Below are 72,089 nucleotides of genomic sequence, written 5' to 3' on the forward strand. Positions count from 1 at the left end.
GTTGAACATTCCTTCGGTTAGAGCAGTTTTGAAACACTCCTTCTGTGGAATCCGCTTGTGGATATTTGGACCACTTATAGGAATTTGCTGGAAACGGGACATCCACAGATAAAAACGAGACAGAAACCTTCTCACAAACTCCTGTTTGATGTGTGCTCTCAACTAAGAGATGTGAACTTTACTTTTGATAGAGCGGTTTTGAAACACTCTTTTTCTAGAATGCGCAACTGGACGTTTGGAGTGCTTTGAGGCCTGTGTTGGAAAAGGAATATATTCACATAACAAGTAGACAGAAGCATTCTCTGAATCCACTTTGTGGTACGTGCGTTCAAGTCACAGAGTTGAACATTCCTTTTGACTGAGAAATTTTGAAACACTGTTTTTACAGTGTCGGCAAGTGGATATTTTTAACGCTGATAGGAATTCGTTGGAAACCGGACACCTTCACACAAAAACTAGACAGAAGTTTTCTCACAAACTTCTGTGTGATGTGTGCATTCAACTCACGGAGCTGAACATTTGTTTTGTTAGAGCAGTTTTCAAACACTCATTTTCTGGAATTTGCAATTGGACATTTGGAGCACTTTGAGGTCTGTGCTGGTAAGGAAACATCTTCACATTACAGGTAGACAGAAGCAGTCTCTCAAACTTCTTTGTGGTGTGTGCATTCATCTCACAGAGTTGAACATTCCTTTGGACAGAGAAGTTTTGAAACACTCTTTTTACAGAATGTGGAAGTACATATTTGGAATCCTTATAGGAATTCGTTGGAAACGGGTCAACCTCACACAAAAACTAGACAGAAGCATTCTCACAATCTTCTGTGTCCTGTGAGCATTCAGCTCACGGAGCTGAACCCATCTTTTGATAGAGCAGTTTTGAAACACTCCTTTGGTAGGATCGGCAAGTGGACACTTGGAGCGCCTTGAGGCCCGTGGTGGAAAGGAAATATCTTGACATAAAAACTAGACAGAAGCATTCTCTGAAACTTCTTTGTGGTGCGTGCATTCAACTCACAGAGTTGTACATTCCTTTTGACAGAGATGTTTGAACGACTGTTTTTGTAGAGTCTGCAAGTGGAAATTTGGACCACTTATAGGAATTCGTTGAAAAGGGGACACCTTCACAGAAATCTAGACAGAAGCATGCTCACAAACTTCTCTGTGATGAGTGTATTCAACTCATGCAGTTTAACCTTTCCTTTCATGGAGCAGTTTTGAAACACTCTTTTGGCAGTATATGCAAGTGGTCATGCCGAAAGCTCTCAGGCCTGTGGTCGAAAAGGCAACATTTTCACAGATATCCTAGAAGGAATCATTCTCAGAAACTACTTTGTGTTGCTCATATTCAACTCACAGTGTGGAACATTCCTTTTATTGGAGCAGCTATTTAACACTGTTTTTGTATAATCGGGAATTGGACATTGGGAGAGCTCTGAGGCCTCTGGTGGAAAGCCAAACATCCTCACAAAAACCTAAAGAGAAGCACTCTCAGAAACCACTTTGTGATGTGTGCATCCAACTCTCAGAGTTGAACATTCCTTCGGTTAGAGCAGTTTTGAAACACTCCTTCTGTGGAATCCGCTTGTGGATATTTGGACCACTTCTAGGAATTTGCTGGAAACGGGACATCCACAGATAAAAACGAGACAGAAACATTCTCACAAACTCCTGTTTGATGTGTGCTCTCAACTAAGAGATGTGAACTTTACTTTTGATAGAGCGGTTTTGAAACACTCTTTTTCTAGAATCCGCAACTGGACGTTTGGAGTGCTTTGAGGCCTGTGTTGGAAAAGGAATATATTCACATAACAAGTAGACAGAAGCATTCTCTGAATCCACTTTGTGGTACGTGCATTCAAGTCACAGAGTTGAACATTCCTTTTGACTGAGAAATTTTGAAACACTGTTTTTACAGTGTCGGCAAGTGGATATTTGCAACGCTGATAGGAATTCGTTGGAAACCGGACACCTTCACACAAAAACTAGACAGAAGTTTTCTCACAAACTTCTGTGTGATGTGTGCATTCAACTCACGGAGCTGAACATTTGTTTTGTTAGAGCAGTTTTCAAACACTCATTTTCTGGAATTTGCAATTGGACATTTGGAGCACTTTGAGGTCTGTGCTGGTAAGGAAACATCTTCACATTACAGGTAGACAGAAGCAGTCTCTCAAACTTCTTTGTGGTGTGTGCATTCATCTCACAGAGTTGAACATTCCTTTGGACAGAGAAGTTTTGAAACACTCTTTTTACAGAATGTGGAAGTACATATTTGGAATCCTTATAGGAATTCGTTGGAAACGGGTCAACCTCACACAAAAACTAGACAGAAGCATTCTCACAATCTTCTGTGTCCTGTGAGCATTCAGCTCACGGAGCTGAACCCATCTTTTGATAGAGCAGTTTTGAAACACTCCTTTGGTAGGATCGGCAAGTGGACACTTGGAGCGCCTTGGGGCCCGTGGTGGAAAGGAAATATCTTGACATAAAAACTAGACAGAAGCATTCTCTGAAACTTCTTTGTGGTGCGTGCATTCAACTCACAGAGTTGTACATTCCTTTTGACAGAGATGTTTGAACGACTGTTTTTGTAGAGTCTGCAAGTGGAAATTTGGACCACTTATAGGAATTCGTTGAAAAGGGGACACCTTCACAGAAATCTAGACAGAAGCATGCTCACAAACTTCTCTGTGATGAGTGTATTCAACTCATGCAGTTTAACCTTTCCTTTCATGGAGCAGTTTTGAAACACTCTTTTGGCAGTATATGCAAGTGGTCATGCCGAAAGCTCTCAGGCCTGTGGTCGAAAAGGCAACATTTTCACATATATCCTAGAAGGAATCATTCCCAGAAACTACTTTGTGTTGCTCATATTCAACTCACAGAGTGGAACATTCCTTTTATTGGAGCAGCTATTTAACACTGTTTTTGTATAATCGGGAATTGGACATTGGGAGAGCTCTGAGGCCTCTGGTGGAAAGCCAAACATCCTCACAAAAACCTAAAGAGAAGCACTCTCAGAAACCACTTTGTGATGTGTGCATCCAACTCTCAGAGTTGAACATTCCTTCGGTTAGAGCAGTTTTGAAACACTCCTTCTGTGGAATCCGCTTGTGGATATTTGGACCACTTCTAGGAATTTGCTGGAAACGGGACATCCACAGATAAAAACGAGACAGAAACATTCTCACAAACTCCTGTTTGATGTGTGCTCTCAACTAAGAGATGTGAACTTTACTTTTGATAGAGCGGTTTTGAAACACTCTTTTTCTAGAATCCGCAACTGGACGTTTGGAGTGCTTTGAGGCCTGTGTTGGAAAAGGAAGTATATTCACATAACAAGTAGACAGAAGCATTCTCTGAATCCACTTTGTGGTACGTGCATTCAAGTCACAGAGTTGAACATTCCTTTTGACTGAGAAATTTTGAAACACTGTTTTTACAGTGTCGGCAAGTGGATATTTGGAACGCTGATAGGAATTCGTTGGAAACCGGACACCTTCACACAAAAACTAGACAGAAGTTTTCTCACAAACTTCTGTGTGATGTGTGCATTCAACTCACGGAGCTGAACATTTGTTTTGTTAGAGCAGTTTTCAAACACTCATTTTCTGGAATTTGCAATTGGACATTTGGAGCACTTTGAGGTCTGTGCTGGTAAGGAAACATCTTCACATTACAGGTAGACAGAAGCAGTCTCTCAAACTTCTTTGTGGTGTGTGCATTCATCTCACAGAGTTGAACATTCCTTTGGACAGAGAAGTTTTGAAACACTCTTTTTACAGAATGTGGAAGTACATATTTGGAATCCTTATAGGAATTCGTTGGAAACGGGTCAACCTCACACAAAAACTAGACAGAAGCATTCTCACAATCTTCTGTGTCCTGTGAGCATTCAGCTCACGGAGCTGAACCCATCTTTTGATAGAGCAGTTTTGAAACACTCCTTTGGTAGGATCGGCAAGTGGACACTTGGAGCGCCTTGAGGCCCGTGGTGGAAAGGAAATATCTTGACATAAAAACTAGACAGAAGCATTCTCTGAAACTTCTTTGTGGTGCGTGCATTCAACTCACAGAGTTGTACATTCCTTTTGACAGAGATGTTTGAACGACTGTTTTTGTAGAGTCTGCAAGTGGAAATTTGGACCACTTATAGGAATTCGTTGAAAAGGGGACACCTTCACAGAAATCTAGACAGAAGCATGCTCACAAACTTCTCTGTGATGAGTGTATTCAACTCATGCAGTTTAACCTTTCCTTTCATGGAGCAGTTTTGAAACACTCTTTTGGCAGTATATGCAAGTGGTCATGCCGAAAGCTCTCAGGCCTGTGGTCGAAAAGGCAACATTTTCACAGATATCCTAGAAGGAATCATTCTCAGAAACTACTTTGTGTTGCTCATATTCAACTCACAGTGTGGAACATTCCTTTTATTGGAGCAGCTATTTAACACTGTTTTTGTATAATCGGGAATTGGACATTGGGAGAGCTCTGAGGCCTCTGGTGGAAAGCCAAACATCCTCACAAAAACCTAAAGAGAAGCACTCTCAGAAACCACTTTGTGATGTGTGCATCCAACTCTCAGAGTTGAACATTCCTTCGGTTAGAGCAGTTTTGAAACACTCCTTCTGTGGAATCCGCTTGTGGATATTTGGACCACTTCTAGGAATTTGCTGGAAACGGGACATCCACAGATAAAAACGAGACAGAAACATTCTCACAAACTCCTGTTTGATGTGTGCTCTCAACTAAGAGATGTGAACTTTACTTTTGATAGAGCGGTTTTGAAACACTCTTTTTCTAGAATCCGCAACTGGACGTTTGGAGTGCTTTGAGGCCTGTGTTGGAAAAGGAATATATTCACATAACAAGTAGACAGAAGCATTCTCTGAATCCACTTTGTGGTACGTGCGTTCAAGTCACAGAGTTGAACATTCCTTTTGACTGAGAAATTTTGAAACACTGTTTTTACAGTGTCGGCAAGTGGATATTTGGAACGCTGATAGGAATTCGTTGGAAACCGGACACCTTCACACAAAAACTAGACAGAAGTTTTCTCACAAACTTCTGTGTGATGTGTGCATTCAACTCACGGAGCTGAACATTTGTTTTGTTAGAGCAGTTTTCAAACACTCATTTTCTGGAATTTGCAATTGGACATTTGGAGCACTTTGAGGTCTGTGCTGGTAAGGAAACATCTTCACATTACAGGTAGACAGAAGCAGTCTCTCAAACTTCTTTGTGGTGTGTGCATTCATCTCACAGAGTTGAACATTCCTTTGGACAGAGAAGTTTTGAAACACTCTTTTTACAGAATGTGGAAGTACATATTTGGAATCCTTATAGGAATTCGTTGGAAACGGGTCAACCTCACACAAAAACTAGACAGAAGCATTCTCACAATCTTCTGTGTCCTGTGAGCATTCAGCTCACGGAGCTGAACCCATCTTTTGATAGAGCAGTTTTGAAACACTCCTTTGGTAGGATCGGCAAGTGGACACTTGGAGCGCCTTGAGGCCCGTGGTGGAAAGGAAATATCTTGACATAAAAACTAGACAGAAGCATTCTCTGAAACTTCTTTGTGGTGCGTGCATTCAACTCACAGAGTTGTACATTCCTTTTGACAGAGATGTTTGAACGACTGTTTTTGTAGAGTCTGCAAGTGGAAATTTGGACCACTTATAGGAATTCGTTGAAAAGGGGACACCTTCACAGAAATCTAGACAGAAGCATGCTCACAAACTTCTCTGTGATGAGTGTATTCAACTCATGCAGTTTAACCTTTCCTTTCATGGAGCAGTTTTGAAACACTCTTTTGGCAGTATATGCAAGTGGTCATGCCGAAAGCTCTCAGGCCTGTGGTCGAAAAGGCAACATTTTCACAGATATCCTAGAAGGAATCATTCTCAGAAACTACTTTGTGTTGCTCATATTCAACTCACAGTGTGGAACATTCCTTTTATTGGAGCAGCTATTTAACACTGTTTTTGTATAATCGGGAATTGGACATTGGGAGAGCTCTGAGGCCTCTGGTGGAAAGCCAAACATCCTCACAAAAACCTAAAGAGAAGCACTCTCAGAAACCACTTTGTGATGTGTGCATCCAACTCTCAGAGTTGAACATTCCTTCGGTTAGAGCAGTTTTGAAACACTCCTTCTGTGGAATCCGCTTGTGGATATTTGGACCACTTCTAGGAATTTGCTGGAAACGGGACATCCACAGATAAAAACGAGACAGAAACATTCTCACAAACTCCTGTTTGATGTGTGCTCTCAACTAAGAGATGTGAACTTTACTTTTGATAGAGCGGTTTTGAAACACTCTTTTTCTAGAATCCGCAACTGGACGTTTGGAGTGCTTTGAGGCCTGTGTTGGAAAAGGAATATATTCACATAACAAGTAGACAGAAGCATTCTCTGAATCCACTTTGTGGTACGTGCGTTCAAGTCACAGAGTTGAACATTCCTTTTGACTGAGAAATTTTGAAACACTGTTTTTACAGTGTCGGCAAGTGGATATTTGGAACGCTGATAGGAATTCGTTGGAAACCGGACACCTTCACACAAAAACTAGACAGAAGTTTTCTCACAAACTTCTGTGTGATGTGTGCATTCAACTCACGGAGCTGAACATTTGTTTTGTTAGAGCAGTTTTCAAACACTCATTTTCTGGAATTTGCAATTGGACATTTGGAGCACTTTGAGGTCTGTGCTGGTAAGGAAACATCTTCACATTACAGGTAGACAGAAGCAGTCTCTCAAACTTCTTTGTGGTGTGTGCATTCATCTCACAGAGTTGAACATTCCTTTGGACAGAGAAGTTTTGAAACACTCTTTTTACAGAATGTGGAAGTACATATTTGGAATCCTTATAGGAATTCGTTGGAAACGGGTCAACCTCACACAAAAACTAGACAGAAGCATTCTCACAATCTTCTGTGTCCTGTGAGCATTCAGCTCACGGAGCTGAACCCATCTTTTGATAGAGCAGTTTTGAAACACTCCTTTGGTAGGATCGGCAAGTGGACACTTGGAGCGCCTTGAGGCCCGTGGTGGAAAGGAAATATCTTGACATAAAAACTAGACAGAAGCATTCTCTGAAACTTCTTTGTGGTGCGTGCATTCAACTCACAGAGTTGTACATTCCTTTTGACAGAGATGTTTGAACGACTGTTTTTGTAGAGTCTGCAAGTGGAAATTTGGACCACTTATAGGAATTCGTTGAAAAGGGGACACCTTCACAGAAATCTAGACAGAAGCATGCTCACAAACTTCTCTGTGATGAGTGTATTCAACTCATGCAGTTTAACCTTTCCTTTCATGGAGCAGTTTTGAAACACTCTTTTGGCAGTATATGCAAGTGGTCATGCCGAAAGCTCTCAGGCCTGTGGTCGAAAAGGCAACATTTTCACATATATCCTAGAAGGAATCATTCCCAGAAACTACTTTGTGTTGCTCATATTCAACTCACAGAGTGGAACATTCCTTTTATTGGAGCAGCTATTTAACACTGTTTTTGTATAATCGGGAATTGGACATTGGGAGAGCTCTGAGGCCTCTGGTGGAAAGCCAAACATCCTCACAAAAACCTAAAGAGAAGCACTCTCAGAAACCACTTTGTGATGTGTGCATCCAACTCTCAGAGTTGAACATTCCTTCGGTTAGAGCAGTTTTGAAACACTCCTTCTGTGGAATCCGCTTGTGGATATTTGGACCACTTCTAGGAATTTGCTGGAAACGGGACATCCACAGATAAAAACGAGACAGAAACATTCTCACAAACTCCTGTTTGATGTGTGCTCTCAACTAAGAGATGTGAACTTTACTTTTGATAGAGCGGTTTTGAAACACTCTTTTTCTAGAATCCGCAACTGGACGTTTGGAGTGCTTTGAGGCCTGTGTTGGAAAAGGAATATATTCACATAACAAGTAGACAGAAGCATTCTCTGAATCCACTTTGTGGTACGTGCATTCAAGTCACAGAGTTGAACATTCCTTTTGACTGAGAAATTTAGAAACACTGTTTTTACAGTGTCGGCAAGTGGATATTTTTAACGCTGATAGGAATTCGTTGGAAACCGGACACCTTCACACAAAAACTAGACAGAAGTTTTCTCACAAACTTCTGTGTGATGTGTGCATTCAACTCACGGAGCTGAACATTTGTTTTGTTAGAGCAGTTTTCAAACACTCATTTTCTGGAATTTGCAATTGGACATTTGGAGCACTTTGAGGTCTGTGCCGGTAAGGAAACATCTTCACATTACAGGTAGACAGAAGCAGTCTCTCAAACTTCTTTGTGGTGTGTGCATTCATCTCACAGAGTTGAACATTCCTTTGGACAGAGAAGTTTTGAAACACTCTTTTTACAGAATGTGGAAGTACATATTTGGAATCCTTATAGGAATTCGTTGGAAACGGGTCAACCTCACACAAAAACTAGACAGAAGCATTCTCACAATCTTCTGTGTCCTGTGAGCATTCAGCTCACGGAGCTGGACCCATCTTTTGATTAGAGCAGTTTTGAAACACTCCTTTGGTAGAATCGGCAAGTGGACACTTGGAGCGCCTTGAGGCCCGTGGTGGAAAGGAAATATCTTGACATAAAAACTAGACAGAAGCATTCTCTGAAACTTCTTTGTGGTGCGTGCATTCAACTCACAGAGTTGTACATTCCTTTTGACAGAGATGTTTGAACGACTGTTTTTGTAGAGTCTGCAAGTGGAAATTTGGACCACTTATAGGAATTCGTTGAAAAGGGGACACCTTCACAGAAATCTAGACAGAAGCATGCTCACAAACTTCTCTGTGATGAGTGTATTCAACTCATGCAGTTTAACCTTTCCTTTCATGGAGCAGTTTTGAAACACTCTTTTGGCAGTATATGCAAGTGGTCATGCCGAAAGCTCTCAGGCCTGTGGTCGAAAAGGCAACATTTTCACATATATCCTAGAAGGAATCATTCCCAGAAACTACTTTGTGTTGCTCATATTCAACTCACAGAGTGGAACATTCCTTTTATTGGAGCAGCTATTTAACACTGTTTTTGTATAATCGGGAATTGGACATTGGGAGAGCTCTGAGGCCTCTGGTGGAAAGCCAAACATCCTCACAAAAACCTAAAGAGAAGCACTCTCAGAAACCACATTGTGATGTGTGCATCCAACTCTCAGAGTTGAACATTCCTTCGGTTAGAGCAGTTTTGAAACACTCCTTCTGTGGAATCCGCTTGTGGATATTTGGACCACTTCTAGGAATTTGCTGGAAACGGGACATCCACAGATAAAAACGAGACAGAAACATTCTCACAAACTCCTGTTTGATGTGTGCTCTCAACTAAGAGATGTGAACTTTACTTTTGATAGAGCGGTTTTGAAACACTCTTTTTCTAGAATCCGCAACTGGACGTTTGGAGTGCTTTGAGGCCTGTGTTGGAAAAGGAATATATTCACATAACAAGTAGACAGAAGCATTCTCTGAATCCACTTTGTGGTACGTGCATTCAAGTCACAGAGTTGAACATTCCTTTTGACTGAGAAATTTTGAAACACTGTTTTTACAGTGTCGGCAAGTGGATATTTGGAACGCTGATAGGAATTCGTTGGAAACCGGACACCTTCACACAAAAACTAGACAGAAGTTTTCTCACAAACTTCTGTGTGATGTGTGCATTCAACTCACGGAGCTGAACATTTGTTTTGTTAGAGCAGTTTTCAAACACTCATTTTCTGGAATTTGCAATTGGACATTTGGAGCACTTTGAGGTCTGTGCTGGTAAGGAAACATCTTCACATTACAGGTAGACAGAAGCAGTCTCTCAAACTTCTTTGTGGTGTGTGCATTCATCTCACAGAGTTGAACATTCCTTTGGACAGAGAAGTTTTGAAACACTCTTTTTACAGAATGTGGAAGTACATATTTGGAATCCTTATAGGAATTCGTTGGAAACGGGTCAACCTCACACAAAAACTAGACAGAAGCATTCTCACAATCTTCTGTGTCCTGTGAGCATTCAGCTCACGGAGCTGAACCCATCTTTTGATAGAGCAGTTTTGAAACACTCCTTTGGTAGGATCGGCAAGTGGACACTTGGAGCGCCTTGAGGCCCGTGGTGGAAAGGAAATATCTTGACATAAAAACTAGACAGAAGCATTCTCTGAAACTTCTTTGTGGTGCGTGCATTCAACTCACAGAGTTGTACATTCCTTTTGACAGAGATGTTTGAACGACTGTTTTTGTAGAGTCTGCAAGTGGAAATTTGGACCACTTATAGGAATTCGTTGAAAAGGGGACACCTTCACAGAAATCTAGACAGAAGCATGCTCACAAACTTCTCTGTGATGAGTGTATTCAACTCATGCAGTTTAACCTTTCCTTTCATGGAGCAGTTTTGAAACACTCTTTTGGCAGTATATGCAAGTGGTCATGCCGAAAGCTCTCAGGCCTGTGGTCGAAAAGGCAACATTTTCACATATATCCTAGAAGGAATCATTCCCAGAAACTACTTTGTGTTGCTCATATTCAACTCACAGAGTGGAACATTCCTTTTATTGGAGCAGCTATTTAACACTGTTTTTGTATAATCGGGAATTGGACATTGGGAGAGCTCTGAGGCCTCTGGTGGAAAGCCAAACATCCTCACAAAAACCTAAAGAGAAGCACTCTCAGAAACCACTTTGTGATGTGTGCATCCAACTCTCAGAGTTGAACATTCCTTCGGTTAGAGCAGTTTTGAAACACTCCTTCTGTGGAATCCGCTTGTGGATATTTGGACCACTTATAGGAATTTGCTGGAAACGGGACATCCACAGATAAAAACGAGACAGAAACATTCTCACAAACTCCTGTTTGATGTGTGCTCTCAACTAAGAGATGTGAACTTTACTTTTGATAGAGCGGTTTTGAAACACTCTTTTTCTAGAATCCGCAACTGGACGTTTGGAGTGCTTTGAGGCCTGTGTTGGAAAAGGAATATATTCACATAACAAGTAGACAGAAGCATTCTCTGAATCCACTTTGTGGTACGTGCATTCAAGTCACAGAGTTGAACATTCCTTTTGACTGAGAAATTTAGAAACACTGTTTTTACAGTGTCGGCAAGTGGATATTTTTAACGCTGATAGGAATTCGTTGGAAACCGGACACCTTCACACAAAAACTAGACAGAAGTTTTCTCACAAACTTCTGTGTGATGTGTGCATTCAACTCACGGAGCTGAACATTTGTTTTGTTAGAGCAGTTTTCAAACACTCATTTTCTGGAATTTGCAATTGGACATTTGGAGCACTTTGAGGTCTGTGCCGGTAAGGAAACATCTTCACATTACAGGTAGACAGAAGCAGTCTCTCAAACTTCTTTGTGGTGTGTGCATTCATCTCACAGAGTTGAACATTCCTTTGGACAGAGAAGTTTTGAAACACTCTTTTTACAGAATGTGGAAGTACATATTTGGAATCCTTATAGGAATTCGTTGGAAACGGGTCAACCTCACACAAAAACTAGACAGAAGCATTCTCACAATCTTCTGTGTCCTGTGAGCATTCAGCTCACGGAGCTGGACCCATCTTTTGATTAGAGCAGTTTTGAAACACTCCTTTGGTAGAATCGGCAAGTGGACACTTGGAGCGCCTTGAGGCCCGTGGTGGAAAGGAAATATCTTGACATAAAAACTAGACAGAAGCATTCTCTGAAACTTCTTTGTGGTGCGTGCATTCAACTCACAGAGTTGTACATTCCTTTTGACAGAGATGTTTGAACGACTGTTTTTGTAGAGTCTGCAAGTGGAAATTTGGACCACTTATAGGAATTCGTTGAAAAGGGGACACCTTCACAGAAATCTAGACAGAAGCATGCTCACAAACTTCTCTGTGATGAGTGTATTCAACTCATGCAGTTTAACCTTTCCTTTCATGGAGCAGTTTTGAAACACTCTTTTGGCAGTATATGCAAGTGGTCATGCCGAAAGCTCTCAGGCCTGTGGTCGAAAAGGCAACATTTTCACATATATCCTAGAAGGAATCATTCCCAGAAACTACTTTGTGTTGCTCATATTCAACTCACAGAGTGGAACATTCCTTTTATTGGAGCAGCTATTTAACACTGTTTTTGTATAATCGGGAATTGGACATTGGGAGAGCTCTGAGGCCTCTGGTGGAAAGCCAAACATCCTCACAAAAACCTAAAGAGAAGCACTCTCAGAAACCACATTGTGATGTGTGCATCCAACTCTCAGAGTTGAACATTCCTTCGGTTAGAGCAGTTTTGAAACACTCCTTCTGTGGAATCCGCTTGTGGATATTTGGACCACTTATAGGAATTTGCTGGAAACGGGACATCCACAGATAAAAACGAGACAGAAACCTTCTCACAAACTCCTGTTTGATGTGTGCTCTCAACTAAGAGATGTGAACTTTACTTTTGATAGAGCGGTTTTGAAACACTCTTTTTCTAGAATGCGCAACTGGACGTTTGGAGTGCTTTGAGGCCTGTGTTGGAAAAGGAATATATTCACATAACAAGTAGACAGAAGCATTCTCTGAATCCACTTTGTGGTACGTGCATTCAAGTCACAGAGTTGAACATTCCTTTTGACTGAGAAATTTTGAAACACTGTTTTTACAGTGTCGGCAAGTGGATATTTGGAACGCTGATAGGAATTCGTTGGAAACCGGACACCTTCACACAAAAACTAGACAGAAGTTTTCTCACAAACTTCTGTGTGATGTGTGCATTCAACTCACGGAGCTGAACATTTGTTTTGTTAGAGCAGTTTTCAAACACTCATTTTCTGGAATTTGCAATTGGACATTTGGAGCACTTTGAGGTCTGTGCCGGTAAGGAAACATCTTCACATTACAGGTAGACAGAAGCAGTCTCTCAAACTTCTTTGTGGTGTGTGCATTCATCTCACAGAGTTGAACATTCCTTTGGACAGAGAAGTTTTGAAACACTCTTTTTACAGAATGTGGAAGTACATATTTGGAATCCTTATAGGAATTCGTTGGAAACGGGTCAACCTCACACAAAAACTAGACAGAAGCATTCTCACAATCTTCTGTGTCCTGTGAGCATTCAGCTCACGGAGCTGAACCCATCTTTTGATAGAGCAGTTTTGAAACACTCCTTTGGTAGGATCGGCAAGTGGACACTTGGAGCGCCTTGAGGCCCGTGGTGGAAAGGAAATATCTTGACATAAAAACTAGACAGAAGCATTCTCTGAAACTTCTTTGTGGTGCGTGCATTCAACTCACAGAGTTGTACATTCCTTTTGACAGAGATGTTTGAACGACTGTTTTTGTAGAGTCTGCAAGTGGAAATTTGGACCACTTATAGGAATTCGTTGAAAAGGGGACACCTTCACAGAAATCTAGACAGAAGCATGCTCACAAACTTCTCTGTGATGAGTGTATTCAACTCATGCAGTTTAACCTTTCCTTTCATGGAGCAGTTTTGAAACACTCTTTTGGCAGTATATGCAAGTGGTCATGCCGAAAGCTCTCAGGCCTGTGGTCGAAAAGGCAACATTTTCACAGATATCCTAGAAGGAATCATTCTCAGAAACTACTTTGTGTTGCTCATATTCAACTCACAGTGTGGAACATTCCTTTTATTGGAGCAGCTATTTAACACTGTTTTTGTATAATCGGGAATTGGACATTGGGAGAGCTCTGAGGCCTCTGGTGGAAAGCCAAACATCCTCACAAAAACCTAAAGAGAAGCACTCTCAGAAACCACTTTGTGATGTGTGCATCCAACTCTCAGAGTTGAACATTCCTTCGGTTAGAGCAGTTTTGAAACACTCCTTCTGTGGAATCCGCTTGTGGATATTTGGACCACTTCTAGGAATTTGCTGGAAACGGGACATCCACAGATAAAAACGAGACAGAAACATTCTCACAAACTCCTGTTTGATGTGTGCTCTCAACTAAGAGATGTGAACTTTACTTTTGATAGAGCGGTTTTGAAACACTCTTTTTCTAGAATCCGCAACTGGACGTTTGGAGTGCTTTGAGGCCTGTGTTGGAAAAGGAATATATTCACATAACAAGTAGACAGAAGCATTCTCTGAATCCACTTTGTGGTACGTGCATTCAAGTCACAGAGTTGAACATTCCTTTTGACTGAGAAATTTTGAAACACTGTTTTTACAGTGTCGGCAAGTGGATATTTGGAACGCTGATAGGAATTCGTTGGAAACCGGACACCTTCACACAAAAACTAGACAGAAGTTTTCTCACAAACTTCTGTGTGATGTGTGCATTCAACTCACGGAGCTGAACATTTGTTTTGTTAGAGCAGTTTTCAAACACTCATTTTCTGGAATTTGCAATTGGACATTTGGAGCACTTTGAGGTCTGTGCTGGTAAGGAAACATCTTCACATTACAGGTAGACAGAAGCAGTCTCTCAAACTTCTTTGTGGTGTGTGCATTCATCTCACAGAGTTGAACATTCCTTTGGACAGAGAAGTTTTGAAACACTCTTTTTACAGAATGTGGAAGTACATATTTGGAATCCTTATAGGAATTCGTTGGAAACGGGTCAACCTCACACAAAAACTAGACAGAAGCATTCTCACAATCTTCTGTGTCCTGTGAGCATTCAGCTCACGGAGCTGAACCCATCTTTTGATAGAGCAGTTTTGAAACACTCCTTTGGTAGGATCGGCAAGTGGACACTTGGAGCGCCTTGAGGCCCGTGGTGGAAAGGAAATATCTTGACATAAAAACTAGACAGAAGCATTCTCTGAAACTTCTTTGTGGTGCGTGCATTCAACTCACAGAGTTGTACATTCCTTTTGACAGAGATGTTTGAACGACTGTTTTTGTAGAGTCTGCAAGTGGAAATTTGGACCACTTATAGGAATTCGTTGAAAAGGGGACACCTTCACAGAAATCTAGACAGAAGCATGCTCACAAACTTCTCTGTGATGAGTGTATTCAACTCATGCAGTTTAACCTTTCCTTTCATGGAGCAGTTTTGAAACACTCTTTTGGCAGTATATGCAAGTGGTCATGCCGAAAGCTCTCAGGCCTGTGGTCGAAAAGGCAACATTTTCACATATATCCTAGAAGGAATCATTCCCAGAAACTACTTTGTGTTGCTCATATTCAACTCACAGAGTGGAACATTCCTTTTATTGGAGCAGCTATTTAACACTGTTTTTGTATAATCGGGAATTGGACATTGGGAGAGCTCTGAGGCCTCTGGTGGAAAGCCAAACATCCTCACAAAAACCTAAAGAGAAGCACTCTCAGAAACCACTTTGTGATGTGTGCATCCAACTCTCAGAGTTGAACATTCCTTCGGTTAGAGCAGTTTTGAAACACTCCTTCTGTGGAATCCGCTTGTGGATATTTGGACCACTTCTAGGAATTTGCTGGAAACGGGACATCCACAGATAAAAACGAGACAGAAACATTCTCACAAACTCCTGTTTGATGTGTGCTCTCAACTAAGAGATGTGAACTTTACTTTTGATAGAGCGGTTTTGAAACACTCTTTTTCTAGAATCCGGAACTGGACGTTTGGAGTGCTTTGAGGCCTGTGTTGGAAAAGGAAGTATATTCACATAACAAGTAGACAGAAGCATTCTCTGAATCCACTTTGTGGTACGTGCATTCAAGTCACAGAGTTGAACATTCCTTTTGACTGAGAAATTTTGAAACACTGTTTTAACAGTGTCGGCAAGTGGATATTTGGAACGCTGATAGGAATTCGTTGGAAACCGGACACCTTCACACAAAAACTAGACAGAAGTTTTCTCACAAACTTCTGTGTGATGTGTGCATTCAACTCACGGAGCTGAACATTTGTTTTGTTAGAGCAGTTTTCAAACACTCATTTTCTGGAATTTGCAATTGGACATTTGGAGCACTTTGAGGTCTGTGCTGGTAAGGAAACATCTTCACATTACAGGTAGACAGAAGCAGTCTCTCAAACTTCTTTGTGGTGTGTGCATTCATCTCACAGAGTTGAACATTCCTTTGGACAGAGAAGTTTTGAAACACTCTTTTTACAGAATGTGGAAGTACATATTTGGAATCCTTATAGGAATTCGTTGGAAACGGGTCAACCTCACACAAAAACTAGACAGAAGCATTCTCACAATCTTCTGTGTCCTGTGAGCATTCAGCTCACGGAGCTGAACCCATCTTTTGATAGAGCAGTTTTGAAACACTCCTTTGGTAGAATCGGCAAGTGGACACTTGGAGCGCCTTGAGGCCCGTGGTGGAAAGGAAATATCTTGACATAAAAATTAGACAGAAGCATTCTCTGAAACTTCTTTGCGGTGCGTGCATTCAACTCACAGAGTTGTACATTCCTTTTGACAGAGATGTTTGAACGACTGTTTTTGTAGAGTCTGCAAGTGGAAATTTGGACCACTTATAGGAATTCGTTGAAAAGGGGACACCTTCACAGAAATCTAGACAGAAGCATTCTCACAAACTTCTCTGTGATGAGTGTATTCAACTCATGCAGTTTAACCTTTCCTTTCATGGAGCAGTTTTGAAACACTCTTTTGGCAGTATATGCAAGAGGTCATGCCGAAAGCTCTCAGTCCTGTGGACGAAAAGGCAATATTTTCACATATATCCTAGAAGGAATCATTCTCAGAAACTACTTTGTGTTGCTCATATTCAACTCACAGAGTGGAACATTCCTTTTATTGGAGCAGCTATTTAACACTGTTTTTGTATAATCGGGAATTGGACATTGGGAGAGCTCTGAGGCCTCTGGTGGAAAGCCAAACATCCTCACAAAAACCTAAAGAGAAGCACTCTCAGAAACCACTTTGTGATGTGTGCATCCAACTCTCAGAGTTGAACATTCCTTTGGTTAGAGCAGTTTTGAAACACTCCTTCTGTGGAATCCGCATGTGGATATTTGGACCACTTATAGGAATTTGCTGGAAACGGGACATCCACAGATAAAAACGAGACAGAAACATTCTCACAAACTCCTGTTTGATGTGTGCTCTCAACTAAGAGATGTGAACTTTACTTTTGATAGAGCAGTTTTGAAACACTCTTTTTCTAGAATCCGCAACTGGACGTTTGGAGTGCTTTGAGGCCTGTGTTGGAAAAGGAAGTATATTCACATAACAAGTAGACAGAAGCATTCTCTGAATCCACGTTGTGGTACGTGCATTCAAGTCACAGAGTTGAACATTCCTTTTGACTGAGAAATTTTGAAACACTGTTTTTACAGTGTCGGCAAGTGGATATTTGGAACGCTGATAGGAATTCGTTGGAAACCGGACACCTTCACACAAAAACTAGACAGAAGTTTTCTCACAAACTTCTGTGTGATGTGTGCATTCAACTCACGGAGCTGAACATTTGTTTTGTTAGAGCAGTTTTGAAACACTCATTTTCTGGAATTTGCAATTGGACATTTGGAGCGCTTTGAGGTCCGTGTTGGTAAGGAAATATCTTCAAATAACAGGTAGACAGAAGCAGTCTCTCAAACTACTTTTTGGTGTGTGCATTCATCTCACAGAGTTGAACATTCCTTTTGACAGAGAAGTTTTGAAACACTCTTTTTACAGGATGTGCAAGTGGATATTTGGAATCGGTATGGGAATTCGTTGGAAACGGGTCAACCTCACACAAAAATTAGACAGAAGCGTTCTCACAATCTTCTGTGTCCTGTGAGCATTCAGCTCACGGAGCTGAACCCATCTTTTGATAGAGCAGTTTTGAAACACTCCTTTTGTAGGATCGGCAAGTGGATATTTGGAGCGCTTTGAGGCCTGTGGTCGAAAGGAAATATCTTGACATAAAAACTAGATAGAAGCATTCTCTGAAACTTCTTTGTGGTGTGTGTATTCAACTCACAGAGTTGTACATTCCTTTTGATAGAGAAGTTTTGAAAGACTGTTTTTGTAGAATCTGCAAGTGGAAATTTGGACCGTTTATAAGAATTCATTGGAAATGGGACACCTTCACAGAATTCTAGTCAGAAGCATTCTCACAAACTTCCCTGTGATGAGTGTATTCAACTCATGTGTTTTAACATTTCCTTTCATGGAGCAGTTTTGAAACCCTCTTCTGGCAGTATATGCAAGTGGTCATGCGGAAAGCTCTCAGGCATGTGGACGAAAAGGAAATATTTTCACATATATCCTAGAAGGAATCATTCTCAGAAACTACTTTGCATTGCTCACATTCAACTCACAGAGTGGAACATTCCTTTTATTAGAGCAGCTATTTAACACTGTTTTTGTATACTCTGCAATTGGACATTGGGAGAGCTCTGAGGCCTCTGGTGCAAAGCAAAAATTCTTCACAAAATACCTAGAGAGAAGCAGTCTCAGAAACCACTTTTTGATGTGTGCATCCAACTCACAGAGTTGAACATTCCTTTTGTTAGAGCAGTTTTCAAACACTCTTTCTGTGGAATCCGCATGTGGATATTTGGACCACTTATAGGAATTTGCTGGAAACGGGACATCCACAGATAAAAACGAGACAGAAACATTCTCACAAACTCCTTTTTGATGTGTGCTCTCAACTAAGAGATGTGGACTTTACTTTTGATAGAGCAGTTTTGAAACACTCTTTTTCTAGAATCCGCAACTGGACATTTGGAGTGCTTTGAGGCCTGTGGTGGAAAAGGATGTATATTCACATAACCAGTAGACAGAAGCATTCTCTGAACCTTCTTTGTGGTACGTGCATTGAAGTCACAGAGTTCAACATTCCTTTTGACTGAGAAATTTTGAAACCCTGTTTTTACAGAGTCTTCAAGTGGATATTTGGAACGCTGATAGGAATTCGTTGGAAACCGGACACCTTCACACAAAAACTAGACAGAAGTATTCTCACAAACTTCTTTGTGATGTGTGCATTCAACTCACGGAGCTGAACATTTGTTTTGTTACAGCAGTTTTCAAACACTCATTTTCTGGAATTTGCAATTGGACATTTGGAGCACTTTGAGGTCTGTGCTGGTAAGGAAACATCTTCACATAACAGGTAGACAGAAGCAGTCTCTCAAACTTCTTTGTGGTGTGTGCATTCATCTCACAGAGTTGAACATTTCTTTGGACAGAGAAGTTTTGAAACACTCTTTTTACAGATTGTGGAAGTACATATTTGGAATCCTTATAGGAATTCGTTGGAAACGGGTCAACCTCACACAAAAACAAGACAGAAGCATTCTCACAATCTTCTGTGTCCTGTGAGCATTCAGCTCACGGAGCTGAACCCATCTTTTGATAGAGCAGTTTTGAAACACTCCTTTTGTAGAATCGGCAATGGACACTTGTAGCGCTTTGAGGCCTGTGGTGGAAAGGAAATATCTTGACATAAAAACTAGACAGAAGCATTCTCTGAATCTTCTTTGTGGTGGTGTGTGCATTCAACTCACAGAGTTGTACATTCCTTTTGACAGAGTAGTTTTGAAAGACTGTTTTTGTAGAATCTACAAGTGGAAATTTGGACCGTTTATAAGAATTCGTTGGAAATGGGAAACCTTCACAGAAATCTAGACAGAAGCATTCTCACAAACTTCTCTGTCATGAATGTATTCAACTCAAGTATTTAACATTACCTTTCATGGAGCAGTTTTGAAACACTCTTCTGGAAGTATATGCAAGTGGTCATTCGGAAAGCTATCAGGCCTGTGGTAGAAAAGGCAATATTTTCATATATATACTAGAAGGAATCATTCTCAGAAACTACTTTGTCTTGCTCACATTCAACTCACAGAGTGGAACATTCCTTTTATTAGAGCAGCTATTTAACACTGTTTTTGTATAATCTGCAATTGGACATTTGGAGAGCTCTGAGGCCTCTGGAGGAAAGCGTAATATCTTCACAAAAAACCTAAAGAGAATCACTCTCAGAAACCACTTTGTGATGTGTGCATCCAACTCACAGAGTTGAACATTGCTTTTGTTAGAGCAGTTATGAAACACTCTTTCTGTGGAATCCGCATGTGGATATTTGGACCACTTATAGGAATTTGCTGGAAACGGGACATCCACAGATAAAAACGAGACTTAAACATTCTCACAAACTCCTTTTTGATGTGTGCTCTCAACTAAGAGATGTGGACTTTACTTTTGATAGAGCAGTTTTGAAACACTCTTTTTCTAGAATCCGCAACTGGACATTTGGGGTGCTTTGAGGCCTGTGGTGGAAAAGGAAGTATATTCACATAACAAGCAGACAGAAGAATTCTCTAAACCTTCTTTGTGGTACGGGCATTCAAGTCACAGAGGTGTTCTTTCCTTTTGACTGAGAAGTTTTGAACCACTCTTTTTACAGTGTCCGCAAGTGGATATTTGCAACGCTGATAGGAATTCGTTGGAAACCGGACACCTTCACACAAAAACTAGACAGAAGTATTCTCACAAACTTCTGTGTGATGTGTGCATTCAACTCACGGAGCTGAACTTTTGTTTGTTAGAGCAGTTTTGAAACACTCATTTTCTGGAATTTGCAATTGGACATTTGGAGCGCTTTGAGGTCTGTGCTGGTAAGGAAATATCTTCACATAACAGGTGGACAGAAGCCGTCTCTCAAACTTCTGTGTGGTGTGTGCATTCATCCCACAGAGTTGAACATTCCTTTTGACAGAGAAGTTTTGAAACACTCTTTTTACAGAATATGCAAGTGTATATTTGGAATCCGTATGGGAACTCGTTGGAAACGGGTCAACCTCAAACAAAAACTAGACAGAAGCATTCTCACAATCTTCTGTGTCCTGTGAGCATTCAGCTGATGGAACTGAACCCATCTTTTGATAGAGCAGTTTTGAAACACTCCTTTTGTAGAATCGGCTAGTGGACACTTGGATTGCTTTGAGGCCTGTGGTGGAAAGGAAACATCTTGACATAAAAACTAGACAGAAGCATTCTCTGAATCTTCATTGTGGTATGTGCATTCAACTCTCAGAGTTGTACATTCCTTTTGACAGAGAAGTTTTGAAAGACTCTTTTTGTAGAATCTGCAAGTGGAAATTTGGACGGTTTCTAGCAATTCGTTGGAAACGGGACACCTTCACAGAAATCTAGACAGAAGCATTCTCACAATCTTTTCTGTGATGAGTGTATTCAACTGACGTAGTTTAACCTTTCCTTTCATGGAGCAGTTTTGAAACACTCTTTTGGCAGTATATGCAAGTTGTCATTCGGAAAGCTCTCAGGCCTGTGGTCAAATAGGCAATATTTTCACATATATCCTAGAAGGAATCATTCTCATAAACAACTTTGTGTTGCTCACATTCAACTCACAGAGTGGAACATTCCTTTTATTAGAGCAGCTATTTAACACTGTTTTTGTATAATCTGCAATTGGACATTGGGAGAGCTCTGAGTCCTCTGGTGGAAAGCGAAATATCTTCCCAAAAAACTTAGAGAGAAACATTCTCAGAAACCGCTTTGTGATGTGTGTATTCAACTCACAGATTTGAACATTCCTTATGTTAGATCAGTTTTGAAATACTCTTTTTGTGGAATCTGAATGTGGATATTTGCAACACTTAGAGGAATTTGCTGGAAACGGGACATCCTCACACAAAAACGAGACTGAAGCATTCACACAAATTACTTTGTGATGTGTGCTCTCAACTCACTGATGTGAACCTTACTTTTGATAGAGCAGTTTTGAAACACTCTTTTTCTTGAAACTGCAACTGGATATTTGGAGTGCTTTTAGGCCTCTGGTGGAAAAGGAAGTATCTTCATATAACAAGTAGACAGAAACATTCTCTGTACCTTCTTTGTGGTACGTGCATTCAACTCAGAGTGTTCAACATTCCTTTTGACTGAGAAGTTTTGAAATACTCTTTTTGTAGAATCCTCATGTGGATATTTGGATCACTTATAGGAATTTGCTGAAAAAGGGACATCCTCACACAAAAAGGAGACTGAAGCATTCTCACAAACTGCTTTGTGATGTGTGCTCTCAACTCACATATGTGAACCTTGCTTTGGATAGAGCAGTTTTGAAACACTCTTTTTCTAAGATCTGCAACTGGATATTTGGAGCGTGTTGCGGATTATGGTGGAAAAGCAAGTATCTTCACATATCAAGTAGACAGAAGCATTCTCTGAACCTTCCTTGCAGTACGTGCATTCAACTCAAAGAGCTCAACATTCCTTTTGACTGAGAAGTTTTGAAACACTCTTTTTATAGAATCTGCAAGTGGATATTTGGAACACTTATAGGAATTCGTTGGAAACGGGACAACTTCACACAAAAACTAGACCGAAGGATTCTCAGAAACTTCAGTGTGATATTTGCATTCAACTCTCAGAGCTGAACTTTTCTTTTGATAGAGCAGTTTTGAAACACTCTTTTTCTAGGATCTGCAAGTGGACAATTGGAGCGCTTTGTGGCCTGTGCTGGTAAGGAAATATCTTCACATAACAAGTAGAGAGAAGAAATCTCTCAAACTTCTTTGTGCTGTGTGCATTCATCTCACAGAGCTGAACATTCCTTTTGACAGAGTAATTTTGAAACCTTCTTTTTATGGAATGTGCAAGTGGATATTTGGAATGCTTATAGGAATTCGTTGGAAACGGGACACCCTCACACAAAAACTAGACGGAAGCATTCTCACAATCTTCTGTGTGATGTGAGCATTCAGCTCACAGAGCTGAACCTGTCTTTTGATAGAGCAGTTTTGAAACACTCTTTTTCTAGAATCGGCAAGTGCACATTTGGAGCGCTTTTTGGCCTTTGGAGGAAAGGAAATATCTTCACATAAAAAGAAAACAGAAGCATTCTCTGAATCTTCTTCGTGATGTGTGCATTCAACTCACAGAGTTGAACACTCCTTTTGACAGAGAAGTTTTGAAACACTCTTTTTGTAGAATCTGCAAGTGGAAATTTGGACCACTTATAGGAATTCTTTGGAAACAGGATACCTTCACACAAAAACTAGACGGAAGCATTGTCACAAACTTCTCTGTGATGAGTGCATTCAACTCACGGAGTTTGACATTTCTTTTCATGGAGCAGTTTTGAAACACTCTTTTTGCAGTATATGCAAGTGGTCATTCGGAAAGCTATGGGGCCTGTGGTCGAAAAGCCAATATCTTCACATATACCCTAGAAAGAATCATTGTCAGAAACTGCTTTGTGTTGCTCGCATTCAACTCACAGAGTGGAGCCTTCCTTTTGTTAGAGCAGCCATGAAACACTGTTTTCGTATAATGTGCAATTGGATATTGGGAGAGCTCTGAGGCCTCTGGTGGAAAACGAAATATCTTCACAAAAAACTTAGAGAGAAGCATTCTCAGAAACCACTTTGTGTCTTCTCCATCTCCCTCTCCCTCTCCCTCCTCTCCCTCTCCTCTCCCTCTCCTCTCCCTCTCTCCTTTCTTTGGTCTCCCTCTCCTTCTTTTTTCGGTCTCCCTCTGTTGCCGAAGCTGGACTGTGCTGCCGTGATCTCGGCTCGCTGCAACCTCCCTGCCTCGGGCTCCTGTGAATCTCCTGTCTTGGCCTGCCGGGTGCCTGGGATTGCAGGCGCGCCCTGCCGCGCCTGAATGGTTTTTGTGTTTTGGGTGGAGACGGGGTTTTGCCGTGTTGACCGGCTGGTCTCCAGCTCCTGGCCTCGAGTGAACTTCCTGCCTTTGCCTCCTGAGGTGCTGGGATTGCAGACGGAGTCTCGCTCACTCAATGCTCAATGGTGTTCAGGCTGGAGTGCAGTGGCGTGATCTCGGCTCGCCAAAACCTCCACCTACCAGCCTCCTGCCTTGGCCTCTTAAAGTGCTAAGTTTACAGCCTCTGCCCTGCCGCCACCCCGTCTAGGAAGTGAGGACCGTTTCTGCCTGGCACCCATCGTCTGGGATGTGAGGAGCCCCTCTGCCTGTCCGCCCCATCTGGGAAGTGAGGAGCGCCTCTGCCCGGCCGCCCATCGTCTGGGATGTGAGGAGAGCCTCTGCCCGGCTGCCCCATCTGGGAAGTGAGAAGCGCCTCTGCCCAGTCGCCCAACTTCTGGGAAGAGAGTTGCACCTCTGCCCAGCCGCCCCATCTGGGAGGTGAGGAGTGCCTCTGCCCGGCTGCCACCCAGTCTGGGAGGAAGTGAGGAGAACCTCTGACCGGCCGCCCCGTCTGGGAGGTGAGGAATGCCTCTGCCTGGCCGCCACCCCGTCTGGGAGGAAGTGAGGAGCGCCTCTGCCCGGCCACCCATCGTCTGGTTGGTGAGGAGTGCCTCTTCCCGGCCGCCCCGTCTGGGAAGTGAGGAGCGCCTTTGCCCGGCCGCCCAGTCTGGGAGGTGAGGAGTGCCTCTGCCTGGCTGCCACCCTGTCTGGGAGGAAGTGAGGAGAACCTCTGCCCGGCCGCCCCATCTGGGAGGTGAGGAGCACTTCTGACTGGCCGCCACCCCGTCTGGGAGGAAGTGAGGAGCGCCTCTGCCCGGCTGCCCCATCTGGGAAGTAAGGAGTGACTCTGCCCAGCCGCCACCCCATATGGGAAGTGAGGAGCGCCTCTGCCTGGCCACCCCGTCTGGGAGGTGAGGAGCGCCTCTGAACCAACACTGAACCACTGCACTCCAGCCTGGGTGACAGAGTGAGACTCTGCCTCAAAAAATATAGGTGTGTTTGAACAAATATTTACTGTCAAAATAATAATTAAAAAACCAAATAAATCAAACCAAAAATAAAAAAAAAAAGAAACCACATTGTGATGTCTGCATTCAACTCACAGAGTTGAACATTCCTTTTGTTAGAGCAGTTTTGAAACACTCTTTCTTTAGAATCCGCATGTGGATATTTGGACCACTTATAGGAATTCGCTGGAAACGGGACATCCACAGATAAAAACGAGACAGAAACATTCTCACAAACTCCTTTTTGATGTGTGCTCTCAACTAAGAGATGTGAACTTTACTTTTCATAGAGCAGTTTTGAAACACTCTTTTTCTAGAATCTGCAACTGGACATTTGGAGTGCTTTGAGGCCTGTGGTGGAAAAAGAAGTATATTCACATAACAAGTAGACAGAAGAATTCTCTGAACCTTCTTTGTGGTACGTGCATTCAAGTCACAGAGTTGAACATTCCTTTTGACTGAGAAGTTTTGAAACCTGTTTTTACAGAATCGGCAAGTGGATATTTGGAACGCTGATAGGAATTCGTTGGAAACCGGACACCTTCACACAAAAACTAGACAGAAATATTCTCACAAACTTCTGTGTGATGTGTGCATTCAACTCACGGAGCTGAACTTTGATTTTGTTACAGCAGTTTTGAAACACTCTTTTTCTAGAATCTGCAAGTATACATTTGGAGCGCTTTGAGGTCTGTGCTGGTAAGGAAATATCTTCACATAACAGGTAGACAGAAGCAGTCTCTCAAACTTCTTTGTTGTGTGTGCATTCATCTCACAGAGTTGAACATTCCTTTTGACAGAGAAGTTTGAAACCCTCTTTTTATAGAATGTGCAAGTGGATGTTTGGAATGCTTATAGGAATTCGTTGGAAATGGGACACACTCACACAAAAACTAGACAGGAGCATTCTCACAATCTTCTGTGTGATGTGAGCATTCAGCTCACAGAGCTGAACCTGTCTTTTGATAGAGCAGTTTTGAAACACTCTTTTTCTAGAATCGGCAAGTGCACATTCGGAGCGCTTTGAAGCCTTTAGAGGAAAGGAAATATCTTCACATAAAAACTAGACAGAAGCATTCTCTGAATCTTCTTTGTGGTGTGTGCATTCAACTCACAGAGTTGAACACTCCTTTTGACAGAGAAGTTTTGAATCACTCTTTTTATAGAATCTGCAAGTGGATGTTTGGAATGCTTATAGGAATTCTTTGGAAACGGGACACCTTCACACAAAAAGAAGACAGAAGCATTCTCACAAACTTCTGTGTGATGTGTGCATTCAACTCACAGAGCTGAACTTTTCTTTTGATAGAGTAGTTTTGAAACACTCTTTTTCTAGGATCTGCAAGCGGACATTTGGAGCGCTTTGAGGCGTGTGCTGGTAAGGAAATATCTTCACATAAGAAGCAGACAGAAGCAATCTCTCAAACTACTTTGTGGTGTGTGCATTCATCTCACAGAGTTGAACATTCTTTTTGACAGAGTAGTTTTGAAACACTCTCTTTATAGAATGTGCAAGTGGATATTTGGAATGCTTATAGGAATTCGTTGGAAACGCAACACCCTCACACAAAAACTAGACAGAAATATTATCACAACCTTCTGTGTGATGTGAGCATTCAGCTCACAGAGCTGATCCTGTCTTTTGATAGAGCAGTTTTGAAACACTCTTTTTCTACAATCGGCAAGTGCACATTTGGATCGCTTCGAGGCCTTTGGATTAAAGAAAATATCTTCAGATAAAAACTAGACAGAAGCATTCTCTGAATCCTCTTTGTGGTGTGTGCATTCAACTCACAGAGTTGAACACTCCTTTTGACAGAGAAGTTTTGAATCACTCTTTTTGTAGAATCTGCAAAGTGGAAATTTGGACCGCTTATAGGAATTCTTTGCAAACAGGACACCTTCACACAAAAACTAGACAGAAGCATTCTCACAAACTTCTCTGAGATGAGCTCATTCAACTCACGGGGTTTAACCTTTCTTTTCATGGAGCAGTTTTGAAACACTTTTTTTGCAGTATATGCAAGTGGTCATTCGGAAAGCTATGAGACCTGTGGTTGAAAAGGCAATATCTTCACATATATTCTAGAAGAGATCATTCTCAGAAACTACTTTGTGTTGCTCGCATTCAACTCTCAGAGTGGAGCATTCCTTTTGTTAGAGCAACCATTAAACACTGTTTTTGTATAATCTGCAATTGGACATTAGGAGAGCTCTGAGGCCTCTGGTGGAAAACGAAATACCTTCACAAAAAACCTAGAGAGAAGCATTCTCAGAAACCACTTTGTGATGTGTGCATTCAACTCACAGAGTTGAACATTCCTTTTGTTAGAGCAGTTTTGAAACACTCTTTTTGTAGAATCTGCATGTGGATATTTAGACCACTTATAGGAATTTGCTGGAAACGGGACATCCTCACACAAAAACGAGACAGAAGCATTCTCACAAACTACTTTGTGATGTGTGCTCTCAACTCACAGATGTGAACCTTACTTTTGTTAGAGCAGTTTTCAAACACTCTTTTTCTAGAATCTGCAACTGGACATTTGGAGTGCTTTGAGGCCTGTGGTGGGAGAGGAAGTATCTTCACATAAGAAGTAGACAGAAGCATTCTCTGAACCTTCTTTGTGGTACGTGCATTCAACTCACAGAGTTGAACATTCCATTTGACAGAGTTGTTTTGAAACACTCTTTTTACAGAATCTGCAAGTGGATATTTGAAACGCTTATAGGAATTCGTTGGAAACGGGACACCTTCACACAAAAACTAGACAGAAGCACTCTCACAAACTTCTGTGTGATGTGTGCATTCAACTCACAGAGCTGAACTTTTCTATTGATAGAGCAGTTTTGAAACACTCTTTTTCTAGGATGTGCAAGTGGATATTTGGAGCGCTTTGAGGCCTGTGCTGGTAAGGAAATATCTTCACATAACAAGTAGACAGAAGGAATCTCTCAAACTTATTTGTGGTGTGTGCATTCATCTCACAGAGCTGAACATTCCTTTTGAAAGAGTAGTTTTGAAACCCTCTTTTTACAGAATGTGCAAGTGGATATTTGGAATGCTTATAGGAATTCGTTGGAAACGGGACACCTTCACACAAAAACTAGACAGAAGCATTCTCACAAACTTCTCTGTGATGAGTGCATTCAACTCACAGAGTTTAACCTTTCTTTTCATGGAGCAGTTTTGAAACACTCTTTTTGCAGTATATGCAACTGGTCATTCGGAAAGCTATGAGGCCTGAGGTCGAAAAGGCAGTATCTTCACATATAACCTGGAAAGAATCATTGTTAGCACCTACTTTGTGTTGCTCGCATTCAGCTCACAGAGTGGAGCATTCCTTTTGTTAGAGCAGCCATGAAACACTGTTTTTGTATAATGTGCAATTGGACATTGGGAGAGCTCTGAGGCCTCTGCTGGAAAACGAAATATCTTCACAAAAAACCTAGAGAGAAGCATTCTCAGAAACCACTTTGTGATGTGTGCATTCAACTCACAGAGTTGAACATTCCTTTTGTTAGAGCAGTTTTGAAACCCTCTTTTTCTAGAATCCGCATGTGGATATTTTGATCACTTAAAGGAATTTGCTGGAAACGGGACATCCTCACACAAAAACTAGACTGAAGCATTCTCACAAACTCCTATGTAATGTGTGCTCTCAACTCAGGGATGTGAACCTTACTTTTGATAGGGCAGTTTTGCAACACTCTTTTTCTAGAATCTGCAGGTGGAAATTTGGACCGCTTATACGAATTCGTTGGAAACGGGACATCTTCACACAAAAACTAGACAGAAGCATTTTCACAATCTTCTCTGAGATGAGTGCATTCAACTCACAGAGTTTAACCTTTCTTTTCATGGATCAGTTTTGAAACACTCTTTTTGATGTATATGCAAGTGGTCATTCAGAATTCAACGAGGCCTGTTGTCGAAAAGGCAATATCTTCACATATAACTTGGAAAGAATCTTTCTCAGAAACTGCTTTGAGTTGCTCGAATTCAACTCACAGTGTGGAATATTCCTTTTGTTAGAGCAGCCATGAAACACTGTTTTTGTATACTCTGCCCTTGGACATTGGGAGAGCTCTGAGGCCTCTGGTGGAAAACGAAATACCTTCACAAAAAACCTAGAGAGAAGCATTCTCAGAAACCACTTTCGGATGTGTGCATTCACCTCACAGAGTTGAACATTCCTTTTGTTATAGCAGTTTCGAAACACTGTTTTTGTAGAATCCGCATGTGGATATTTGGACCACTTAGACGAATTTGCTGAAAACGGGACATCCTCACACAAAAACGAGACTGAAGCATTCTCAAAAACTACTTTGTGATATGTGCTCTCAACTCACAGATGTGAACCTTACTTTTGATAGAGCAGTTTTGAAACACTCTTTTTCTAGAATCTGCAACTGGACATTTGGAGCACTTTGAGGACTGTGGTGGAAAGGAAATATCTTCACATAAAAATTAGACAGAAGCATTCTCTGAATCTTCTTTGTTGTGTGTGGATTCAACTCACAGAGTTGAACATTCCTTTTGCAGAGAAGTTTTGAAACACTCTTTTTGTAGAATCTGCAAGTGGAAATTTGGACCTCTTTTAGGAATTCGTTGGAAAAGGGACACCTACTCAGAAAACTAGACAGAAGTATTCTCACAAACTTCTGTGTAATGTGTGCATTCAACACACGGAGCTGAACTTTTCTTTTGATAGAGCAGTTTTGATACACTCTTTTTCTAGAATCTGCAAGTGGACATTTTGAGCACTTTTAGGCCTGTGCTGGATAGGAAATATCTTCACATAACAAGTAGACAGAAGCAATCTCTCAAACTTCTTTGTGGTGTGTGCATTCATCTCACAGAACTGAACATTATTTTTGACAGAGTAGTTTGAAACCCTCCTTTTATAGTATGTGCAAATGGATATTTGGAATGCTTATAGGAATTCGTTGGAAACGGGACACCCTCACACAAAATCTAGAGAGAAGCATTCTCAGAAACTACTTTGTGTTGCTCGCATTCAACTCAAAGAACTGAACCTGTCTTTTGATAGAGCAGTTTTGAACCACTCTTTTTCTAGAATCGGCAAATGGACACTTTGGGCGCTTAGAGGCCTGTGGTGGAAAGGAATTATCTTCACATAAAAACTAGACAGAAGCATTCTCTGAATCTTCTTTGTGGTGTGTGCATTCAGCTCCAGATTTGAACATTCCTTTTGACAGAGAAGTTTTGAAACACTCTTTTTGTAGAATCTGGAAGTGGAAACTTGGACCGCTTATAGGAATTCGTTGGAAACGGGACACCTTCACACAAAAATTAAACAGAAGCATTCTCACAAACTTATCTGTGATGAGTGCATTCAACTCACGGAGTTTAAAATTTTTTTTCATGGAACAGTTTTGAAACACTCTTTTTGCAGTATATGCAAGTGGTCATTCGGAAAACATTGGGTCCTGTGGTCGAAAAGGCAATATCTTCACATATAACCTAGAAAGAATCATTCTGAGAAACTACTTGGTGTTGCTCACATTCAACTCACAGAGTGGAACATTCCTTTTGTTAGAGAAGCCATGAAACACTGTTTTTGTAGAATCTGCAATTGGACATTGGGAGAGCTCTGAGGCCTCTGGTGGAAAAGGAAATATCTTCACAGAAAACCTAGAGAGAAATATTGTCATAAACTACTTTGTGATGTGTGCATTCAACTCACAGAGATGAACATTCCTTTTGTTAGAGCAGTTTTTAAACACTCTTTTTGTAGAATCCGCATGTGGATATTTGGAACACTTCAAGGAATTTGCTGGAAACGGGACATCCTCACACAAAAACGAGATTGAAGCATTCTCACAAACTCCTTTGTGATGTTTGCTCTCAACTCACTGATGTGAACCTTACTTTTGATAGAGCAGTTTTGAAACACTCTTTTTCTAGAATCTGCAACTGGACATTTGGAGCGCTTTGAGGCCTGTGGTGGAAAAGGAAGTATCTTCACATAACAAGTAGACAGAAGCATTCTCTGAACCTTCTTTGCAGTACGTGCATTCAACTCATAGAATTGAACATTCCTTTTGACTGAGAAGTTTTGAAACACTCTTTTTTTCTTTTTATTATTATTATTATTATTATTATTATACTTTAAGCTCTATGGTTCTTGTGTGCAACGTGCAGGTAAGTTACACATGTATACATGTGTCATGCTGGTGGCTGTACCCACCAACTCGTCATCTAGCATTAGGTATATCTCCCAATGCTATCCCTCCCCCCTCCCCGCACCCCACGACAGTCCCCAAAGTGTGATGTTCCCCTTCCTGTGTCCATGTGTTCTCATTGTTCAATTCCCACCTATGAGTGAGAATATGCGGTGTTTGGTTTTTTGTTCTTGCGATAGTTTACTAAGAATGAGGATTTCCAATTTCATCCATGTCCCTACAAAAGACATGAACTCTTCATTATTTATGGCTGCATAGTATTCCATGGTGTATATGTGCCACATTTTCTTAATCCAGTCTATCATTGTTGGACATTTGGGTTGGTTGCAAGTCTTTGCTATTGTGAATAATGCTGCAATAAACATATGTGTTCATGTGTCTTTATAGCAGCATGATTTACAGTACTTTGGGTATATACCCAGTAATGGGATGGCTGGGTCAAATATAATATCTAGTTCTAGATCCCTGAGGAATCGACAAACTGACTTCCACAAGGGTTGAACTAGTTTACAGTCAAACCAAGAGTGTAAAAGTGAAACACTCTTTTTATAGAATCTGCAAGTGGATATTTGGAACGCTTATAGGAACTCATTGGAAACGGGACACTTTCACACAAAAACTAGACAGAAGGATTCTCAGAAACTTCTGTGTGATGTGTGAATTCAACTCACAGAGCTGAACTTTTCTTTTGATAGAGCAGTTTTGAAACACTCTTTTTCAAGAATCTGCAAGTGGACATTTGGAGCACTTTGAGGACTGTGCTGGTAAGGAAATATCTACACATAAAAAGTAGACAGAAGCAATCTCTCAAATTTTTTGTGATGTGTGCATTCATCTCACAGAGCTGAACATTCCTTTTGACAGAGGAGTTTTGAAAACCTCTTTTTATAGAATGGGCAAGTGGATATTTGGAATGCTTATAGGAATTCGTTGGAAATGGGACACCCTCAGTCAAAAACTAGACAGACGCATTCTCACAATCTTCTTTGTGATGTGCACATTCAGCTCACAGACCTGAACCTGTCTTTTGATAGAGCGGTTTAAAACACTCTTTTTCTAGAATCTGCAAGTGGACATTTGGAGCGCTTTGAGGCCTGTGGTGTAAAGGAAATATCTTCACATAAAAACTAGACAGAAGCATTTTCTGAATATTCTTTGTGGTGTGTGCATTCAACCCACAGATTTGAACATTCCTTTTGACAGAGAAGTTTAGAAACACGCTTTTTGTGGAATTTGCAGGTGGAAATTTGGACCGCTTATAGGAATTCGTTGGAAACGGGACACTTTCACACAAAAACAAGACAGAAGCATTCTCACAAACTTCTTTGTGAAGTCTGCATTCAACTCACAGAGCTGAAGTTTTCTTTTGATTGAGCAGTTTTGAAACACTCTTTTTCTAGAATCAGCAAGTGGACATTTGGAGCGCTTTGAGGCCTGTGGAGGAAAGGAAATATCTTCACATAAAAACTAAACAGATGCATTCTCTGAATCCTATTTTTGATGTGTGCATTCAACACACAGATTTGAATATTCCTTTTGTTACAGCAGTTTTGAAACACTCTTTTTGTAGAATCCGCATGTGGTTATTTGGACCACTTATCGGAATTTGCTGGAAACGGGACATCCTCACACAAAAACAAGACTGAAGCAATCTCAGAAACCCCTTTGTGATGTGTTCCCTCCACTCACAGATGTGAACCTTACTTTTGATAGAGCAGTTTTGAAACACTTTTTTTCTAGGATCTGCAAGTGGACATTTGGTGCGCTTAGAGGCCTGTGGTGTAAAAGGAAATATCTTCACATAACAAGTAGAAAGAAGCATTCTCTGAACCTGCTTTGTGGTACGTGCATTCAACTCACAGAGTTGAACATTCCTTTTGACTGAGAAGTTTTGAAACACTCTTTTCATAGGATATACAAGTGGATATTTGGAACACTTATAGGAATTTGCTGGAAACCAGACAACAAAACAGAAAAACTAGACAGAAGCCTTCTCACAAACTTCTCTGTGATGTGTGTATTCAACTCACAGAGGTGAACCTGTCTTTTGATAGAGCAGTTTTGAAACACTCTTTTTCTGGCATCGGCAAGTGGACATATGGAGTGCTTTGAGGCCTGTGGTGGAAAAGGAAGTATATTCACATAACAAGTAGACAGAAGCATTCTCTGAACCTTCTTTGTGGTACGTGCATTCAAGTCACAGAGTTGAACATTCCTTTTGACTGAGAAGTTTTGAAACACTGTTTTTACAGAGTCGGGAAGTGGATATTTGGAACGCTGATAGGAATTTGTTGGAAACCGGACACCTTCACACAAAAACTAGACAGAAGTATTCTCACAAACTTCTTCGTGATGTGTGCATTCAACTCGCGGAGCTGAACTTTTGATTTTTTAGAGCAGATTTGAAACGCTCTTTTTCTGGAATTTGCAATTGGACATTTGGAGCGCTTTGAGGTCTGTGCTGGTAAGGAAATATCTTCACATAACAGGTAGACAGAAGCAGTCTCTCAAACTTCTTTGTGGTGTGTGCATTCATCTCACAGAGTTGAACATTCCTTTTCACAGAGAAGTTTTGAAACACTCTTTTTATAGAATGTGCAAGTGGATATTTGGAATCCTTATAGGAATTCGATGGAAACGGGTCAAACTCACACCAAAAACTAGACAGAAGCATTCTCACAATCTTCTGTGTCATGTGAGCATTCAGCTCACGGAGCTGAACCCATCTTTTGACAGAGCAGTTTTGAAACACTCCTTTTGTAGAATCGGCAAGTGGACATTTGGAGTGCTTTGAGGCTTTGGGTGGAAAGGAAATATCTTCACATAAAAACTAGACAGAAGCATTCTCTGAATCTTCTTTGTGGTGTGTACATTCAACTCACAGAGTTTAGCATTCCTTTTGACAGAGAAGTGTTGAAAAACTCTTTTTGTATAATCTGCAAGGGGAAATTTGGACTGCTTATAGGAATTCTTTGGAAACGGGACACTTTAAACACAAAAACTAGACAGAAACATTCTCAGAAACTTCTTTGTGATGTCTGCATTCAACTCGCAGAGCTGAACTTTTCTTTTGGTAGAGGAGTTTTGAAACACTCTTTCTCTAGAATCTGAAAGTGGACATTTGGAGTGCTTTGCTGGCAGTGCTGGTAAGGTAATATCTTCACATAACAGGTAGACAGAAGCAATCTCTCAAACTTCTTTGTGGTGGGTGCATTCTTCTCACAGAGTTGAACATTTCTTTTGCCAGAGTAGCTTTGAAACACTCTTTTTATAGAATGTGCAAGTGGATATTTGGAATGCTTATGGGACTTCTGTGAAACGAGATACCCTCACACAAAAACTAGACCAAAGCCTTCTCACAATCTTCTGTGTGATGTGAGCATTCAGCTCACAGAGCTGAACCTGTCTTTTGATAGAGCAGTTTTGAAACACTCTTTTTCTGGAATTGGCAAGTGGACATTTGGAGCGCTTTGAGGCTTGTGGTGGAAAGGAAATATCTTCACATAAAAACTAGACAGAATTATTCTCTGAATCTTCCTTGTGGTGTGTGCATTCAACTCGCAGATTTGAACATTCCTTTTGACAGAGATGTTTTGAAACACTCTTTTTGAAGAATCTGCAAGTTGAAATTTGGACCGCTTACAGGAATTCGTTGGAAACGGGACACCTTCATACAAAAACTAGTCAGAAGAATTCTCACAAACGTCTCTGTGATGAGTGCATTCAACTCACGGAGTTTAACCTTTCTTTTCATGTTGCAGATTTGAAACAGTCTTTTTGCAGTACATGCCAGTGGTCATTCGGAAAGATATGAGGCCTGTGGTCGAAAAGGCAATATCGTCATATATAACCTAGAAAGAATCATTCTCAGAAACTACTTTGTGTTGCTCGCAATCAACTCACAGAGTGGAACATTCCTTTTGTGAGAGCATCCATGAAACACTGGTTTTGTATAATCTGCAATTGGACATTGGGAGATCTCTGAGGCCTCTGGTGGAAAACGAAATATCTTCACAAAATAATTAGAGAGAAGCATTCTCAAAAACCAATTTGTGATGTGCACATTCACCTCACAGTGTTGAACATTCCTTTTGTTAGAGCAGTTTTGAAACACTCTTTCTGTAGAATGCGCATGTGGATATATGGACCACTTATAGGAATTTGCAGGAAACAGGACATCCTCTCACAAAAATGAGACTGAAGCATTCTCACAAACTCCTTTGTGATGTGTGGTCTCAACTCACAGATGGACACTTACTTTTGATAGATTAGTTTTGAAGCAATCTTTTTCTAGAATCTGCAACTGGACAATTGGAGCGCTTAGAGGCCTGTGGTGTAAAAGGAAGTATCTTCACTTAACAAGAAGACATAAGCATTCTCTGAACCTGCTTTGTGGTACTTGCATTCAACTCACAGAGTTGAACATTCCTTTTGACTGAGAAGTTTTGAAACACTCTTTTCATAGGATCTCCAAGTGGATATTTGGAACGCTTATAGGAATTTGTTGGAACCCAGACAACACCACACAAAAACTAGACAGAAGTATTCTCACAAACTTCTGTGTGAAGTGTGCATTCAACTCACAGAGCTGAACTTTTCTTTTGATAGAGCAGTTTTGAAACACTCTTTTTCTAGAATCTGCAAGTGGATATTTGGAGCGATTTGTGGCCTGTGTTTTTAAGGAAATATCTTCACGTAGCAAGTAGACAGAAACAACCTCTAAAAGTTCCTTGTGGTGTGTGCCTTCATCTCACAGAGTTGAACATTCCTTTTGACAGAGTAGTTTTGAAACCCTCTTTTTATAGAATGTGCAAGTGGATATTTGGAATGCTTATAGGAATTCGTTGGAAACGGGACACCCTCACACAAAAACGAGACAGAAGCATTCTCACAATCTTCTGTGTGATGTGAGAATTCAGCTCAGAGAGCTGAACCTGTCTTTTGATAGAGCAGTTTTGAAACACTCTTTTTCTAGAATCGGCAAATGGACATTTGGAGCGCTTTGAGGCCTGTGGTGGAAAGGAAATATCTTCACATAAAAACTAAACAGAAGTATTCTCTGAACCACCTTTGTCGTACGTGCATTCAACTCACAGAGTTGAACATTCCTTTTGACTGAGAATTTTTGAAACACTCTTTTTATAGAATCGGCAAGTGGATATTTGGAATGCGTAGAGGAATTCGATGGAAATGGGACACCTTCACACAAAAACTAGACAGAAGCATTCTCACAAACTTCTGTATGATATATGCATTCAACTCACAGAGCTGAAATTTTCTTTTGATAGAGGAGTTTTGAAACACCCTTTTTCTAGAATCTGCAGGTGGACATTTGGAGCACTTTGCTGCCTGGGCTGGTAAGGAAGTATCTTCACATAACAGGTAGACTGAAGCAATCTCTCAAATTTCTTTGTGGTGTGTGCATTCATCTCACAGAGTTGAACATTTCTTTTGACAGAGTAGTATTGAAACACTCTTTTTATAGAATGTTGAAGTGGATATTTGGAATGCTTATAAGAATTCTGTGTAAAGGGGTTACCCTCACACAAAAACTAGACAGAAGTCTTCTCACAATCTTTATGTGATGTGAGCATTCAGCTCACAGAGCTGAACCTGTGTTTTGATAGAGCACTTTTGAAACACTCTTTTCCTAGAATCTGCAAGTGGACATTTGGAGCGCTTTGAGGCCTGTGCTTGTAAGGAAATACCTTCACATAACAAGGATTCAGATGAAATCTCTCAAACTTCTTTGTGGTAGGTGAATTCAACCCACAAAGTTGAACATTCCTTTTGACTGAGAAGTTTTGAAACACTCTTTTTATAGAATCTGCAAGTGGATATTTGAAACACCTAGAGGAATTCGTTGGAAATGGGACACCTTCACACAAAAACTAGACAGAAGTATTCACACAAACTTCTGTGAGATGTGTGCATTCCAATCACAGAGCTGAACCTTTCTTTTGATAGAGCAGTTTTGAAACACTCTTTCTAGAATCTGCAACTGGACATTTGGAGCACTTTGAGGCCCGTGGTGTTAAAGGAAGTATCTTCACATAACAAGTAGACAGAAGCATTCTCTGAACCTTCTTTGTGGTATGTGCATTCAACTCTCAGAGTTGAATATTCCTTTTGAATGAGAAGGTTTGAAACACTCTTTTTATAGAATCTGCAATTGGATATTTGGAACGATTATAGGAATTATTTGGGAACGGAACACCTCCACACAAAAACTAGACAGAAGCATTCTCACAAACTTCTGTGTGACGTGTGCATTCAACTCACACAGCTGAACTTTTCTTTTCATAGAGCAGTTTTGAAACACTCTTTTTCTTGTATCTGCAAGTGGACGTTTGGAGCGCTTTGAGGCCTTTGCTGGTAAGGAAATATCATCACATAACAAGTAGACAGAAGCAATCTCTGAAACTTCTTTGTGGTGTGTGTATTCATCTCACAGAGTTGAACATTCCTTTTGACAGGGTAGTTTTGAAGCACTCTGTTCATAGGATCTGCAAGTTGAAATTTGGATCTCTTATAGGAATTCGTTGGAAACGGGACAACTTCATACAAAAATTAGACAGAAGCATTCTCACAATCTTCTGTGTGATGTGAGCATTCAGCTGACAGAGCTGAACCTGTCTTTTGACAGAGCAGTTTTGAAACCCTCTTTTTCTAGAATCGGCAAGTAGACATTTGGAGTGCTTTGAGGCATGTGGTGGAAAGGAAATATCTTCGCATAAAAACTAGACAGAAGCATTCTCGGAATCATCTTTTTGGTGAGTGCATTCAACTCACAGATTTGAACGTTCCCTTTGGCAGAGAAGTTTTGAAGCACTCTTTTTGGAGAATCTGCAGGTGGAAATTTTGACCGCTTACACGAATTCGTTGGAAACCGGACATCTTCTCACAAAAAACTAGACAGAAGCATTGTCACTAACTTCTCTGTGATAAGTGCATTCAACTGAAGGAGTTTTACCATGCTTTTCATGGAGCAGTTTTGAAACACTCTTTTTGCAGTATATGCAAGTGTTCATTCGGAAAGCTGTGTGGCCTGTGGTCGAAAAGGCAATAACTTCACATATAACCTAGAAAGAATCATTGTCAGAAACTACTTTGCATTGTTCGCATTCAACTCACGAAGTGGAACGTTCCTTTTGTTAGAGCAGCCACGAAACACTGTTTTTGTATAATCTGCAATTGGACATTGGGGGAGATCTGAGGCCTCTGGTGGAAAACGAAATATCTTCACAAAATACCTATAGAGAAGCATTCTCTGAAACCAGTTTTTGATGTGTGCATTCCACTCACAGAGTTGAACATTCCTTTTGCCAGAGCAGTTTTGAAACACTCTTTTTGTAGAATGTGCATGTGGATATTTGGACCACTTATAGGAATTTGCTGGAAACAGGACATCCTCACACAAAAACGAGACTGAAGCATTCTCACAAACTCCTTTGTGATGTGTGCTCTCAACTCACAGATGTGAACCTTACTTTTGATAGAGCACTTTTGAAATCCTCTTTTTCTAGAATCTGCAACTGGACATTTGGAGCGCTTGGAGTGCTGTGGTGGAAAACGATGTATCTTCACATAACAAGTAGGCAGAAGCATTCTCTGAAGCTTGTTTGTGGTATGTGCATTCAACTCACAGAGTTGAACATTGCTTTTGACTGAGAAGTTTGGAAACACTCTTTTTAAAGAATCTGCTTGTGGATATTTGGAACGCTTATAGGAATTCGTTCGAAAACGGATAGCTTCACACAAAATCTAGACAGAAGGATTCTCACAAACTTCTCTGTGAAGAGTGCATTCAACTGACGGAGTTTAACATTTTTTTTCATGGAGCAGTTTTGAAACACTCTTTTTGCAGTATATGCAAGTGGTCATTTGGAAAGCTATAAGGCCTGTGATCAAAAAGGCAATATTTTCACATAAAACCTAGAAAGAGTCATTCTCAGAAACTTCTTTGTGTTTCTCGCATTCAACTGACAGAGTGGAAAATTCCTTTTGTTAGAGCAGTCACGAAACACTGTTTTTGTATAATCTGCAATTGGACATTGGGAGAGCTCTGAGGCCTCTGGTGGAAAACCAAATGTCTTCACAAAAAATCTAGACAGAGTCATTATCAGAAACCACTTTGTGATGTGTTCATTCAACTCACAGATTTGAAGATTCCTTTTGTTAGAGCAGTTTTGAAACTCTCTTTTTGTAGAATCCGCATGTGGATATTTGGACCACTTAGAGGGATTTGCTGTAAACGGGACATCCTCACACAAAAAAGAGACTGAAGAATTCTCACAAACTCCTTTGTGAAATATGCTCTCAACTCACAGACGTGAACCTTACTTTTGATAGGGCAGTTTTGAAACACTCTTTTTCTAGAATCTGCAACTGGACATTTGGAGCGCTTTGAGGCCTGTGGTGGAAAAGGTAGTATCTTCACATAACAAGCTGACAGAAGCATTTTCTGAAGCTTCTTTGAGGAACGTGCATTCAGCTCAGAGAGTTGAACATTCCTTTTGACTGAGAAGTTTTGAAACACACTTTTTATAGAATCTGCAAGTGCATATTTGGAACGATTATAGGAATTCATTGCAAAAGGGACCCCTTCACACAAAAAGTAGACAGAAGGATTCTCACAAACTACTGTGTGATCTGTGCATTCAACTCACGGAGCTGAACTTTTCTTTTGATAGAGCAGTTTTTAAACACTCATTTTATAGAATCTGCAAGTGGACATTTGGAGCGCTTTGAGCCCTGTGCTGGTAAGGAAATACCTTCACATAACAAGTAGACAGAAGCAATCTCTCAAACTTCTTTCTGGTGTGTGCATTCATCTCACAGAGCTGAACATTCCTTTCAACAGAGTAGTTTTGAAACCCTCTTTTTATAGAATGTGCAAGTGGATATTTGGAATGCTTATAGGAATTCGTTGGAAACGGTTCACACTCCCAAAAACTAGACAGAAGCATTCTCACAATCTTCTGTGTGAAGTGAGCATTCAGCTCACAGAGCTGAACCTGTCTTTTGATAGAGCGGTTTTAAAACACTCTTTTCCTAGAATCGGCAAGTGGATATTTGGAGCGCTTTGAGGTCTGTGGTGGAAAGGAAATATCTTCACATAAAAACTAGATAGAAGCATTCTCTGAATCTTCTTTGTGTTGTGTGCATTCATCTCACAGAGTTGAACATTATTTTGACAGAGAAGTTTTGAAACAATCTTTTTGTAGTATCTGCAAGTGGAAATTTGGACCGCTTATAGGAATTCGCTGGAAACGGGACACCTTCACCCAAAAACTAGACAGAAGGATTCTCACAAGCTTCTGTGTGATGTGTGCATTCAACACACGGAGCTGAACTTTTCTTTTGATAGAGCAGTTTTGAAACACTCATTTTCTAGAATCTGCAAGTGGACATTTGGAGTGCTTTGAGGCCTGTGTTGGTAAGGAAATATCTTCACATAACAAGTAGACGGAAGCAATCTCTCAAACTTCTTTCTGGTGTGTGCATTCATCTCACAGGGTTGAACATTCCTTTTCACAGAGTAGTTTTGAAACCCTCTTTTTATAGAATGTGCAAGTGGATATTTGGAATGCTTATAAGAATTCGTTGCAAACGGGACACCCTCACACAAAAACTAGACAGAAGCATTCTCACAATCTTCTGTGTGACGTGAGCATTCTGCTCACAGAGCTGAACCTGTCTTTTGATAGAGCAGTTTTGAAACACTCTTTTTCTAGAATCGGCAAGTGGACATTTGGAGAGCTTTAAGGCCTGTGGTACAAAGGAAATATATTCACATAAAAACTAGACAGAAGCATTCTTTGAATCTTCTTCGTGGTGTTTGCATTTAACTCACGGAGTTGAACATTCATTTTGACAGAGAAGTTTTGAAACAGTCTTTTTGTAGAATCTGCAAGTGTAAATTTGGACCACTTATAGGAATTCGTTGGAAACGGTACAGCTTCCCACAAAAACTGGACAGAAGCATTCTCACAAACTTTTCTGTGATGAGTGCATTCAACTCACAGAGTTTAACCTTTTCTTTCATGGAGCAGTTTTGAAACACTTTTTTTGCAGTATATGCAAGTGGTCATTCCGAAAGCTATGAGGCCTGTGATCGAAAAGGCAATATCTTCACATATAACCTAGAAAAAATCATTCTCAGAAACTACTTTGTGTTGCTCACATTCAACTCACAGAGTGGAACATTCGTTTTGTTAGAGCAGCCACGAAACACTGTTTTTGTATAATCTGCAATTGGACATTGGGGGAGCTCTGAGGCCTCTGGTGTAAAACGAAATAATTTCACAAAAAACCTGGAGAGAATAATTCTCAGAAACCACTTTGTGATGTGTGCATTGAACTCACAGAGTTGAACATTCCTTTTGTTAGAGCAGTTTTGAAACACTCCTTTTGTAGAATCCGCAGGTGGATATTTGGATCACTTAGAGGAATTTGCTGTAAACGGGACACCCTCACACAAAAAGGAGACTGAAGCATTCTCACAAACTCCTTTGTGATGTGTGCTCTCAACTCAATGATGTGAACCTAACCTTTGATACAGCAGTTTTGAAACCCTCTTTTTCTAGAATCTGCAACTGGAAATTTGGAGCGCTTTGAGGCCTGTGGTGGAAAAGGAAGTATCTTCACATAACAAGTAGACAGACGCATTCTCTGAACCTTCTTTGTGGTACGTGCATTCAACTCACAGAGTTGAACATTCCTTTTGACGGAGAAGTTTTGAAACACTCTTTTTATAGAATCTGCAAGTGGATATTTGGAACGCTTATAGGAATTCCTTGGAAATGGGGCATCTTCACACAAAAACTAGATAGAAGCATTCTCACAAACTTCCGTGTGATGTGTGCATTCAACTCACAGAGCTGAACTTTCTTTTGATAGGGCAGTTTTGAAACACTCTTTTTGTAGAATCTGCAAGTGGTCATTAGGAGCGATTTGAAACCTGTGCTTGTAAGGAAATATCTTCACATAAGAAGTAGACTGAAGCAATGTCTCAAACTTCTTTGTGGTGTGTGCATTCATCTCAAAGATTTGAACATTCGTTTTGACAGAGTTGATTTGAAACACTCTTCATAGAATGTGCAATTGGATATTTGCAATGCTTATAGGAATTCGTTGGAAATGGAATACCTTTACAGAAAAACTCGACAGAAGCATTCTTACAAACTTCTGTGTGATGTGAGCATTCAGCTTACAGAGCTGATCCTGTCTTTTGATAGAGCACTTTTGAAACACTCTTTTTCTAGAATCGGTAAGTGGGCATTTGGAGTGCTTTGAGGCCTAGGCTGGAAAGGAAGTATCTTCACATAAAAACTAGTCAGAAGCATTCTCTGAATCTTGTTTGTGGTGTGTGCATTTAACTCACAGAGTTGGACACTCCTTTTGAAAGAGAAGTTTAAAAACACTCTTTTTGTAGAATCTGCAACTGGAAATTTGGACCGCTTTTTGGAATATATTGGAAACGGGACACCTTCACACAAAAACTTGACAGAAGCATTCTCACAAACTTCTGTGTGATGTGTGCATTCAACTCACAGAGCTGAACTTTTCTTTTGATAGAGCAGTTTTGAAACAATCTTTTTCTAGAATCTGCAACTGGACATTTGGAGCGCTTTGAGGCCTGAGCTGTTAAGGAAATATCTTCACATAAAAAGTAGACAGAAGCAATCTCTCAAACTACTTTGTGGTGTGTGCATTCATCTCACAGAGTTGAACATTACTTTCGACAGAGTAGTTTTGAAACAGTTTTCTTATAGAATGTGTGAGTGGATATTTGGAATACTTATAGGAATTCGTTAGAAACGGGAAAACCTCACACGAATACTAAACAGAAGCGTTCTCACAATCTTCTGTGTGATGTGAGCATTCAGCTCACACAGCTGAACCTGTCTTTTGATAAAGCAGTTTTGAATCACTCTTTTTCTAAAATCAGCAAGTGGACATTTAGAGCGCTTTGAGGCTTGCGGTGGAAAGGTAATATCTTCACATAAATACTAGACGGAAGCTTTCTCTGAATATTCTTTGTGGTGTGTGCATTCAACTCACAGAGTTGAACATTCCTTTTGACAGAGAAGTTTTGAAACACTCTGTTGGTACAATCTGCAAGTGGAAATTTGGACCGCTTATAGGAATTTGTTGGAAACGGGACACATTCACATAAAAACAAGATAGAAGCATTGTCACAAACTTCTCTGTGATGAGTGCATTCAACTCACGGAGTTTAACCATTTTTTTTCTTGGAACAGTTTTGAAACACTCTTTTTGCAATATGTGCAAGTGGTCATTCGGAAAGCTACGAGGCCTGTGATCGAAAAGGCAATATCTTCACCTATAACATACAAAGAATCATTCTCAGAAATTACTTTTTGTGTTTCTTACATTCAACTCACAGAGTTGAACATTCCTTTTATTAGAGCAGCCACGAAACACTGTTTTTGTATAATCTGCAATTGGACATTGAGAGAGCTCTGAGGCCTCTTGTGGAAAATGAAATATCTTCACAAAATACCTAGACAGAGGCATTCTCAGAAACCACATTGTGATGTGTGCATTCAACTCACAGAGTTGAACATTACTTTTGACAGAGAAGTTTTGAAACACTCTTTTTGTAGAATCTGCAAGTAGAAATTTGGACCGCTTACAGTAATTCATTGGAAACGGGACACCTTCATACAAAAACTAGACAGCAGTATTCTCACAACTTCTGTGTGATGTGTGCATTCAACTCACAGATCTGAACTTTTCTGTTGATAGAGCAGTTTTGAAACACTCCTTTTCAAGAATCTGCAAGTGGACATTTGGAGCGCTTTGAGGCCTGTGCTGGTAAGGAAATATCTTCACATAACAAGTAGACAGAAGCAATCTCTCAAACTTCTTTGTGGGGTGTGCATTCATCTCACAGAGCTGAACATTCCTTTTGACAGAGCGGTTTTGTAAACCTCTTTTTATAGAATGTGCAAGTGCATATTTTTAATGTTTATAGGAATTCGTTGGAAACTGGAGACCCTCACACAAAAACTAGACAGAAGCATTCTCACAATCTTCTGTGTGATGTGAGCATTCAGCTCACAGAGCTGAACCTGTCTTTTGATAGCACAGTTTTGAAACACTCTTTTTCTAGAATCAGCAAGTGGACATTTTGGGCGCGTTGAGGCTTGTGGTGGAAAGGAAATATCTTCACATGAAAACTAGACTGAAGTATTCTCTGAATCTTCTTTGTGGTGTGTGCATTCAACCCACAGATTTGAACATTACTTTTGACAGAGAAGATTTGAAACGCTCTTTATGTAGAATCTGCAAGTGGAAATTTGGACCGCTTATAGGAATTCGTTGGAAGCGGGACACCTTCATACAAAAACTAGTCAAAAGGATTCTCACAAACTTCTTTGTGATGACTGCATTCAAATCACGGAGTTTTACATTTCTTTTCATGCAGCAGATTTGAAACACTCTTTTGCAGTATATGCCAGTGGACATTCAGAAACCTATGAGGCCTGTGGTCAAAAAGGCAATATCTTCAAATATAAACTAGAAAGAATCATTCTCAGAAACTACTTTGTGTTGTTTGCATTCAACTCACAGAGTGGAACATTCATTTTGTGAGAGCAGCCATGAAACACTGTTTTTGTATAATGTGCCATTGGACATTGGGAGAGCTCTGAGGCCTCTGGTGGAAAACGAAATATCCTCACAAAAACTTAGAGAGAAGCATTTTCAGAAAGCACTTTGTGATGCGTGCATTCGACTCACAGAGTTGAACATTCCTTTTGTTAGAGCAGTATTGAAACACTCTTTTTGTAGAATCCGCATGTGCATATTTGGACCACTTATAGGAATTTGCTGGAAACGGGACATCCTCACACAAAAACGAGACTGAAGCATTCTCACAAACTTCTTTGTGATGTGTGCTCTCAACTCACGGATGTGAACCTTACTTTTGATAGAGCAGTTTTGAAACACTGTTTTTCTAGAATCTCCAATTGGACATTTGGAGCGCTTTGAGGCTTGTGGGGGAAAAGGAAGTATCTTCACATAAGAAGTAGACAGAAGTATTCTGTGAACCTTCTTTATGGTACGTGCATTCAACTCACAGAGTTGAACATTCCTTTTGACTGAGATGTTTTGAAACACTCTTTTTATAGAATCTGTAAGTGGATGTTTCGAACGCGTAGAGGAATTCGTTGGAAACAGGACACTTTCACACAAAAATTAGACAAAAGCATTCTCACAAACTTCTCTGTGATGTGTGCATTCAACTCACAGAGCTGAACTTTTCTTTTAATAGAGGAGTTTTGAAGCACCCTTTTTCTAGAATCTGCAAGTGGACATTTGGAGCGCTTTGAGGCCTGTGCTGGTAAGGAAATATCTTCACATAACAGGTAGACAAAAGCAATCTCTCAAACTTCTTTGTGGTGTGTGCATTCATCTCACAGAGATGAACATTTCTTTTGACAGAGTAGTATTGAAACACTCTTTTTATAGAATGTGGAAGTGGATATTTAGAATGCTTACAGGAATTCTTTGGAAACGGGATACCCTCACACAAAAACTAGACAGAAGCCTTCTCACAATCTTCTGTGTGATGTGAGCATTCAGCTTACGGAGCTGAACCTGTCTTTTGATAGAGCAGTTTTGAAACACTCGTTTTCTAGAATCGGCAAGTCGACATTTGGAGCGCTTTGAGGCTTGTGGTGGAAAGGAAATATCTTCACATAAGAACTAGACAGAAATATTCTCTGAATCTTCTCTGTGGTGTGTGCATTTAACCCACAGAGTTGAACTTTCCTTTTGACAGAGAAGTTTTGAAACACTCTTTTGTAGAATCTGCAGGTGGAAATTTGGACCGCTTAGTGGAATTCCTTGGAAACGGGACTCCTTCATACAAAAACTAGTCAGAAGCATTCTCACAAACTTCTCTGTGATGTGTGCATTCAACTCACGGAGTTTAACTTTTCTTTTCATGGAGCAGTTTTGAAACACTCTTTTTGCAGTATACGCCAGTGATCATTCGAAATGCTGTGAGGCCTGAGGTCGAAAAGGCAATATCTTCACATATAACTTAGAAAGAATCATTCTCAGAAACTACTTTGTGTTGCTCGCATTCAACACACAGAGTGGAACATTCCTTTTGTGAGAGCAGCCATGAAACTCTGTTTTTGTATAATCTGCAATTGGACATTTTGAGAGCTCTGAGGCCTTTGGTGGAAATCGAAATATCTTCACAATAAACCTAGAGAGAAGCATTCTCAGAAACCCCTTTGCGATGTGTGCATTCAACTCACAGAGTTGAACATTCCTTTTGTTAGAGAATTTTTGAAACACTCTTTTTCTATAATCCGCCTGTAGATATTGGAACCACTTCCAGTAATTTGCTGGAAACGGGACATCCTCACCCAAAAACGAGACTGAAGCATTCTCACAAACTCCTTTGTGATGTGTGCTCTCAACTCACAGACGTGAACCTTACTGTTGATAGAGCAGTTTTGAAACACAATTTTTCTAGAATCTCCAACTGGAAATTTGGAGCGCTTTGAGGCTTGTTGGGGAAAAAGGAGGTATCTTCACATAAGAAGTAGACAGAAGCATTCTCTGATCCTTCTTTGTCGTACGTGCATTCAACTCACAGAGTTGAACATTCCTTTTGACTGAGAAGTTTTGAAACACTCTTTTTATAGATTCCGCAAGTGGATATTTGGAATGCGTAGAGGATTTCGCTGAAAATGGGACACCTTCACACAAATACTAGACAGAAGCATTCTCACAAACTTCTGTGTGATGTGTGCATTCAACTCACAGAGGTGAAATTTTCTTGTGATAGAGGAGTTTTGAAACACTCTTTTTCAAGTATCTCCACGTGGATATTTGGTGCGCTTTGCTGCCTGTGCTGTTAAGGAAATATCTTCAAATAACAGGTAGACAGAAGCAATCTCTCAAACTTCTTTGCGGTGTGTGCATTCATCTCACAGAGTTGAACATTTCTTATGACAGAGTAGTTTTGTAACACTCTTTTTATAGAATGTGCAAGTGGATATTTGGAATGCTTATAAGAATTAGTTGGAAACGTGACACACTCACACAAAAACGAGACAGAAGCATTCCCACAATCTTCTGTGTGATGTGAGCATTCAGCTCACAGAGCTGAACCTCTCTTTTGATAGAGAAGTTTTGAAACACTCTTTTTCTAGAATCCACAAGTGGACATTTGGAGCGCTTTGAGGCCTGTGGTGGAAAGGATATATCGTCACAGAAAAACTAGACAGAAGCATTCTCTGAATCTTCTTTGCGATGTGTGCATTCAACACACAGAGTTGAACATTCCTTTTGTAGAGGAGTTTTGAAACTCTCTTATTGTAGGGTCCACATGTGGTTATTTGCAACACTTTTGGGAATTTGCCGGAAACGGGACATCCTCACATAAAAACGAGACTGAAGCACTCTCACAAAACCCTTTGCGATGTGTGCTGTCCACTCACAGATGTGAATCTTACTTTTGATAGAGCAGTTTTGAAACACTCTTTTCCTAGTATCTGCAAGTGGATATTTGGAGCGCTTTGAGGCATGTGCTGGTAAGGAAATATCTTCACATAACAAGGAGTCAGAAGCAATCTCTCAAAATTCTTTCTGGTACGTGCATTCAACTCGCAAAGTTGAACATTCCTTTTGACTGAGAAGTTTTGAAACACTCTTTTTATAGAGTCTGCAAGTGGATATTTGGAACACTTACAGGAGTTCGTTGGAAATGGGACACCTTCAAACAAAAACTAGACAGAAGTATTCTGACAAACTTCTGTGTGATATGTGCATTGAACTCACACAGCTGAACTTTACTTTTGATAGAGCAGTTTTGGAACACTCTTTTTCTAGAATCTGCAAGTGGACATTTGGAGCGCTTTGAGGCCTGCGCTGGTAAGGAAATATCTTCACATAACAAGTAGACAAAAGCAATCTCTGAAACTACTTTGTGGTCTGGGTATTCATCTCACAGAGTTGAACATTCCTTTTGACAGAGTAGTTTTGAAGCACTCTTTTTATAGATTCTGCAAGTGGATATTTGGAATGCTTATAGGAATTCGTTGGAAACGGGACACCGTCACACAATAACTACACAGAAGAATTTTCACAATCTTCTGTGTGATGTGAGCATGCATCTCACAGAGCTGAATCTGTCTTTTGATAGAGCAGTTTTGAAACACTCTTTTTCTAGAATCGGCAAGTGGACATTTGGAGCGTTTTGAGGCCTGTGGCGTAAAAGGAAGTATCTTCACATAACAAATAATCTGAAGCATTCTCTGAATCTTCTTTGCGCTACGTGCATTCAACTCACAGAGTTGAACATTCTTTTGACAGAGAAGTTTTGAAACACTCTTTTTATAAAATCTGCAAGTGGATATTTGGACCCCTTATAGGAATTCGTTGGAAACGGGACACCTTCACACAAAAACTAGACAGAAGGATTCTCACAAACTTCTGTGTAATGTGTGCATTCAACTCACAAAGCTGAACTTTTCTTTTGATAGAGCAGTTTTGAAACACTCTTTTTCTAGAATCTGCAAGTGGACATTTGGAGCGCTTTGAGGCCTGTGCTGGTAAGGACATAACTTCGCATAACAAGTAGACAGAAGCAATCACTGAAACTTCTTTGTGGTCTGTGCAGTCATCTCACAGAGTTGAACATTCCTTTTGACAGAGTAGTTTTGAAACCTCTTTTTAGAGAATCTGCAAGTGGATATTTGGAACGCTTTTAGGAATTCATTGGAAAAGGGACACCCTCACACAAAAACTAGACAGAAGCATTCTCACAATCTTCTGTGTGATGTGGGCATTCAACTCACAGAGCTGAACCTCTCTTTTGATACAGCAGTTTTGAAACACTCTTTTTCTAGAATCGGCAAGTGGACATTTGGAGCGCTTTGAGGCCTGTGGTGGAAAGGAAATATCTTAACATACAAACTAGACAGAAGCATTCTCTGAATCTTCTTTGTGGAGTGTGCATTCAACTCACAGATTTGAACATTCCTTTTGACAGAGAAGTTTTGAAACACTCTTTTTGTAGATTCTGCAGGTGGAAATTTGGACAACTTATAGGAATTCTTTGGAAGCGGAACACCTTCACACAAAAGCTAGATAGAAGCATTCTCACAAACTTCTCTGTGATCAGTGCATTCAACTCACTGAGTTCAACCTTTCTTTTCATGCAGCAGTTTTGAAACACTCTTTTTGCAGTATATGCAAGTGGTCATTCAGAAAGCTGTGAGGCCTGTGGTCGAAAAGGAAATACCTTCACATACAACCTAGAAAGAATCATTCTCAGAAACTACTTTGTGTTGCTCGCATTCAACTCACAGAGGGGAATATTCCTTTTCTCAGGGCAGACACGAAACACTGTTTTTGTATAATGTGCAATTGGACATTGGGAGAGCTCTGAGGCCTCTGGTGGAAAACGAAATATCTTCACAAAAAACCTACAGAGAAACATTCTCAGAAACCACTTTTTGATGTGTGCATTCAACTCACAGCGTTGAACATTCCTTATTTTAGAGCAGTTTTGAAGCACTCTTTTGTCGAATCTACAACTGGACATTTTGATCGCATTGAGGCCTGTGCTGGTGATTAAATATCTTCACATAACAAGGAGTCAGAAGGAATCTCTCAAACACCTTTCTGGTACGTGCATTCAACACACAAAGCTGAACATTCCTTTTGACTGAGTAGTTTTGAAACACTATTTTTATAGAATCTGCAAGTTGATATTTGGAATGCTTAGAGGAATTCGTTGGAAACGTGACACCTTCACACAAAAACTAGACAGAAGTATTGTCACAAATTTCTGTGTGATGTGTGCATTCAACACACAGAGCTGAACTTTTCTTTTGATAGAGCAGTTTTGAAACACTCTTTTTCTAGAATCTGCAACTGGACATTTGGAGCGCATTGTGGCCTGTGGTGTTAAAGGAATTATCTTCACATAACAAGTAGACAGAAGCATTCTCTGAACCTACTTTTTGGTACGTGCATTCAACTGACAGAGTTGAACATTCCTTTTGACTGAGAAGTTTTGAAATACTCTTTTTATACAATCTGCAAGTGGATATATGGAACGCTTGTAGGAATTCATTGGAAACGGGACACTTTCACACAAAAACTAGACAGAATATAACCTATAAAGAATCATATAACCTAGAAAGAATCATTCTCAGAAACTCTTTTGTGTTGCTCGCATTCAATTCACAGAGTGGAAAATTCCTTTTGTTAGAGCAGCCATGAAACACTGTTTTTGTATAATATGCAAATGTATATTTGGAGAGCTCTGAGGTCTCTGGTGGAAAACGAAATATCTTCACAAAAAGCTAGAGAGAAGCATTCTCAGAAACCACTTTGTGATGTGTGCATTCAACTCACAGAGTTGAACATTCCTTTTGTTAGAGGAATTTTGAAACTCTCTTTTTGTGGAATCCGCGTGTGGATATTTGGACCACTTATAGGAATTTGCTGGAAACTGGACATCCTCACACAAAAACGAGACTGAAGCATTCTCACAAACTCCTTTGAGATGTGTGCTCTCAACACACAGATGTGAACCTCGCTTTTGATAGAGCAGTTTTGAAACAATCTTTTTCTAGAATCTGCAACTGGACATTTGGAGCGCTTTGAGGCCTGTGGTGGAAAAGGAAGTATCTTCTCATAACAAGTAGACAGAAGCATTCTCTGAACCTTATTTGTGGTAAGTGCATTCAGCTCACCGAGTTGAACATTCCTTTTGACTGAGAAGTTTTGAAACAGTCATTTTATAGAATCTGCAAGTGGATATTTGGAACGCTTAGATGAATTCGTTGGAAACTGGACACCTTCACACAAAAACTAGACAGAAGCATTCTCACAGTCTTTTTTGTGATGTAAGCATTCAGCTCACAGAGCTGAACCTGTCTTCTGATAGAGCAGATTTTAAACCCACTTTTTCAAGAATCGGCAAGAGGACATTTGGAGCGCTTTGAGGCCTGTCGAGGAAAGGAAATATCTTCACATAAAAACTAGACAGAAGCATTCTCTGAAACTTCTTTGTGGTGTGTGCATTCAACTCACAGAGTTGAACATTACTTTTGACACAGAAGTTTTGAAACACTATGTTTGTAGATTCTGCAAGTGTAAATTTGGACCGCTTATAGGAATTCCTTGGAAAAGGGACACCTTCACACAAAAACTAGACGAAGCATTCTCACAAACTTCTCTGTGATAAGTGCATTCAACTCACGGAGTTTAACCTTTTTTTTTCATGGAGCAGTTTTGAAACACTCTTTTTGCAATATATGCAAGTGGTCATTCGGAATGCTATGAGGCCTGTGGTCGAAAAGGAAATATCTTCCCATATATCCAAGAAAGAATTATTCACAGAAACTCCTTTGTGTTGCTCGCATTCAACTCACAGAGCGGAACATTCCTTTTGTTAGAGCAGCCATGAAACACTGTTTTTGTATAATCTGCAATTGGACATTTGGAGAGCTCTGAGGCCTCTGGTGGAAAACGAAATAACTTCACAAAAAACCTAGAGAGAAGCATTCTCAGAAACTACTTTGTGATGTGTGCATTCAACTCAAAGGGTTGAACACTCCTTTTGTTAGAGCAGTTTTGTAACACTCTTTTTGTAGAATCTGCAAGTCGATATTTGGAACGCTTTGAGGCCTCTGCTGGAAAAGGAAATATCATCACATAAAAACTAGACAGAAGCATTCTGAGAAACTACTTTGTGATGACTGCATTCAACTCACAGACTTGAAGCTTCCTTTTGAAAGACCAGTTTTCAAACACTCTTTTTGTAGAATCTGCTAGTGGATATACGGAGCGATTTGAGGCCTCTGCTGGAAAAGGAAATATCCTCACAAAAAAACTAGACAGAAGCATTCTCAGAAACGTCTTTGTCATGTGTGCGTTGAACTCACAGAGTTGAACCTTTCTTTTGATAGAGAAGTTTGAAACACTCTTTAGTAGAATCTTCAGGTGGACGTTTGGAGTGCTTTCAGGCCTATGCTGGAAAAAGAAATATCTTCACGTAGAAACCAGACAAACGCATTCTCAGAAAATTCCCTGTGGTTTGTGCATTCAACTCACAGAGTTCAACCTTCCCTTTGATAGAGCAGTTTTGAAACACTCTTTTTGTAGTATTCGCAAGTGGATATTTGGAGCGCGTTGAGGCTTAATTTGGAAAAGGAAATATCTTCACATACAAACTAGACAGAAGCATTCTCAGAAACTTCTTTGTCATGTGGGGATTGAACTCACAGAGTAGAACATTCCTTTTCATAGAGCAGTTCTGCAAGACTCTGTTTGTGGAAACTGCAAATGGATATTTGGTGCGATTGCGCCATCTAGTGGAAAAGAAAATACATTACGATGAAAACTAGATTGAACTATTCTCAGAAACTTCTTTGTGATCAGTGCATTCTACTCACAGAGTCGAACCTTCCTTTCCACAGAAGAGTTTTGAAACACTCTTTTTGTGGAATCTGCAAGGGGATTACTAGGGCGCTTTGATGACTATGCTGGAAAAGGAAATATCTTCACATAAAAACAAGACGGAAGTATTCTCAGAAACTACCCTGTGCTTTATGCATTCAACTCACAGAGACGAAACTTCCTTTTAAGAGCGCAGTTTCGAAACACTCTTTTTGCAGAATTTGCTAGGGGAAGTTTGGAGATATTGGAGGCCTATGCTGGAAAAGGAAATATCTTCACATACAAACTAGACAGAAGCATACTCACAAACTTCTTTGTGATGAGTGCATTCAATGCAAAGACTTGAACCTTCCTTTTGAAAGAGCAGTTTTGAAACACTCCTTTTGTAGAATCTGCAAGTGGATATTTGGAGAGTTTTGAGGCCTTTGCTGGGAAATGAAATATCTTCACCTAAAAACTAGACAGAAGCATTCTCAGAAACTTCTATGCGATGCGTGCATTCAACTCACAGAGTTGAACCTTCCTTTTGATAGAGAAGTTTTGAAACACTCTTTTAGTGACATCTGAATGAGGAATTTGGAGCGCTTTGAGGCCAATGCTGGAAAACGAAATATCATCACATGGAAACTAGATAGAAGTATTCTGAGAAACTTCTTTGTGATGAGTGCATTCAACTCACAGACTTGAACGTTTCTCTTGATAGAACAGTTTTGAAACACTCCTTTTGTAGAATCTGCAAGTGTTTATTTGGAGCGCTTTGATGCCTATGTTGGAAAAGGAAATATCTTCACATAAAAACTAGACAGAAGCATTCTCAGAAACTTCTTTGTGATGAGTGCATTCAACTCACAGACTTGAAGCTTCCTTTTGAAAGAGCAGTTTTGAAACACTTTTTTTGTAGAATCTGCAAGTGGATATATGGAGCGCTTGGAGGCCTCTGCTGGAAAAGGAAATATCTTCACATAAAAACTAGACAGAAGGATTCTCAGAAACGTCTTTGTCATGATTGCATAGAACTCACAGAGTTGAACCTTTCTTTTGATAGAGAAGTTTTGAAACACTCTTTTAGTAGACTCTTCAGGTGGATGTATGGAGTGCTTTGAGAACTATGCTGGAAAAGGAAATATCTTCACGTAGAAACTAGACAAAGGCATTCTCAGAAAGTTCCCTGTGCTTTGTGCATCCAACTCACATAATTCAACCTGCCTTTTCATAGAGCAGTTATGAAACACTCTTTCTGTAGAATCTGCAAGTCGATATTTGGAACGCTTTGAGGCCTACGTTGGAAAAGGAAATATCTTCACATAAACACTAGACAGAAGCATTCTCACAAACTTCTTTGTGATGAGTGCATTCAACTCACAGACTTGAACGTTCATTTTAAAAGAGGAGTTTAGAAACCCTCCTTTTGTAGAATCTGCAAGTGGATATATGGAGCGCTTTGAGGCTTAGGCAGGAAAAGGGAATATCTCCACATAAACACTAGACAGAAGCATTCTCAGAAACTTCTTTGTGATGTGTGCATTGAACTCACAGGGGTGAACCTTTCTTTTGATAGAGAAGTTTTGAAACACTCTTTTAGTAGAATCTTCAAGTGGATGGATGGAGTGCTTTGAGGCCTATGCTGGAAAAGCAAATATCTTCACGTAAAAACTAGACAAAAGCATTCTCAGAAAGTTCCCTGTGCTTTGTGCATTCAACTCACAGAGTTCAACCTTCCTTTTGATAGACCAGTTTTGAAACACCCTTTTTGTATAATCTGCAAGTGGATATTTGGAGCTCTTTGAGGCCTATGCTGCAAAAGGAAATATCATTGCATAAAATCCAGATGGAAGAATTCTCAGAAAATTCTTTGTGATGCGTGCATTCAACTCAGAGAGTTGAAACTTCCTTTTGATAGACCAGTTTTGAAACACTGTTTTTGTAGAATCCGCAAGTGGATATTTGGAGCTTTTTGAGGCTTATGCTGGAAAAGGAAATATCTTCATATACAAACTAGACAGAAGCATTATCAGAAACTTCTATGTCATGTGGGGATTGAATCACAGAGTTGAACATTCCTTCTCATGGAGCAGTTCTGCAACACTCTTTTTGTGGAAACTACAAGTGGATATTTGCTGCAATTGCGGCATCTAGTGGAAAAGGAAATACATGCAGATGAAAACTAGGTAGAAACATTCTCAGAAACTTCTTTCTGATGAGTGCATTCAACTCACAGACTTGAACCTTCCTTTTCAAAGAGCAGTTTTGAAACACTCTTTTTGTAGAATCTGAAAGTGGACAAGTGCGTATTTGGAACGCTTTGAGACCTATGCTGGGAAATGAAATATCTTCACCTAAAAACGGCACAGAAACATTCTCAGAAACTTCTTTACGATATGTGCATTCAACTCACAGAGTTGAACCTTTCTTTTCATAGAGCAGTTTTGAAACATTCTTTTTGTAGTATCTGCAACTCCATATTTGGAGCGCTTTGAGGCCTATGCTTGAAAAGGAAATATCTGCACATAAACACTAGACAGAAGCATTCTCAGAAACTACTTTGCGATGTGTGTATTCAACTCACAGGGTTGAACCTGCCTTTTGATAGAGCAGTTGGGAAATACCCTTCTTGTAAAATCTGCAAGTGGATATTTGCAGCGATTTGAGGCCTATGCTGGAAAAGGAAATATCTTCACACAAAATCTAGCCAGAAGCATTCTCAGAAACTTCCGTGGGATGAGTGCATTGAACGCACTGAATTGAACGCTCCTTTTGATAGAACAGTTTTGAAACACTCCTTTTGTAGAATCTGCAAGTGTTTATTTGCAGCGCTTTGAGGCCTATGTTGGAAAAGGAAGTATCTTCACATAAAAACTAGAAGGAAGAATTCTCACAAACTTTTTCTGACGTGCTCATTCAACTCACCGAGTTGAACCTTCCTTTTGATAGAGCAGTTTTGAAACACTCTTTTTCCAGTATCTGCAAGTAGATATTTTGAGTGTTAAGAGGCCAACACTGGAAAAGGAAATATCGTCACATGAGAACTAGACCGGAAGCATTCTCAGAAATTTCCGCGTGCTTTCTGCATTCAACTCACATAGAGGAATCTTCCTTTTGATAGCGCCGTTTTGAAACCCTCCTTTTGTAGAATTTGCTGAAGGATGTTTGGAGCGATTTGAGGCCTATGCTGGAGAAGTAAATATCTTCACCTAAAAACTAGACAGAAGCATTCTCAGAAACTTCTTTGTGATGAGTGCATTCAACTCACAGACTTGAACCTTCCTTTTGAAAAGCAGTTTTGAAACACAGTTTTTGTAGAATCTGCAAGTGGATATTTGGAGCGCTTTGAGGCCTATGCTGGGAAATGAAATGTCTTCACCTAAAAACTAGACAGAAGCATTCTCAAAAACTTCTTCGCGATATGTGCATTCAACTCACAGTGTTGAACATTTCTTTTCATATAGCAGTTTTGAAACACATAATATCTTCACATAAACACTAGACAGAAGCATTCTCAGAAACTTCCGTGTGCTTTATTCATTCAAATCACATAGTGGTATCTTCCTTTTGATAGCGCACTTTTGAAACACTCCTTTTGTAAAATTTGCTAGTAGACGTTTGGAGCGATTTCAGGCCTATGCTGGAAAAGGAAATATCTTCATGTAAACACCAGACAGAAGAATTCTCAGAAACTTCTTTGTGATGAGTGCATTCAACTCACAGAGTTGAACCTTCCTTTTGATAGACCTGTTTTGAAACACAGTTTTTGTAGAATCCGCAAGTGGATATTTGGAGCTCTTTGAGGCTAATGCTGGAAAAGGAAATATCTTCATATAGAAACTAGACAGAAGCATTATCAGAAACTCTTTTGTCATATGGGGATTGAACTCACAGACTTGAACACTCCTTTTCATGGAGCAGTTCTGCAACACTCTTTTTGTGCAAACTGCAAGTGGATATTTGGTGCGATTGCGGCATCTAGTGGAAAAGGAAATACATGCAGAAGAAAACTAGATAGAACGATTCTCAGAAACTTCTTTCTGATGAGTGCATTCAACTCACAGGCTTGAACCTTCCTTTTCAAAGAGCAGTTTGGAAATACACTTTTTGGAGATTCTGCAAGTGGACAAGTGGATATTTGGAGCGCTTTGAGGCCTATGCTGGGAAATGAAATATCTTCACCTAAAAACTAGACAGAATCATTCTCAGAAACTTCTTTGCTATGCGTGCATTCAACTCACAGATTTGAACGTTTCTTTTCATAGAGCAGTTTTGAAACACTCTTTTTGTAGAATCTGCAACTGCATATTTGGAGCGCTTTGAGGCCTATGCTTGAAAAGGAAATATCTTCACATAAGCACTAGACAGAAGCATTCTAAGAAACTTCTTTGGGATGTGTGCCTTCAACTCACAGAGTTGAACCTGCCTTTTGATAGAGCAGTTTGGAAACACCCTTTTTATAAAATCTGTAAGTGGATATTTGCAGCGATTTAAGGCCTATGCTGGAAAAGGAAGTATCTTCACATAAAAACTAGACAGAAGCATTCTCCGAAACTTCTGTGTGATGAGTGCATTCAACTCACAGACTTGAACATTCCTTTTGATAGGGCATTTTTGAAACACTCCTTTTGTAGAATCTGCAAGTGTTTATTTGGAGCGCTTTGAGGTCTATGTTGGAAAAGGAAATATCTTCACATAAAAACTAGACAGAAGCATTCTCAGAAACTTCTTTATGATGAGTGCATTCTCCTCACAGAGTCGAACCTTCCTTTTGATAGAACAGTTTTGAAACACTCTTTTTGTAGAATCTGCAAGTGGGTATTTGGAGCACTTTGAGGCCTAGGCTGGAAAAGGAAATATCTTCACATAAAAACTAGACAGAAGCATACTCAGAAACTTCTTTGTGATGAGTGCATTCAACTCACAGACTTGAACCTTCCTTTTGAAAGAGCGGTTTTGAAACACTCCTTTTGTAGAATCTGCAAGTGGATATTTGGAGTGCTTTGAGGCCTATGCTGCAAAAGGAAATATCATTGCATAAAAGCTAGATGGAAGCATTCTCAGAAACTTCTTTGTGATGAGTGCATTCAACTCAGAGAGTTGAACATTCCTTTTGATAGACCAGTTTTGAAACACTTTTGGTAGAATCCGAATGTGGATATTTGGAGCTCTTTGAGGCTTATGCAGGAAAAGGAAATATCTTCATATACAAACTAGACAGAAGCATTATCAGAAACATCTATGTCATGTGGGGATTGAACTCACAGAGTTGAACATTCCTTTTCGTGGAGCAGTTCTGCAACACTCTTTTTGTGGAAACTGCAATTGGATATTTGGTGCGATTGCGGTATCTAGTGGAAAAAGAAATACATGCAGATGAAAACTAGATAGAACCATGCTCAGAAACTTCTTTCTGATGAGTGCATTCAACTCACAGACTTGAACCTTCCTTTTCAAAGAGCGGTTTTGAGACACTCTTTTTGTAGAATCTGCAAGTGGATATTTGGAGCGCTTCGAGGCTTGTGCTGGAAAATGAAATATCTTCACCTAAAAACTAGACAGAAGCATTCTCAGAAACTTCTTCCCGATATGTGCATTCAACTCACAGAGTTGAACATTTCTTTTCATAGAGCAGTTTTGAAACACACTTTTTGTAGAATCTGCAACTGCATATTTGGAGCGCTTTGAGGCCTATGCTTGAAAAGGAAATATCTTCACATAAGCACTAGCCAAAAGCACTGTCAGAAACTTCTTTGTGATGTGTGCATTCAAGTCACAGAGTTGAACCTACCTTTTGATAAAGCAGTTTGGAAACACCCTTTTTGTAGAAGCTGCAGATGAATATTTGCAGGGATTTGAGGCCTATGCAAGGAAAAGGAAATGTGTTCACAGGAAAACTAAAGAGACGAATTCTCAGAACCTTCTGTGTGAAGAGTGTATTCATCTCACAGACTCGAAGCTTTCTTTTGAAAGAGCAGTTCTGAAACACTCTTTTTGTAGAATCTGCAAGTGGATATATGGAGCGCTTTGAGGCCTATGCTGGAAAAGGAAGTATCTTCACATAAAAAGTGGACAGAAGCATTCTCAGAAACTTCTTTGTGACGTGGGCATTGAACTCACAGTGTTGTACCTTCCTTTTCAAAGAGCAGTTTTGAAACACTCTTTTTCTAGAATCTGCAAGTGGACAAGTGGATATTTGGAGCGCTTTGAGGCCAATGCTGGGAAATGAAATATCTTCACCTGAAAACTAGACAGAAGCATTCTGTGAATCTTCTTTATGGTATATGCATTCACCTCACAGAGTTGAACATTACTTTTCACAGAGAGGTTTTGAAACACTCTTTTTGTAGAATCTGCAAGTGGACATTTGGAACGTTTATAGGAATTCGTTGGAAACTGGGCACCCTCACACAAAAACTAGACGGAAGCATTCTCACAAACTTCTTTGTGAAGTGAGCATTCAGCTCACAGAGCTGAAAATGTCTTTTGATAGAGCAGTTTTGAAACACTCTTTTTCTAGAATCGGCAAGTGGACATTTGGAACGCTTTGAGGCCTGTGGTGGAAAGGAAATATCTTCACATAAAAACCAGACACAAGCATTCTCTTAATCTTCTTTGTGGTGTGTGCATTCAACTCAGGAAGTTGAACATTCCTTTTGACAGAGAAGTTTTGAAACACTATTTTTGTAGATTCTGCAAGTGGAAATTTTGATCGCTTATAGGAAGTCGTTGGAAACGGGACACCTTCACACAAAAACTAGACAGGAGCATTTTCACAAACTTCTGTGTAATGTGTGCATTCAACTCACAGAGCTGGCCTTTTCCTTTGATAGAGCAGTTTTGAATAACCGTTTTTCAAAAATCTGCAAGTGGACATTTAGAGCGCTCTGGGGCGTGTGCTGGAAAGGAAATATCTTCACATAACAAGTAGTCAGGAGCATTCTCTGAAACCTCCTTGTGTTGTGTGCATTCAACACACAGAATTGAACATTCGTATTGACAGAGAAATTTTGAAACACTATTTTTACAGAATGTGCAAGTGGATATTTGGAACGCTTTTAGGAATTCGTTGGAAACAGGACACCCTCACACAAAAAATAGACAAAAGCATTCTCACAAACTTCTGTGTGAGGCGTACATTCAACTCACGTAGCTGTACTTTTCTTTTGATAGAGCAGTTTTGAAACACTCTTTTTCTAGGATCTGCAAGTGGACATTTGGGGCACTTTGAGGCCTGTGCTGGAAAGGAAATATCTTCACATAACAAGTATACAGAAGCAATCTCTGAAACTTCTTTGTGGTATGTGCATTCAACTCACAGAGTTGAACATACCTTTTGACAGCGAAGATTTGAAACACTCTTTTTAAAGAATGTGCAAGTCGATATTTGGAAAGCTTATAGGAATTCGTTGGAAAAGGGCAGCCTTACACAAAAACTAGACAGAAGCATTCTCAGAAACTTCTGTGTGATGTGAGCATTCAGCTCACAGAGCTGAACATTTCTTTTGATAGAGCAGTTTTGAAACACTCTTTTTCTAGAATGGGCAAGTGGATATTTGGAGTGGTTTGAGGCCTGTGGTGGAAAGCAAATATCTTCAGAGAAAGACTAGACAGAAGCATTCTCTGAATCTTCCCTGTGGTGGGTGCATTCAACTCACAGAGTTGAACACTCTTTTTGACAGAGAAGTTTTGCAACACTCTTTTTGTAGAATCTGAAAGTGGAAATTTGGACCGCTTATAGGAATTCGTTGGAAACGGGAAACCTTCACACAAAAACTAGACCGAAGCATTCTGACAAGCTTCTCTGTGATGAGTGCATTCAACTCACGGAGTTTAACCTTTCTTTTCATGGAGGAGTTTTGAAACACTCTTTTTGCAGTATATGCAAGTGGTCATTCGGAAAGCTATGGGGCCTGCGGTCGAAAAGGCAATACCTTCACTTATAACCTATAAAGAATCATTTTCAGAAACTACTTTGTGTTGCTTGCATTGAATTCACAGAGTGGAACATTCCTTTTGTTAGAGCAGCCAGGAAACACTGTTTTTGTGTAATCTGCAATTGGACTTTGGGAGTGCTCTGAGGCCTCTGGTGGAAAGCGAAATATCTTCACCAAAAACCTAGAGAGAAGCATTCTCAGAAACCACTTTGTGATGTGTGCATTCAACTCACAGAGTTGAACATTCCTTTTGTTAGAGCAGTTTTGAAACACTCTTTTTGTAGGATCTGCAGGAGGATATTTCGAAACTTACAGGAATTTGCTGGAAACGGGACATCCTCACACAAAAATTAGACAGAAGCATTCTCACAAACTCCTTTGTGATGTGTGTTCTCAACTCACAGATGTGAACCTTACTTTCGATAGAGCAGTTTTGAAACACTCATTTTGTAGAATCTGCAATTGGGCATTTGGAGAGCTTTGGGGCCTGTGGTGGAAAAGGATGTATCTTCACATAAAAAGTACACAGAAGAATTCTCTGAAACTTCTTTGTGGTGCCTGCATTCAATTCACAGATTTGAACATTCCTTTCGACTGAGAAGATTTGAAACACTTTTATGAAATTTGCAAGTGAATATTTGGACCGCTTATAGGAATTCGGTGGAAACGGGACACCCTCACACAAAAACGAGACTGAAGCATTCTCACAAACTCCTTTGTGATGTGTGCTCTCAACTCACAGATGTGAACCTTACTTTTGATAGAACAGTTTTGAAACACTCTTTTTCTATAATCTCCAACTGGACATTTGGAGCGCTTTGAGGCCTGTGGTGGAAAGGAAATATCTTCACATAACAAGTAGACAGAAGCATTCTCTGAAACTTCTTTGTGATTCTTGCATTCAACTCACGGAGGTGAACATTCCTTTTGACTGAAAAGTTTTGAAACACTCATTTTATAGAACATGCAATTGGGTATTTGGACCGCTCATAGGAATTCGTTTGATACTGGACACCCTCACACAAAAACTAGACTGAAGAACCCTCACAAACTTCTGGGTGATGTGTGCATTCAACTCACAGAGCTGAACTTTTCTTTTGATAGAGCAGTTTTGAAACACTCTTTTTCCAGAATCTGCAAGTGGACATTTGGAGCACTTTGAGGCCAGTGCTGGAAAGGAAATATCTTCACATAACAAGTAGACAGAAGCAATCACTGCAACTTCTTTGTGGTGTGTGCATTCAACTCACAGAGTTGAACATTCCTTTTGACAGAGAGGTTTTGAGACACTCTTTTTATAAAATCTGCAGGTGGATATTTGGAAAGCTTATAGGAAGTCATTGGAAACGGGACACCCTCTCACAATAACTAGGCAGAAGCATTTTCAGAAACTTCTGTGTGATGTGAGCATTCAGCTCAAAGATCTGAACCTTTCTTTTGATAGAATAGTTTTGAAACACTCTTTTTCTAGAATCGGCAAGTGGACATTTTGAGCGCTTTGGGGCCTGTGGTGGAAAGGATATATCTTCACATAAAAACTAGATAGAAGCATTCTGTGAATCTTCTTTGGGGTGTGTGCATTCAACACACAGAGTTGAACATTCCTTTTGACAGCGAAGTTTTGAAACACTCTTTTTGTAGAATCTGCAAGTGGAAATTTGGACCGCTTATAGGAATTCGTTGGAAATGGGACACCATCACCCAAAAACTAGACAGAAGCATTCTCACAAACTTCTCTGTGATGAGTGCATTCAACTCACGGAGTTTAACCATTCTTTTCATGGAGCAGTTTTGAAACACTCTTTTTGCAGTATATGCTAGTGGTCATTTGGAAAGCTATGAGGCCTGTGGTCGAAAAGGCAATACCTTCACATATAACCAAGAAAGAACAATTCTCAGAAACAACTTTGTGTTGCTTGCATTTAACTCACAGAGTGGAACATTCCTTTTGTTAGAGCAGCCATGAAACAATGTTTTTGTTTAATCTGCAATTGGACATTGGGAGACCTCTGAGGCCTCTGGTGGAAAACGAAATTTCTTCACAAAAAACCTAGAGACAAGCATTTTCTGAAACCACTTTGTGATGTGTGCATTCAATTCAGAGTTGAACGTTCCTTTTGTTAGAGCAGTTTTGAAACACTCTTTTTGTAGAATCTGCATGTGGATATTTTGACCACGCAAGGGAATTTGCTGGAAACGGGACATCCTCACACAAAAATGAGACAGAAGCATTCACACAAACTCTTTTGTGATGTGTGCTCTCAACTCACGGATGTGAACTTTACTTTTCATAGAGCAGTTTTCAAACACCCTTTGTCTAGAATCTACAACTGGACATTTGGAGCGCTTTGAGGCCTGTGGTGGAAAAGGAAGTATCTTCACATAACAGGTAGACAGAAGCATTCCCTCAAACTTCTTTCTGGTGCGTGCATTCTACCCACAGAGTTGAACATTCCTTTTGACAGAGCAGTTTTCAACACTCTTTTTATAGGATCGGCAAGTGGATATGTAGACCGCTTATAGGAATTCGTTGGAAACTGGACACTCTCACACAAAAACTAGACAGAAGCATTCTCACAAACTTCTCTGTGATGTGTGCATTCAACGCACAGAGCTGAAATTTTCTTTTGATAGAACAGTTTTGAAATACTCTTTTTCTAGAATCTGCAAGGGGACATTTTGAGCACCTTGAGGCATGTGCTGGAAAGGAAATATCTTCACATAACAAGTAGACAGAAGCATTCTCTGAAACTTCTATGTTGTGTGTGCATTCAACTCACAGAGTTGAACATTCCTTTTGACAGAGAAGTTTTGTAACCCTCTTTTTATAGGATGGGCAAGTGGATATTTGGACTGCTTATAGGAATTCGTTGGAAACGGTATACCCTCACACAAAAACTAGACAGAAGAATTCTCACAAAGTTCTGTGTGATGTGAGAATTCAGCTCACAGAGCTGAACCTTTCTTTAGATAGAGCAGTTTTGAAACACTCTTTTTCTAGAATCAGCAAGTTGTCATTTGGAGCGCTTTGAGTCCTGTGGTTGAAAGGAAATATCTTCTCATAAAAGCTAGACGGAAGCATTCTCTGAATCTTCTTTGTGGTGTGTGCATTCAACTCACAGAGTTGAACATTCCTTTTGACAGAGAAGTTTTGAAACACTCTTTTTGTAGAATCTGCAAGTGGAAATTTAGACCGATTAGAGGAGTTCGTTGGAAACAGGACATCTTCACACAAAAACTAGACAGAAGCATTCTCAAAAAGTTCTCTGTGATGAGTGCATTCAACTCACAGAGTTTAACCTTTCTTTTCAGGGAACAGTTTTGAAACACTCTTTTTGCAGTATACGCAAGTGGTCATTCGAAAAACTATCAGGCCTGTGGTCGAAAATGCAATAACTTCACATATAACCTAGAAAGAAGCATTCTCAGAAAGCACTTTGTGTTGCTTGCATTCAACTCACAGAGTGGAACATTCCTTTTGTTAGAGCAGACATGAAACCCTGTTTTTGTATAATTTGCAATTGGACATTGGGAGAGCTCTGAGGCCTCTGGTGGAAAACGAAATATCTTCACATAAAACCTACAAAGAAGCATTCTCAGAAACCACATTTGGATGTGTGCATTCAACTCACAGTGTTGAACATTGCTTTTCTTAGAGCAGTTTTGAAACACTCTTTTTATAGTATCTGCATTTGGATATTTGGACCAGTTACAGGAATTTGCTGGAAAAGGGACATCCTCACACAAAAACGAGACAGAAGAAGTCTCACAAACTCCTTTGTGATGTGTGCTCTCAACTCACAGATATGAACCTTACTTTTAATAGAGCAGTTTTGAAAAACTCTTTTTCTAGAATCTGCAACTGGACATTTGGATCGCTTTGAGGTTTGTGGTGGAAAAGGTTGTATCTTCACATAACAAGTAGACAGCAGCATTCTCTGAAACTTCTTTGTGGTGTGTGCATTCAACTCACAGAGTTGAACATTCCTTTTGACAGAGAAGATTTGAAACACTCTTTTTATAGAATTTGCAATTGGATATTTGGACCGCTTATTGGAATTCATTGGAAACAGGTCGTCCTCACACAACAACTAGACAGAAGCATTCTCACAAACTTCTGTGTGATGTGTGCATTCAACTCACATAGTTGAACTTTTCTTCTGATACAGCAGTTTTGAAACACTATATTTCTAGAATCTGCAAGTGGACATTTTAGCACATTGAGGCCTGTGGTGGAAAGGAAATATCTTCAAATAAAAACTAGACAGAAGCATTATCTGAAACTTCTTTGCGGTGTTCACATTCAACTCACATAGTTGAACATTCCTTTTGACACAGAGTGTTGAAACACTCTTTTTATAGAATGTGCAAGTGGATATTTTGACCACTTATAGAAATTCGTTGAAAATGGGACATCTTCACACAAAAACTAGACAGAAGCATTCTCACAATCTTCTGTGTGATGTGAGCATTCAACCCATAGAGCTGAACCTTTCTTTTGACAGAACAGTTTTTAAACACTCTTTTTCTAAAATCGGCAAGTGGACATATGGAGCGCTTTGAGGCCAGCGGTAGAAAGGAAATATCTGCACATAAAAGCTAGACAGAAGCACTCTCTGAATCTTGTTTGTGGCGTGTGCATTCAACTCACAGAGTTGAACATTCCTTTTGACAGAGAAGTTTTGAAACACTCTTTTTCTAGGATCTGCAAGTGGAAATTTAGACCGCTTATAGGAGTTCGTTGGAAACGGGACATCTTCAAACAAAAACTAGACAGAAGCATTCTCACAAACTTCTCTGTGATGAGTGCATTCAACTCACATTGATGCAAAAATCCTCAATAAAATACTGGCAAACCGAATATAGCAGCACATCAAAAAGCTTATCCACCATGATCAAGTGAGCTTCATCCCTGGGAGGCAAGGATGGTACAATATATGCAAATCAATAAATGTAATCCAGCATATAAACAGAACCAAAGAGAAAAACCACATGATTATCTCAATAGGTGCATAAAAGGCCTTTGACAAAATTCAACAACTCTTCACGCTAAAATCTCTCAATAAATTAGGTATTCATGGGACGTTTCTCAAAATAATAAGAGCTATTTATGACAAACCCAAAGCCAATATCATACTGAATGGTCAAAAACTGGAAGCATTCCCTTTGAAAACTGGCACAAGACAGGGATGCCCTCTCTCACCACTTCTATTCAACATAGTGTTGGAAGTTCTGGCCAGGGCAATTAGGCAAGAGAAGGAAATCAAGGGTATTCAATTAGGAAAAGAGGAAGCCAAATTGTCCCTGTTTGCAGACAACATGACTGTATATCTAGAAAACCCCATTGTCTCAGCCCAAAATCTCCTTAAGCTGATAAGCAACTTCAGCAAAGTCTCAGGATACAAAATCAATGTACAAAAATCACAAGCATTCTTATACATCAATAACAGACAAACACAGAGCCAAATCATGAGTGAACTCCCATTTACAATTGCTTCAAAGAGAATAAAATACCTAGGAATCCAACTTACAAGGGATGTGAAGGACCTCTTCAAGGAGAACTACAAACCACTGCTCAAGGAAATAAAAGAGGATACAAACAAATGGAAGAACATTCCATGCTGATGGGTAGGAAGAATCAATATCATGAAAATGGCCATCCTTCCCAAGGTAATTTACAAATTCAATGCCATCCCCATCAAGTTACCAATGACTTTCTTCACAGAATTGGAAAAAACTACTTTAAAGTTCATATGGAACCAAAAAAGAGCCCGCATCACCAAGTCAATCCTAAGCCAAAAGAACAAAGCTGGAGGCATCACACTACCTGACTTCAAACTATACTACAAGGCTACGGTAACCAAAACAGCATGGTACTGGTACCAAAACAGAGATATAGATCAATGGAACAGAACAGAACCATCAGAAATAATACCACATATCTACAACTATCTGATCTTTGACAAACCTGACAAAAACAAGAAATGGGGAAAGGATTCCCTATTTAATAAATGGTGCTGGGAAAACCGGCTACCCATATGGAGAAAGCTGAAACTGGATCCCTTCCTTACACCTTATACAAAAATCAATTCAAGATGGATTAAAGACTTAAATGTTAGACCTAAAACCATAAAAACCCTAGAAAAAAACTGAGGCATTACCATTCAGGACATAGGCATGGGCAAGGACTTCATGTCTAAAACACCAAAAGCAATGGCAACAAAAGCCAAAATTGACAAATGGGATCTAATTAAACTAAAGAGCTTCTGCACAGCAAAGGAAACTACCATCAGAGTGAAAAGGCAACCTACAAAATGGGAGAAAATTTTCGCAACCTACTCATCTGACAAAGGGCTAATTTCCAGAATCTACAATGAACTCCAACAAATTTACAAGAAAAAAACAAACAACCCCATCAAACAGTGGGTGAAGGACATGAACAGACACTTCTCAAAAGAAGACATTTATGCAGCCAGAAAACACATGAAAAAATGCTCACCATCACTGGCCATCAGAGAAATGCAAATCAAAACCACAATGAGATACCATCTCACACCAGTTAGAATGGCAATCATTAAAAAGTCCGGAAACAACAGGTGCTGGAGAGGATGTGGAGAAATAGGAACACTTTTACACTGTTGGTGGGACTGTAAACTAGTTCAACCCTTGTGGAAGTCAGTGTGGCGATTCCTCAGGGATCTAGAACTAGAAATTCCATTTGACCCAGCCATCCCATTACTTGGTATATACCCAAAGGACTATAAATCATGCTGCTATAAAGACACATGCACACGTATATTTATTGCAGCATTATTCACAATAGCAAAGACTTGGAACCAACCCAAATGTCCAACAATGATAGACTGGATTAAGAAAATGTGGGCACATATACACCATGGAATACTATGCAGCCATAAAAAATGATGAGTTCATGTCCTTTGTAGGGACATGGATGAAATTGGAAATGATCATTCTCCGTAAACTATCGCAAGAACAAAAAACCAAACACCGCATATTCTCACTCATAGGTGGGAATTGAACAATGAGAACACATGGACACAGGAAGGGGAACATCACACTTCGGGGACTGTTGTGGGGTGGGGGGAGGGGGGTGGGATAGCATTGGGAGATATACCTAATGCTATATGACGAGTTGGTGTGTGCAGCGCAGCAGCATGGCACATGTATACATATGTAACTTACCTCCACATTGTGCACATGTACCATAGAGCCTAAAGTATAATAATAATAATGATAATAATAATAATAATAATAAATCTGCAAAAAAAAAAAAGGAACGCTCTTTTTGTAGAATCTGCAAGTGGAAATTTGGACGGCTTATAAGAATTCGTTGGGAAAGGGACACCTTCACACAAAAACTAGACAGAAGCATTCTCACAAACTTCTCTGTGTTGTGTGATTTCAACTCCCAGAATTTAACCTTTCTTTTAATGGAGCAGTTTTGAAACACTCTTTTTGCCTTATATGCAAATTGTCATTCGGAAAGGTATGAGGCCTGTTGTCGAAAAGGTAATATTTTCACATATATCCTTGAAAGAAGCATTCTCTGAAACTACTTTGTGTTGCTTGCATTCAACTCACAGAGTGGAACATTCCTGTATTAAAGCAGCCATGAAACACTCTTTTTGTATAATCTGCAATTGTACGTATGGAAAGCTCTGAGGCCTGTGGTGGAATACGAAACATCTTCACATAAAACTTAGAAAGAAGCATTCTCAGAAACCACTTTGTGATGTGTATTCACCTCACAGAGTTGAACATTCCTTTTGTTAGAGCAGTTTTGAAATGCTCTTTTTGTAGAATCTGCATGTGGATATTTGGATCAATTATGGGAATTTGTTCGAAACCTGGCATCCTCACACAAAAATGAGACAGAAGCATACTCACAAACTTCTTTGTGATGTATGCATTCAACTCACAGATTTGAACCTTTCTTTTGATAGAGTAGTTTTGAAACACTCTTTTTCTAGGGTCTGCAAGTGGACATTTGGAGCGCTTTGAGGCCTGTGGTGGAAATGGAACTATCTTCACATAAAAATTAGACAGTAGCATTCTCTGAAACTTGTTTGGGGTGTGTACATTCAACTCACAGAGTTAAACTTTTTTTTTGACAGAGAAGTCTTGAAACACTCTTTTTGTAGAATCTGCAAGTGGTTCTTTGGACCGCTTATAGGAAATCCTAGGAAACGGGACACCCTCACAAAAAAAACTAGACAGAAGCATTCCCACAAACCTCTGTGTGATGTTTGCATTCAATTCACTGTGTTGAACCTTTCTTTTCATGAAGCAGTTTGGAAACACTCTTTTTGCAGTATATGCAAGTGGTCATTTTGAGAGCTTTGAGGCCTGTGATAGAAAAGGAAATATTTTCACATATATCCTAGAAAGAAGCATTCTCAGAAACTACTTTGTGTTGTTTGCATTCAACTGACACAGTGGAACATTCCTTTTGTTAGAGCAGCCATGAAACTCTCTTTTTGTATAATCTGCAATTGGACATTTGGAGAGCTCAGAGGCCTGTGGTGGAAAGGGAAATATCTTCATGTAAAACCTAGAAAGAAGCTTTCTCAGAATCTACATTATGATGTGCGCATAGAACTCACAGAGTTGAACATTCCTTTTGTTAGAGCAGTTTTGAAACACTCTTTATGTGGAATCTGCAAGTGGATATTTGGACAGCTTATAGGAATTCGTTGGAAACTGGATAACCTCACATAAAAACTAGACAGAAGGATTCTCAGAAACTTTTTTGGGATGCGTGCATTCAACTTACAGAATTGAACCTTTCTTTTGATAGAGCAGCTTTGAAACTCTCTTTTTGTAGAATCTGAATGTGACCATTTTGAGAGTTTTGAGGCCTGTGGTGGAAAAGGAAATGTCTTCACATAACAACTAGACAGAAGCATTCTCTGAAACTTCTTTGTGGTGTGTGCATTCTACTCACAGAGTTGAAAATTCATTATGACAGAGAAGTTTTGAAACACTCTTTCGGTAGAATCTGCAAGTAGATATTTGGACCGCTTATTGAAATTCGTTGGAAACTGGATATCCTCACCCAAAAAGTACACAGAAGCGTTCTCAAAAACTTCTATGTGTTGTGTGCGTTCAACTCACAGAGTTGAAACTTTCTTTTGATAGAGCTGTTTTGAAACAGTCTTTTTGTAGAATCTGAATGTGGCCATTTGGAGCGACTTGAGATATGTGGTGGAAAGGGAAATATTTTCACGTAACAACTAGAAAGTAGCATTCTCTGAAACTTGTTTATGGTGTGTGCATTCTACACCCAGAGTTGAACATTCCCTATGAGAGAGAAGTTTTGAACTACTCTTTTTGTAGAATCTGCAAGTGGATATTTGGACAGCTTATAGGAATTCGCTGGAAACGGGTTATCCTCACACAAAAACTACACAGAAGCATTCACACAAACTTCTCTGTGATGTGTGCTTTCAATAAACAGAGTTGAACCTTTCTCTTGATAGAGCAGTTTTGAAACACTCTTTTTCTAGGATCTGCAAGTGGACATTTGGAGCACTTTGAGGCCTGTGGTGGAAAAGGTAGTATCTTCACATAACAGGTAGACAGAAGCTTTCTCTGAAACTTTTTTGTGGTGTCTGCATTCAACTCACAGAGTTGAACATTCCTTTTGACAGAGAAGATTTGACACACTCTTTCTATAGAATCTGCAAGTGGATATTTGGACCCCTTATAGGAATTCGTTGGCAAAGGGACACCCTCACAAAAAACTAGACAGAAGCATTCTCTCGAATTTCTCTGTGATGTGTGTGTTCACCTCACAGAGTTTAACCATTCTTTTCCTCTTGTAGTTTTGAAACACTCTTTTTGCAGTATATGCAAATCTTCATTCGGAGAGCTTTGTGGCCTGTGGTCGAAAAGGAAATATCTTCACATATAACTTAGAAAGAAGCATTCTCAGAAACTAATTTGTGTTGTTTGCATTCAACTCAAAGAGTTTAACATTGCTTTTGTTAGAGCAGCCATGAAACACACTATTTGTATAATCTGCAATTGTACATTTGGAGAGCTGTGAGACCTGTCATGAAAAACGAAATATCTTCACATAAAACCTAGAAAGAAGCATTCTTAGAAACCACTTTGTGATGTGTGCATTCAACTCATAGAGTTGAACATTCCTTTTGAGAGAGAAGTTGTGAAACTCCCATTTTGGAGAATCTGAAAGTGGATACTTTGACAGCTTATAGGAATTCATTGGAAACGGGACACCCTCACACAAAAAATAGACAGAAGCGTTCTCTCAAAGTTGTTTGTGGTGTGTGCATTTATCTCACAGAGTTGAACATTCCTTTAGACAGAGAAGTTTTGAAACACTCTTTCTGTAGAATCTGGAAGTGGATATTTGGACCGACTCTAGGAATTCGTTGAAAACGGAACACCCTCACAGAAAAACTTGACAGAAGCATTCTCACAAACTTCTCTGTGATGTGTGCATTCAACTCTCAGAGGAGAACCTTGCTTTTCATGACCCAGTTTTGAAACACTCTTTTTGTACAATCTGCAAATGCATATTTGGAGGGAATTAAGGCCAGTAATGGAAAAGGAAATATCTTCACATAAAACCTGGAAAGAAGCATTCTCAGAAACTACTCTGTGATGTTTGCATTCAACTCACAGAGTTCAACATTCTTCTTGTTAGAGCAGTTTAGAAACACTATTTTGTAGAATCTGCATGTGGATATTTGGACCACTTATAGGAATTTGTTGGAAACGGGTCTTCCTCAAACAAAATCAGACAGAAGCATTCACAGAAACTTCTTTGTGATGTGTGCTTTCAACTCACAGATGTGAACCTTTCTTTTGATAGAGCAGTTTTGAAACACTCTTTTTCTAGAATCTGCAATTGGACATTTGTAGCACTTCCAGGCCTGTCATGGAAAAGGAAATATCTTCACATATCAAGTAGACAGAAGCATTCTCTGAAACTTCTTTGTTGTGTGTGCATTCAACTCCTATAGTTGAACATTCCTTTTGACATAGAAGTTCTGAAACACCCATTTTGGAGAATGTGCAGGTGGATATTTTGACCGCTTATAGGAATTCGTTGGAAACGGAACACCCTCAAAAAAAATTAGACAGAAGCACTCTCACCAACTTGTTTGTGATGTGTGCTTTCAACTCACAGAGCTGAGCCTTTCTTTTGATAGAGCAGTTTTGAAACACTCTTTTTGTACAATGTGAAATAGGACATTTGGCGCACTTTGAGGCCTGGGGTGGAAAAGGAAATATCTTCACATAACAAGTAGACAGAAGTATTCTGTGAAACTTCTTTGTGGTGTGTGCATTCAACCCACAGATTTGAACATTCCTTTTGACAGAGAAGTTTTGAAACACTCTTTCTATACAATCTGCAAGTGGATATTTGGAGATCTCATAGGAATTCGTTGGAAACGGGACACCCTCACACAAAAACTAGACAGAAGCATTCTCACAAACTTCTGTGTGATGTGTGCATTCAACTCACAGAGCTGAATTTTTCTTTTGATACAGCAGTTTTCAAACACTCTTTTTCTACAATCTGCAATTGGACATTTGTAGCACTTTGAGGCCTGTCGTGGAAAAAGAAATATCTTCACATAACAAGTAGACAGAAGCATTCTCTCAAACTTCTTTGTTGTGTGTGAATTCAGCTCCTAGAGTTGAGCATTCCTTTTGACAGAGAAGTTGTGAAACACCTATTTTGGAGAATCCGCAGGTGGATATTTGCACTGCTTATAGGAATTTGTAGGAAATGGGACACCCTCAAACAAAAATTAGACAGAAGCATTCTCAACAACTACTGTGTGATGTGTGCATTCAACTCACAGAGCTGAACCTTTCTTTTGGTAGAGCAGTTTTGAAACACTCTGTTTGTAGAATCTGCCATTGGA

The sequence above is a fragment of the Pongo abelii genome, chromosome 8 (assembly GCF_028885655.2).
Source record: "Pongo abelii isolate AG06213 chromosome 8, NHGRI_mPonAbe1-v2.0_pri, whole genome shotgun sequence".
Classification (NCBI taxonomy): domain Eukaryota; kingdom Metazoa; phylum Chordata; class Mammalia; order Primates; family Hominidae; genus Pongo; species Pongo abelii.